The 72,089-nt window shown below is 40.1% G+C and overlaps 3 protein-coding genes and 1 pseudogene across 9 annotated transcripts in view; 3 read left to right on the top strand and 1 right to left on the bottom strand.

Annotated features, from left to right (window-relative positions):
* Positions 1-15,337, top strand: part of LOC113045177 (receptor-type tyrosine-protein phosphatase mu-like) — a 139,392-nt gene extending 124,055 nt beyond the window's left edge. For 5 of the 7 annotated variants that reach the window (XM_026205378.1, XM_026205382.1, XM_026205381.1 and 2 more), the window contains 10 exons: positions 3,719-3,835; positions 4,306-4,460; positions 5,321-5,456; positions 6,829-6,978; positions 8,311-8,484; positions 9,388-9,519; positions 11,225-11,350; positions 12,252-12,415; positions 13,274-13,409; positions 14,367-14,420. In XM_026205378.1, coding sequence (XP_026061163.1) covers positions 3,719-3,835; positions 4,306-4,460; positions 5,321-5,456; positions 6,829-6,978; positions 8,311-8,484; positions 9,388-9,519; positions 11,225-11,350; positions 12,252-12,415; positions 13,274-13,409; positions 14,367-14,420 — 1,344 coding nt within the window. Of the gene's footprint in view, positions 1-3,718; positions 3,836-4,305; positions 4,461-5,320; positions 5,457-6,828; positions 6,979-8,310; positions 8,485-9,387; positions 9,520-11,224; positions 11,351-12,251; positions 12,416-13,273; positions 13,410-14,366 lie in introns of all 7 variants that reach the window. The other 2 variants (XM_026205377.1, XM_026205379.1) reach the window with 1 other exon arrangement.
* Positions 15,338-19,060: 3,723 nt separating this feature from the next.
* Positions 19,061-29,032, top strand: LOC113045176 (serine/threonine-protein kinase STK11-like). The gene is made up of 11 exons (XM_026205376.1): positions 19,061-19,224; positions 20,363-20,936; positions 23,980-24,063; positions 24,209-24,298; positions 24,502-24,634; positions 24,793-24,929; positions 25,360-25,487; positions 27,318-27,375; positions 27,527-27,717; positions 28,013-28,252; positions 28,609-29,032. Exons 2-10 carry the CDS (start codon positions 20,650-20,652, stop codon positions 28,222-28,224), a joined length of 1,320 nt encoding a protein of 439 aa, XP_026061161.1. The 5' UTR covers positions 19,061-19,224; positions 20,363-20,649; the 3' UTR covers positions 28,225-28,252; positions 28,609-29,032.
* Positions 29,033-32,037: 3,005 nt separating this feature from the next.
* LOC113045175 (voltage-dependent calcium channel beta subunit-associated regulatory protein-like) lies at positions 32,038-48,227 on the bottom strand (annotated as a pseudogene).
* A 2,656-nt stretch (positions 48,228-50,883) lies between these two features.
* On the top strand, positions 50,884-63,075 carry LOC113045174 (midnolin). Its single transcript, XM_026205374.1, has 7 exons — positions 50,884-51,747; positions 52,595-52,682; positions 52,921-52,983; positions 56,219-56,512; positions 57,092-57,182; positions 57,267-57,665; positions 62,500-63,075. Exons 1-7 carry the CDS (start codon positions 51,530-51,532, stop codon positions 62,721-62,723), a joined length of 1,377 nt encoding a protein of 458 aa, XP_026061159.1. The 5' UTR covers positions 50,884-51,529; the 3' UTR covers positions 62,724-63,075.
* Positions 63,076-72,089: the final 9,014 nt, after the last annotated feature.

Here is a 72,089-nt window from a genome sequence, read left to right as displayed (position 1 = left end):
TGTGCCGGTCTGAGCCGCTCTGTTATATGAAGCTGATCTAATGTGGGTTTGAGCGCCGCTGCTTCCCCACAGAGACCCATAAACCCACCGCCGCGCTCCACTGACGCCCATCTGCTGCCACACTCCGCTCTGGACTTCTGGGAGATTCACAGCAGATCAGACCAATCCTACAGAGAGGGAGGGAGAGAGAGACAGAGGGAGAGAGAGAGAGAGGGAGGGAGAGAGAGAGAGAGAGATAGGGAGAGAGAGAGAGATGGTGTGTGTGTTTGAAAAAGAGAGGGAGAGAGAGAGAGAGATGGTGCGTGTGTGAAAGAGAGAGAGGGAGAGAGAGAGAGAGATGGTGCGTGTGTGAAAGAGAGAGAGGGAGAGAGAGAGAGAGATGGTGTGTGTGTGAAAGAGAGAGAGAGAGAGCAGGTGTGTATCCTGTTGGAGGACATTTTTGCTGGAGACAAAACACACAAAATTGCATCCATTTATCTATTTATAATTAATTGTTCCATTCATTGTTTATCATTCTATCTATCCATACATTAATAACCCTTCAATCCATCCATCCTTTCATCCATTCTTCCATCCATCCTTCCATTGTTTATCATCCCATCCATCCATCATCCAATGGATCTTTCAATCATTTATCATTCCATCCATCCTTCCATTGTTTATCATCCCATCCTTCGATTTTTACATCATTTGTCGTTCCAACTATCCATTGTTTATCATTCCATCCTTCCATCATCCATCCTTTTATCATTTATCATTCCATCCATCCTTCCATCATTTATCATTCCATCCTTCCATACATCTACCTTTCCATCATTTCATTACATCCATCTTACCATTGTTTATCGTTCCATCCATCTTTCCATCCATTCATTCCATCAACCCTTCCATTGTTTATTGTTCCTTCCATCTTTCAATCATTTATCGTTCCTTCCATCCTTCTATTATCATTCCATCCATCCATTTTTTCATCATTTATCGTTCCAACTATCCATCATTCCATCCATTCATTTATCCATCCATCCATCTATCCATTCTTCCATCAACCCTTCCATTGTTTATTATTCCTTCCATCTTTCCATCATTTATCATTCCATCCATCTTTCTATTGTTTATCATTCCTTCCATCCATTTTTACATCATTTATCATTCCATTTTTCATTCCATCCTTCGATCGTTTATCATTCCATCCATCCTTCTATTTATAATTCCATCAATCCAAACCTTTAGTATGTTTTTCGAGTGATGGTTTATGGAGACACAGGAAGTGTAAACCTCATAAACCATGTTTACATTGTAGTCCCCAAATCATTATACAGACGTGTGTCCTCATTAACCATGCACACACACACACACACACACACACACACACCCAGACTCTCTCACTCTGTTTCTCACACACATACACACACAGATTCTTAATTGTTGAAATGATCTGATGATTTTTCTGTCATCTGATCCCGGAGGAGGACTCCGAGATGGAGTTGTTTGGAGACTGGTCTCAGCGGGACACTCTCGTGTGTCTCCGTCTCCAGTCTCCAATCACATTCCGGCTTTAATGATGCTGGAGACAATTGAATTTCTGCACTCGTTGTAATGCTGGGAAAAGAAACAAGTGTCTCTGTGTTTCCTCTCCCTCTCTCTCTCTCTCTCTCTCTCCCTCCGTCCTACTGTAAAGTGGATTTTGTAATCATGTTGTCATATACGCTGTGCTTATGTTTATTCGTGCTGTATTGGATTGGAAAGAGTGTACGGCTGCAGGCTGAGAGTTATTAGAGCTGCTGTTCTAATACTTCTGATTCTCCTCTGACTGGATTATATTGCCACATAATGAGGTTTTATTTGCGTTGCGTGAGAAGTGTAATGGAGTTAGAGCTGAACTGATTCTCTGTGAGTGTCAGACGTGTGAGGTCGGGTATCGTGTCACATCAGGAAGTGCAGAACTCATTTAGCGGAGCGTAATGTGTGAATGACAACATTAATGTGTGAATAACATCGTCACAGACGCCTCAGGAACATCCTTCTGGAGCCGCCTTATAGCAGTGCATTGCTGAATTCTGGATTCTGATTGGCTGACAGATGTTTTAAAGATGAATAATTAAGTTTGTCCATGTTTATTAACTAGGGGTGGCCCTAGATCATTTTTCTATTAAGAAAGCACCAAATAAGTGATCATAACTTTTAAAGTTATGTAGACTGCCATAATTTTGGGGTATTTATTTATAAAATTATTTATGAATGACACAATTTGTTTGTAAAGAATCCTTTAAAATGTCTAAAAAGAAAACTCTTTTAAAAATAGCCCGTTTTATATTTTGAGCAATTTATTCTAGGTTTGTTTATATTAAAGAAGCACCGAGAAAAATAACCTAAATTATAAATATCTACAGCTATCATTATCATTTTTTTATTAAAAAAAAAAAAATGTTTAAGGTGTGTGAATTCACATTAAAGTTGTAAAATGTAGAATATTGTAGAATATTCATAGACAAAGGACCAAATAATTATTTATATATCCAAATATATAGAAATGTTGCATTTAATTTTAATTATATTAATGTAATTACCTACAACACGTCTTAGTAAAAAATACTTTTTAGAATTTTTTTAAACTCTTTAAAAAAAAAAGTGATTAAGATGTGTGACTCACATCAATTGAAGGTGTAAAAATATCTGCTTGGCTTTTATTTGATTCTTACATCTCTTGACATTTCAGAGTCATTAAATGAAAATGCTATGATTGTTTTTCAGAAACATGAAGGTATTGATAGAGGTTTATTTGTGGTGACAGATGCTGATCTGAAGCGCTTGAGAAACCGAATCAATGGGTGTTAATGCTGTTGAATATATGGAGAATTATCCTCATGACACATTGATCTGGAGTTTCTCCATCAATACCTGTGTTAATCAGGAGCACCTGACCTGCTCTCTGCAGCTGAAGGGTTAATTTAATGTGATCAGGTGACATTTGAAAGGTCAGACACGACGGGCTTCGACAGACGTGATTCTGATATTGAGACGATCGAGAGATGCTCTTCATCTCCACAGCAGCATTTACTCCTCAGAAAGATCACACATTTACTGTACACTGTAAGATACGCTTGATTTGTTGGATCAATAATTGTTAGTTAAGCTACTCAACTGAAATTAAACCAACAAATACTTTTTTTTTTTTGTCTGAAAAAAAAAATATACATATATAATTAGTTGACTTATTTTTACTTCACCAAATTAATTTAGCCAACTTCAAATTCATTTTTGTAAAAAAAAAAAAAAAAAAATTAAGTTATACAATATGCAACAGTCAGTTTAATATAATAAGCAGTATAATTATATATATATAATACAAATTGTGAGATATAAAATTTTGAATTGTGAGTTAGAAATTTGCAGTTATCTTTTTTTTTTATTATTCCATGGTGAAAATAAATAAATAATAATAATAATAATAATAATAATAATAATAATAATAATAATAAAACAGAATTGTTCAAAGCTAAATGTTCCCAGAAATCTGAGGAAAGGACAGTCCAAATTGCAATTTTTATTTTTTATTCTGTTGCAGAAACATAAATATATTTGTGTAATTTTTATTCAATGCATTTTGAATTATAATTTGTGTATGACATCAGTTGCAGAAATAGTAAAACAGCTGCTTCCTGAAGTTGTGAACTGTGCTCCTCTGATGAAGGTGTGTGTGTGTGTGTGTGTGTTTCAGGTGAAGTGCTGTAAATACTGGCCAGATGACACCGAGATCTACAGAGACATCAAGGTGACGCTGATCGAGACGCAGCTTCTGTCTGAGTACGTCATCAGAACATTTGCGGTGGAGAAGGTGAGGAGACAAATGTTTCACCTTTTTGTGTTCGGGTTATTTTGACGTATGGAGTACAATTAGTGTCAAAAACAATTCTGGAAAATGATCTATGGAGTTATAATAGTGTCAAAAACTTTTGTCAAATATATTTAGCCTTCACACACACTTTTGGACTGAATTTAATTGATAAGCATGAATATGCCTGTTGTTGTGAAAAACGTTTCACTTTTTTCAACTGAAAGTGAAACTTTATGTAATTTGTTTTTTTTAAATGTTTTGATGTGGTTTTGTTAGAAAGAAATATGTAGGTTTGATAAATGTGGACTACTTTGATCAATTCGGAGCTGAAAATGAAAATCTCTTCACTAGCTGTTGTAGTTTTGGTAGGTTTTGGTCAGCAGATACAGAGTGTGTAAATGTGTGATGATGAAGTTTGTGTTCATTAGTAAAGCTCAGATCTGATGAGGACGTCTCTGTCTGTTCCACAGCGAGGAGCTCACGAGATCCGTGAGATCAGTCAGTTTCATTTCACCGGTTGGCCGGATCACGGCGTTCCGTATCATGCCACAGGTCTGCTGGGATTCGTGCGGAGGGTCAAAACCAAATCACCCACCAATGCTGGACCCATTGTGGTCCACTGCAGGTACCCGACCACACCACATACTGAGACTTTACTGTCTGACTTCATTTGGTGTTATTTTAACTTTTTATCACTTTTTATTCATACATTTTGAGAAGCTACATCTATCAATATAATAATGACTTTTATTATCTTTATTATTATTATAAAATAGATCCATGTTACTTTTCCAATCCATGTTTATTAAAAATGTTAAAGTATAATTAAAGCACATTATGAAACACTCAATGTTATAAGACTGAACAGAGGTTGCTGTTATTAATATATCAGCACTATCATTCAAACTTTTTAAATAAATTAAATATGTGTTTAAATTGTATGTGTGTTTGTGTGTAATATTGTGTATAAAAAATACATAAAAACATTGTTATTCCAAAGAATAAAAAAGGTAATTGTGACATTTAAAAAAAAAATGTGTTCCCACTTAAAGTCAGAATTGTGAGAGCAAAATTCACAATTACCTTTTTTATTATTATTTTATTCTTTGAAACAATACAAATATTTAAAAAGAAACAATAAAAACACTTCTGAGATACAAACTTCTCCTGAAAGCATAAAAAATCTTAATCCTTCCAAACTTTATTTATATCTATTTATTTTGTGCTACCATTCGGTTTTTAATATTTTGACATTACAATCAAGTGAGATAAGTTGGAACTACTTTAAAAGTTAGAACTCAAATCAATACGTACATAAAAATTGTAATTATGATTTTAAGAGAGTTTTTTTCTTTTACTAAACAGAAACTCATTATTATAGTAATTCCGATTAACAAATAAATTTAAACCATTAGTGTGATTGTGGTTTAATTCCTGTGGTTTTATCTGTCGATCTGAATCTGTGTTGTGATTGGTCACTCACAGTGCGGGGGCGGGGCGAACGGGCTGCTTCATCGTGATTGACATCATGCTGGACATGGCGGAGCGGGAAGGAGTCGTCGACATCTATAACTGTGTGAGAGAGCTGCGATCTCGCAGAGTCAACATGGTCCAGACCGAGGTACTCCTTCCCTCACCTTTGACCTCTGAACAAGCCCTGACACACAAAAGAGTGAATAGAGTAATGTATTTTTGGTTATTACTACAAACATATCTGTGCTGCTTCTGACTGCTTCTGTGCTGCAGGGACACATACTAACCTGTGAGCGTCTCAGAAACACTCGATCAGCCCGATGCAGCTGTTTTAAGAGCTGTAATGCGTTTGAGTTTCTACGCTCCTGATGGGTTTCTGCAGCATCTGCTGTCGTTTCTCTCGACTGCATCGCTGCGTTTAATGAACAAATGCTTCAGAGATGATATCTGCACTGGTATTTGAGAAGCCTGATTCACCCTGCAGAAGTTCAGTGACCTTCAGACGGTGTGTGTGTGTGTGTGTGTGTGTGTGTGTGTGTGTGTGTGTGTGTGTGTGTGTGTGTGCGTTTAGCTCGCAGGTGTTTTGGCACAATTTGACGCCCGACGGGCACACGTTACCTTTTCACACGCGTGTTTGAACCGTCACTAATCATTCTGGGCGACACACACTCATTAGAGCTCCGCTGCTGATTGCATGCTTTTTAGGCTGCATTCTGATTGGACGCTCCACCGGAAAGGTCAGAGGTCACGCCAGATGCCTAATCAGAGAAGCACTGACCCCATCCTCACCATCTAGTCAAAGCGACAGGCCAAGATGCTGCGGAAATGTCACTTCAGCAGTGATTTCCATCAAACGCTCGTCGCATCACGCATGATGACTCGCTGTTAATACAGTTTGATGTTCTTTCTGTTTTACGCCGTCAAAGTCTCTCGTGAAACAAATGAGTGCAATCACAGCGGCATCTGCATTTGCAACGCTGACAAATTCCATGAATACAAAGCAGATGAAGAGAGAAAAGCGGCACAGCCACGGAGGAAATCAAGCATTTACTTCTGTGGAAAACTACAGCTGATTCATTATACGGCAATGACCACTGTACTGCTCAAAGAGTCTCCACTGCTCTCCACAGCTGCATTTATTTGGTCAAAAATACAGTAAAATGTGAAATATTATTACAATCCCATACATCTGTTTTCTGTGTGAATCTGTGTTAAAGTGTAATGTATTTCTGTGATGCTCCGCTGTATTTTCAGCATCATTCCTCCAGTCTTCAGTGTCACATGATCTTCAGAAATCATTCTGATGATTCAAGAAACATTTCTGATTATTGTTGAAAAAAGTCGTGCTGCACAATATTTTTGTGAAAACTGTGATGCATTTTATTTTTCAGGATTCACAGATGAATAGAAGAACAGCATTTATTTGAAATATAAATATTTCTGAACATTATCAATGTCTTTAATATGTCATGGTTTGATAGTCTTCAGTCGTGCTGGATCTTGTCTCTTGTGTTTGTCAGGAGCAGTATGTCTTCATTCATGACGCCATCTTGGAGGCGTGTCTCTGCGGCGACACCACCATCCCAGCCAATCAGCTTCGCTCTGTTTACTACGACATGAACCGATTGGATCCTCAGACCAACTCCAGTCCAATCAAAGAGGAGTTCAGGGTGAGACGCGATCGAGACGCTTGATTGTTAATAAAGGCTTTCAGAGCTGAAGATAGGAAACGCTTTCTGTGTTTGATTTGATTTACAAAGTGCTGCAGTGAAAAACGGTCAAATATGAGCGTTGTATTGAATATCAGAGCTGCAGAATATTTCAGTTATCGGGACGTTTCAAAGACATTATCAGCATTGATTTGATTAGGCCAGTATTGGAGACTTGTTCATCTGTTTCAAGCACTGAACCATTCTTCATCTCTTCTGCTGCTTTCACAGACATAGAAAAATCAAAACTACTCCTTTGTCTTGTTTGTACTTGTTTTCCAGTTCAAATATCAGTAACACTTTACTTTACAATCTTTATGTATAATGCGTAATAATGGTATTCATATCTTTTTCATAAATAACTGTAACCAAAGTTAAAATGCATTTTAATATTTAATGGTTTGATTGTCATGTTTTAATTTTATATTTTTTATATTATATTTTCTAAATATAGGTGTAAAGATGAATAGATACGTATAATGTTATACAATTTATTAATAATAATGAATGCATTATTAAAAGCACTATATATGTGAGTGAGTGTGTATAAAGTGTTAAATTACTTTGATATGAAGTCTTGTTTTTGGTAAATAAAATGCATCAAAATGAAGTGAGTTTATGCTTAAAATAAGAACAAATGTTAGCGAAAAATTTAAAAAATAATTTTTCTGACCTCATTGGCAGATTGATGAGCAAATACTCACATAATTTTGATTATTATCTTAAGTCGTTTTGCATATTACAACTAAATGTATCATCAGCATAACAGTAAAAGCTAACACCATGTTTCCTGATGATATGTAAAGTGTGAAGAGTAGCGGCCCTAGTACTGAGCCTTGAGGTACTCCATACTGCACTTGTGATCGATATGATACCTCTTCATTCACTGCTATGAATCATGCATGTATATATTTCAGAAAAAATGTTTATGCTTATTTATTAAATATAAATTATATGAATATAAATAGGCATGTAAATATTTTCTAAATAATGTATGTGTACAGTATGTATTTATACGTATATACATAATAAATAAACAACGCACACATATATTATGTAAAAAAAAACTTAAATTTTTTATGCAATTAATGGTTTGACAGGACTAGTAAGAATATATAGATATTCATACTGTAAAACAAGACAGAAATACTGAAGCAGAGCATCATTTCCTGCAGTGTTTCAGTGGCTGGTTTCACTTCTAAAATGTGAGGTTTAAGTATGAATGCTGTCTATGTTTATTATATCAGCTGTAATTATTTAAGATGTTAATAATGTCAGTGTGTGGTGTTGCAGACGCTGAACATGGTGACGCCGACGCTGCGTGTGGAGGACTGTAGCATCGCTCTGCTGCCGAGGAATCATGAGAAGAACCGCTGTATGGATGTTCTTCCTCCGGACCGCTGCCTGCCCTTCCTCATCACCATCGACGGAGAGAGCAGCAACTACATCAACGCCGCGCTCATGGACGTACGACACCGCACCTCGCTCCTTCTGTCTCCACTAAATTAATAGGATTGCATGAGGAAAATGTCATGATTTTTGTGACCGTAAACATTTAACCTCAGATTCTCATTGTTTGAATACAGATGCATGATTCTCTTCTGATATTGTAATATAGTGCTAACATGATGTATAAACATTTTGTAATTTATATCATGCATGCACATATATACACACCGGTCAAAGACGATAAGATGTCCACTGTAAAATAAATGTACAAAAGTGATTTTATGTCCATAGAAAGCACATTAAATGTAAGGAAAGTGTCTACAAAAGTGTTTAAGGTTTCAAATAAGTTTTTGGAGAATAAAATGTAAAACCTATTTTTTATGTACAAATTCTAACAACATGCTTATTCTGACCTGGGCATATTACATTTGATTGTTTTATGTAAGTAAAAATTCTTACTGACAAATGAGCAAAACCTAGGATAGTGGTGAATTAAAAATAAAACAATAAAAGTAACATACCAACTAATTAGTATTTGGGGTAAAAGTAATTTGTCTTTAAATGTCATAAATTGTTTTTGTTGTAAATATTCCTGAAAAGATTGTTGCACTGAATGACATTTTAGTGGGTCTCTTCTGTAAATCAGGGTAAAATGTATGATATTAATTTTTTGCTCAGAAAAACAAAAATAGAATTAAATGAAACAGAAAACTTTTTTATTTATTTATTTATTTTTGGAAGGACAACAAATGAAAATAGTAATGTGACAGAATTCCTTCAAGGGCCCTTAAACAAGAACTTTAGTGAAGAGACATACGATGCTCACTCACAAGAGACTGAGTCCTAAACTCTAAATGTGTTTATCATACATACTCTTTGTATAATTTGATGATGACTGTCTCGTGTTCTTCATCTCTCCAGAGCTACAAGCAGCCGTCTGCGTTCATCGTTACCCAGCATCCTTTGCCAAACACAGTGAAGGACTTCTGGCGTCTGGTTCTGGACTATCATTGCACATCTATAGTGATGCTGAACGACGTGGATCCGGCGCAGGTCAGACCAGTGTGTGTGTGTGTGTGTGTGTGTGTGACAATGATTAAGATTCGAGAGTGTGTGTATGTGTGTGTGTGTGTGACAATGATTAAGATTCGAGTGTGTGTGTGTGTGTGTGACGGTGATTGAGATTCGAGTGTGTATGTCTGTGGGGGTGACAGCCTTAGGCACTGTCAGAAAAACCCCATCAAAGGAGCTCAAACCTCTGCAAACACACACATACACACACATTTAACAAGTTAACTACAGTAACTACAGATCATCACTGAATGAACAGTCATATGCAATCATTTTAATTTATATGCACCAATATAACACAGTCATAAATGCCAACATTTACCTGCTGATAGTCCAGTCTAGAGGTCATGAATGCATGAACTACCAGTAGCTTTTCTGCATCAGAAACAGGTAAAATGTTTCGTAGCTTGGCAATGTTTCTAAGATGGAAGAATGCAGTTTTTGTAACATTGGAAATATGATTTTCAAAAGACAAGGTGCTGTCTAATATAACACCCAGATTTCTGACTGTAGAGGAAGTAACAGTACATCCGTCTAGTTGCAGATTGTAATCTACAAGATTCTGTGTTGTGTTTTTTGGTCCAATAATTAGTATCTCTGTCTTATCCGAATTTAATTGGAGAAAATGATTTGTCATCCAATCTTTTACATTTTTAACACACTCTGTTAGCTTAGATAATTGAGAAGTTTCATCTGGTCTCGTTGAGATATATAGCGGAGTATCATCAGCATAACAGTGGAAGCTAATTCCGTATTTTATAATAATATTACCAAGGGGCAACATGTATATTGAAAATAGAAGGGGACCTAGGACGGATCCTTGTGGCACTCCATATTTTACTGATGACAACAGAGAGACACTGATAGATGAACTCTGAAGGACACAGGTTTTGAATAATTTGAATCTGAGTTTTGAATCAGTTCAGTAAAACTGACATGGATCAATCTAGCCTAAGTTTAATTGAGTGACTCCACTGAATCATCTCTGTCTGAACACGACAAGGACGAAGCATATTTCTATTTATATGCACCTAGATAACAACACATAGTCATAAACAACAACATTTCCCTGCTGATATTCATACTAAGCATTTAAATACATGGGTGGGGGGGGACATTTAAATCTAAGCTTTGAATTCATTGAAACAGACGGTTGAAGTGATTCACTGAAAGGAATCAAACTTGTGAACACGACTCGTTTCTGTCAGTTGTTCATCTGTGAGAGTGTTTACTGGGTTTTGAGTGAGTTTATGAGCAGAAGTGGATTTTTTTACACACACACACACACACACACACACACAATGAAACACACACACTTCAGACGCTGAGTAAACTCTTTTTCATCACGTATTCTTTCACAAAAACACAACAGTGGCAGCCGGTGGAGAGCGAGGCTGTCAAATAGAGGATGATGGGAGATTTGAATGGATAATAAACACACACACACACAGAGAGAGAGAGAAAGAGAGAGAGAATGTATGTCAGTAAATATTTCATAGCGTTTACGCTGTTGGAGAGATTCTGGGTTTCCGCTTCAGTTTGCAAGTTTATTTCCTTTTGAGTTTTTGACTCTCTGTGTAACACAAACAAAGGGCTTACACTGGTGTGTGTGTGTGTGTGTGTGTGTGTGTGTGTGTGTGTGTGTGTGTGTGTGTGTGTGTGTGTGTGTGTGTGTGTGTGTGTGCAGCTGTGTCCGCAGTACTGGCCGGAGAACGGTGTTCATCGTCACGGGCCGCTGCAGGTGGAGTTTGTGTCGGCGGATCTGGAGGAGGACATCATCAGCAGGATCTTCCGCATCTACAACGCTGCACGGGTGTGTTTATTTTTATTAATATTTTATTTTGTATTTTTAAATGTTTATTATTTATCTTATTCATTTAAAAATATATATATTATTTATTTTAGATATTAATTTTATTATTTTATAATATAATTTGCTTTTAAATATATAATTTTGAATATTTATTTAATGTTATATTTTATGTAAGCATTTTCTAATTATGTAATTACATTTTATATTTTTATTATTTCATTTGATTTTAGTTGTGACTTGATTCTTTTCATTTTAAAATAATTTATTTTAATTTTATGATTTTATTTTTGTAAGCATTTTTTTATTAAATTATTTAATTAGTATTTTAGAAAACTCACTTAAAATGGTGTATTTGTTGTAATATTTACATTTTGGTTATTTAAATTATTTTATTTTGATTATTTGTATTTTAAAATGATTTGTTTTTCTTTTATATATTTTATGTTTTAATTCATTATTAACTTTCCCAAACACCAGCTGAGAAACCCTGATGCGGCAAATAAAAATCATTTATGAATGAATTATTTCAACGGATTATTTTCTCTGTTTATTTGGGTCGTTATGGACTGAAAACAGAAAACCAGGTGTTTCATATAAAATTAATGAATCGGACTAAATCAGTGTAAAACCAAATCCACCTGGAAATGGCACAGCACTGTCTCTAGCAGCCACACACACACACACACACACACTCACATAATCTCCTTAAACGATCAGAATGGTCACCTGTGACTTCATCTGAACCTGATGCAGAATTAACCAGTGACCTCTGTGACCTCGACCCGACCCTGACCTCAGAACAACCCGCCATGACAACACACACATACATGATGACTGTAGCCAGTTTGAGTTGTGAAGTTTTAATTCTGAGATGGTGTGTGTGTGTGTGTGTGTGTGTCAGCCGCAGGACGGGTACAGGATGGTGCAGCAGTTCCAGTTTCTGGGCTGGCCGATGTACCGCGACACACCCGTCTCCAAACGCTCCTTCCTCAAACTCATCCATCAGGTGGACAAATGGCAGGAGGAGTACGACGGAGGAGAGGGACGCACCGTAGTGCACTGCCTGTGAGTATCTCACACACACACACACAACACTCACACACACACACACACACGCACACACACACAATCAGCTTTTCTAGAATGAACATTATGGTTACCATGGTACATTTTCGGAATGATTAGTAATATCAGTGGAGCACACAGGTGTATCAGACTCCTCCCACAATCCCATAATCCTCTCCGATCACAGCAGGAAACAGATCGATGATCATCAGAAGGCCTGTGATTGGCTGCTGCGAGTGTGATGTGAAGAGAAGAGAAACACTCCCATCTAGTGGCCAAACACTCTCACTGCACCACAGCTGCTCACACTACATCAGATACACACATCTGCAGAGGAGAAACAATCCACCGAAATATCAAATGATTCCAGTACTAGTATTAGTTTAACAATACAATTTGATATATTTTTATTTCTCAGCAAAAAAATATACAGTGATTTTTAAAACTGACATTATTCATTATTTATTGTATTTATTTATGGATTTATTAAACAAAAAACTAATACTTTTCTTGAAGTCTTCATAAATAATGCATTATAAAAGTATTTAAATGCATAAATTATGTCTTTATAATGCATTCTATGATCTCACATTTAATTATAACCATAGTTTTAATACATTTAAAATGGTTATAATACATTCTACTTCTTGTTTATTCATTGTTTTGCCTTAAAAAAGTATAATTCAGTAAAACACATGGAAAGTATTTATATGTAAAAGAATATGTAAAATGTTATGCATTTACTTCAATTATATATAAAAAAAAAACATTCTAACATACATAATGAAATCCTTTGAACTGCATTAAAGAATGCATATTATGTCTTGATGTGAAGCGTGTTTTCTGTGGTTGTGTCAGGAACGGCGGCGGTCGCAGCGGGACGTTTTGTGCCATCAGCATCGTGAGTGAAATGCTGCGGCATCAGCGCTCGGTCGACGTGTTTCACGCGGTCAAAACCCTGAGGAACAACAAGCCCAACATGGTGGATCTGCTGGTACTGAGGCTCATCACTGACTAACACCACACAACGACTCAGAAATAAACCTAGCTTTGAAAAACTAGAACAGAATCTGCAAAGGATGCAAATGCAAAATAAAAAATAAAAATTATGGAAAAAACATTTTTAATATTAATCAAATTTTAACTAAATAACTTGATGTACAAAACTAAAACTAAAATAAAAATGTATAAAAACTATACAGACAAATTGTTAAAAATAAAGGTGCTTCATGGTGCCATGAAGAACCTTTTTGTCTTAATGTTTCCATACAGAAACTTTAACATCTGAAGAAACAAAATTATTTATTTTATTTTTTTGCGGTGAAAGAAGGTTCTTCAGATTGTAAAAAGGTAAGAAAGAGATGGTTCTTTGACTGAATGGTTCTTTGTGGAACTAAAACGGTTCTATGGTATCGCTTAAAATCTTGATGTACCAAAATAATTAAAGCAAAAACTGAAGTAAAAAAAAATTATAACATATTATAATGATAGATAATAAACTAAAAATAAATAAATAAGTAATACAATTTTAACTAAATTCAACTTGATGTACCAAAATCACTAAAAATTGGAATAAAAATGTATAACAGCTATACAGACATATTTTAAAATGAAAGAAACAAAGAAAAACAATAAAAAGACAACAAACAATAATAATATTTGTGAATATTATTGAATAATATTATGAATATTTGAATAATATTAACAAAATTATTATTCAAATTCTAAAAACTCATTTAAAATATTAACAAAAACTATAGAATTAAAAGAAACTAATCTATCTGTTTGTTTTCTGTTTAGTTATTATATATTAAACAAAAAGCAAAAAAGGCAGCTAACAGTAGTTTGTTCTATTCTATTTCTCTTCTATCGGTTTTCTTTTTGTTTATTATATAATTAACCCCTTGCTGTGTGTAGAGTGTGTAGCTGAGTCTTGTTCTGTCTTCTGCAGGATCAGTACAAGTTCTGCTATGAAGTGGCTCTGGAGTATCTGAACTCAGGCTGACGGACCGACCATACACCTGTGTGTGTGTGTGTGTGTGTGTGTGTGTGTCGCTCGTATATCTTTACAGTGAAGCTTCTTCTGTCTGGATGCATCAAGTTTGTGAAGAGCAGACTGGCGTCTCTTTTCCCTGATGATTCATCAGTGTTGTAACAGAGTCTTTTCAACTGAAGGAATTCACAACATTTGCACGACCAGATCCTCATGAATACATTAATGAGCCTCATTTGAATATTAATGAGGCGAGTCTGCTGTGATTGGCTGAAACGCTCCTGATGTTTAAACCCGACACAAGTGTGTTTTGGTGTAAATTGTGTAACGTGTGAAATCTCATAAGATTCGGAGGAATGAGGTCACAGCCGTGATCTTCATCATCTTCATCATCATCATCGATCCAAAGCTCGTCATCGCTCGCTCTTCACGCATCCGCTCCTTTGCTTTTATGGTGTTTTTAATATTGTTTGTTTATACTGTAAATATTGGAGGTGTGCTGTGATATTTATTCAGGACAATCATCTTGTACTGGTTCTTGACTTCATATTGTACATGATCAAATATACTGAATGGATCAACAAACGTCTGCCTGCTAATAACTCACTGTGTGTATATATGTATATGAACTTCTTTAACTGTCCGAGTTGGAAATCTGACCCAGGGTGAAATCAGTAACACTTTACTTGAAGTCTTTATGGATTGTGCATTATAAAGGTATTCATAATGTATGTTGTAATGCATTCATAAATAACTGTAACCAGAACTGCATCGTGATATTTGTTGTGTGTTTTAATGCATTATACTTTCTAAAGGTGTAACAATGAATAGATAAGTGTTATAATGCATTATAACTGTGCTTATAATTATAATCATGGGATCATTAAATGCATTCCATAATCAGTGCATTAAAAACACTTTTATAAAGCATTAAAGGTATATAAAGGCTTTACGTAAAGTGTTATTGTGGATTTATAAATAACGCATTAATATCAAAAATTGTTCCGTTAACATTAATGCACAATGTTAAATAATTTGTTACAGTAAAACATTAATGTAAACACAACTATTCAATGCACAGATGACTTAAGATAAAAGTCGTAATTTCTGAAAAATGTATTAAAATTAAGCGAAATTATTATATAAGAGTAAATATTTCCCCATGGGGTCTGGAAGAATTTTTTATTTTTTTTACTTTTTGAGTTATTTTCTGACCCCACTGGCAAAATAATTTAAGTTTACTTGCATTTATTTATTTATTTTTTATTATTTTAATATATCTTGATTTAAGAAAATGTTAGATATTAGTACGGGAAAACCAGACAAAAACACTAAGGAAGAAATAAACTGTAATTCTTCCAGTAACAATAATAGAACGTTGATTCAGAATGACCTGGTCTTTAATAATGTGCTCAATATTACCATAAAAATATTATTTATTCAGTTTCTCGTGAAATGTTTCATTTCTGTAACATTTCATTCGGGTGTTTGTCTAAAGTGCTTAAATGTTACTTGTTTCAGAGAACATTTAAGAGTTAAGTTCTCGTGATTTTTGCAACATGGTTTAATGGGATATATATGGAAGCTGTTTCCGACATAATAATAAAAAAGGTAATTGTGACTTTTAATCTAATAAATCTGACTTTTTTCAGAATTGTGAGAGATAAAACTTGCTATTCTGAGAAATAAACTCACAGTTTGAAAGTCAGAATTGTGAAAGAAAAGGCAGAATTGCAAGAAAAAGGCAGAATTATGTAAAAAAAAGTCAGAATTGCAAGAGAGAAGAAGAAATTGCAAGAAAAAGTCTGAATTACAAGATAAACTCTGAATTTTGTCAAAAAAAAAGTGAAAAATTTGTGAAAAAGTCTAGGGAAAAAAAGTCAGAATTGTGAGAAATAGAGTCAGAATTTTGTCTAAAAAAGTTAGAATTGCAGGGGGAAAAAAGTCATAATTGCGAGAAAAAAAAGTCATAATTGCGAGAGAAAAAAAGTCATAATTGCGAGAGAAAAAAAGTCATAATTGCGAGAGAAAAAAAGTCAGAATTGCGAGGGAAAAAAAGTCATAATTGCGAGAGAAAAAAAGTCATAATTGCGAGAGAAAAAAAGTCATAATTGCGAGAAAAAAAAGTCATAATTGCGAGAGAAAAAAAGTCATAATTGCGAGAGAAAAAAAGTCAGAATTGCGAGAGAAAAAAAGTCAGAATTGAGAGAGAAACAAAGTCAGAATTGCGAGAGAAACAAAGTCAGAATTGCGAGAGAAAAAAAGTCATAATTGCGAGGGAAAAAAAGTCATAATTGCGAGAGAAAAAAAGTCATAATTGCGAGAGAAAAAAAGTCATAATTGCGAGAGAAACAAAGTCATAATTGTGAGAAAAGAGTCAGAATTTTGTCTAAAAAAGTCAGAATTGCGAGAGAGAAAGGCCAGAATTACAAAAAAAGTCTGAATTGCGAGAGAGAAAGGCCAGAATTACAAAAAAAGTCTGAATTGCGAGAGAGAAAGGCCAGAATTACAAAAAAAGTCTGAATTGCGAGAAAAGTCAGAATTTTAAGAAAAAAGTCAGAATTGTGAGGAAAAAGTCATAATTGCGAGAGAAGAAAAGTCATAATTGCGAGAAAAAAAAGTCATAATTGCGAGAGAAAAAAAGTCATAATTGCGAGAGAAAAAAAGTCATAATTGCGAGAGAAAAAAAGTCAGAATTGCGAGAGAAACAAAGTCAGAATTGCGAGAGAAAAAAAGTCAGAATTGCGAGAGAAAAAAAGTCATAATTGCGAGAGAAAAAAAGTCATAATTGCGAGAGAAAAAAAGTCATAATTGCGAGAGAAACAAAGTCAGAATTGCGAGAGAAAAAAAGTCAGAATTGCGAGAGAAAAAAAGTCAGAATTGCGAGAGAAAAAAAGTCATAATTGCGAGAGAAAAAAAGTCATAATTGCGAGAGAAAAAAAGTCAGAATTGCGAGAGAAACAAAGTCAGAATTGCGAGAGAAAAAAAGTCAGAATTGCGAGAGAAAAAAGTCATAATTGCGAGAGAAAAAAGTCATAATTGCGAGAGAAACAAAGTCATAATTGTGAGAAAAAGAGTCAGAATTTTGTCTAAAAAAGTCAGAATTGCGAGAGAGAAAGGCCAGAATTACAAAAAAAGTCTGAATTGCGAGAAAAGTCAGAATTGTGAGAAAAAAAGTCAGAATTGCGAGAGAAAAAAAGGCAGAATTGCGAGAGAAAAAAAGTCATAATTGCGAGAGAAAAAAGTCAGAATTACAAAAAAAGAGTCAGAATTACGAGGAAAAAGTCAGAAAATTGCGAGAGAGGAAAAAGTCTAAATTGTGAGAAAAGTCAGAATTTTGTCAAAAAAAAACTTCAGTATTGCGAGACAAATAGTCATAAATTGCGAGAGAATATTGTGCTGTACCAGCTGATCATGTGTAATGTTAATTTCATCAGAGGAATTCCCATGGATTCACATTCAGAGATGCAGAAAGCGCTGTATGAGTTTTTATACAGCTTTATTTGTGTCTCATAAGCTGAAGCACCACCAGAGGGAGACACACAAGCTCAACATCATATCTACAGCTATTCATCGAGCACAAACTTCTATTCAAAGTGATTGCAGTTAACAAATCAGCTTTTCTCTTAATGTTCATTGCTCACTGTTATTTAATGAGTTTTTGTGATGTTGCTAGAGTCTTTGCATGACATTAATGGTTTCGCATTCACTCTGAATTCTCCAGCACTGCTAGTTAATGCACAGGTTAGTGAGTTACTAGTATTAGTTAAGGGATAAACACACATTACAGCTCCAATTGCTGCATCATTAATGAGCATTACAAAGAAACTCAAGAGAGATAGTGGAGAATCTGCGGTTTGATGTGTGTCTGTGCTCATTAAGACCGACTGTAACGAGGGAAGAGAGTGTGTTTGCTTGAGTTTGAGCTTGAGTTTGATATTCCACAGGGTTAACACTAGTTAAATATAACCCACATCACCAGCCGAGCCAACACACGCCTCCATCTCCACATCACACCCAGGAGATATCACTGACCCGCTTCTGGACATCAGACACTCAGGAGAGGATCACATCTCCCTGATTCAAACTGAGAGAGAGAGAGAGAGAGAGAGAGAGAGAGGGAGACACAGAGACACACACAGAGAGAGAGAGAGAGAGGGAGAGACACAGAGACACACACAGAGAGAGGGGGGGGGGGGGAGGGAGAGACTGAGAGAAAGAGATTCAATCTACTTTCTTTGTTTTTACCCCAAATATAACATAAGTACAAAGTCTGGAGCTCCACCCATCGAGCTAATATATATATATATATATATATATATATATTTTTTTTTTTTTTTTTTTTTTTTTTTTGGCAGTGTACCGATAGAGACATAATTACAGTTTACATTAAAACCAATAAAAGTACCATTATAACCAGTAAAAGTATTGCTATTTTTTTAGGTATGCGCACATATTTGAACACAATTATAGTAGCTTTAATCGTGTTCATGTTATAAAGTTTAATCTCAGTATTACCCAAATATCATTTGAATTGTGTGCAAACGTAGTCAATGTTTCCGTGGTAGTATAATGTCTAATATATTGATATAAACTGTATATTATTGTATAGTTTCGATGTATGATGTGTTTCCCGCTGGAGGCAGCTGTGGCGCATGCGCAGTGCAAGGGGAGGGAGGTAAACAAGATGGCGGCAGCCTTGAAGCAGCAGCAGCTGTGACGAACAGATGCGAGAAAATAAACGAATCAAGAGCAGAACACGAGAAGAAACGCGAGTCTCTGAGTCTTTGAGCCGTGCTGATGATTACAGCCTCAGGTCAGTGAGTTTGTCGAGTTTATTCCCCGTCACAGATGACTGTTAGCCGCCGCTAACGTCAATGTTAACCGCCGCAGATCAAACACGCTCGCTACCGTCGACACAAACAGTCTTTTAGCGCACAAACTCACTCACACACTCATCAAAACACTCTTATTAAGCTCCTGACGGTGTGTGAGGGTTTGTGTGGAGCTGTGGGCTTCGATCGATTATCCGCATTATATGATCAGATGATCAGATCGATCGACAAACATCTCGCCTTCCTTATTTTACCTCAGATTTTCACCGTATGAGTCCGGATTGTGTGTTTATCTGTCTCTGCTGTCATATTATCACACAATAAACACATTACTGAGGTAAACTCTGCTGTTTTAGGATTAGCTTGCTCATTTACCACACTGTTTACTCGCCACTTCAGCCGATACTGTGGTAAAAGAACACATTATAACATCTGATGAGTGACCTGAGCATTTACACATCATCTGAAGCTGAATAAATGATCTCTCCATTGATGTGTGGTTTGTGAGGATAGATCAATATTAATCTGAGATACAACTATTAGAAAATCTGGAATCTGAAGGAGCAAAAAAATCTAAATATTGAGAAAATCATCTTTAAAGTTGTTCAAATGAAGTTCTCAGAATGTATATTACTAATCAAAAATGAAGTTTTGATTTATTTACATTAGGACATTTACTAAATATCTTCATGGAACATGAAACTTAATATCCTAACGATTTTTGGCATAAAAGATCAATAATCAATCATTCTGACCCAGTGTATTGGTGTCTATTTCTCCAAATATACAATAGCAGAGTTACATTTGTGACAATATAAACAGATTTGCTCTATACTATAAATATGAGTATCGCGTGTATGAGAATAAAATTGTGTGTACTCTATATTTAACTTGAAATATGTCACTGGGACAAATATTTGTTACATTTTCTATTGATTTCTTCGCTGTAAGACACACAAAATCACCAAAACGTCTTCTGATTGAGACACAGCGGGACTATAGACGTGAGAAAGAGAAGTGAAAGATCCCACAGCGTTATATATATGAGGTGATAATAACAAAGCCTGTTGTGCTGCTTCATAATCAGCTCTTTGACTGATCGTGTCTTGTTTCTCTTAGGTGGATCTCGGTCGAGTGTTTCCGGTAAAGCTGAAGTCAGATCAGTAATCTTCACCAAGAGAGCGTTCAGGTGTTTCTGGGACGGATGCGAGGTGTGGAGATCTGCAGAGATGTGCAGTGATCCCAGCGTTTCACTGATCGTTCGGATCTGTTGCTTTCACTGAGCGATGCTGCTTCTGCCGTTTAACAGACGTTTATCCGTTGACTGATCTTCCCAATCTCTACTGCTTTGGAATACGAATCTTCCCGTCGGGCGTTTGGATCGTCGGAGGGCGAGCGAGAGGAAGATGAGTGTGGGTGGAGAGCTCCAGCATCTGGAGTACCTGACGGAGAACGAGCTGATGGGGATGGACACCTTCATCCACCGCATCGACTCCACCGAGGTCATCTACCAGCCCCGACGCAAGCGTGCCAAGCTGATCGGGAAGTACCTGATGGGAGATCTGCTCGGGGAAGGCTCCTACGGGAAGGTCAAGGAGATGCTGGACTCGGAGACTCTGTGTCGCAGAGCCGTTAAGATCCTGAAGAAGAAGAAACTCCGGAGGATTCCCAACGGAGAGGCCAATGTGAAGAAGTAAGAGCTGCTGGCTTCCTTTACCTTTGAGTTTGAACACCAACATGAGTCAAAATCAACTTGATTTCTATTTAGAATAATAGATCTTTTTTAAAAGATTTATAAAACATGGATATTTGTATTTATAAAATTATTTTGATAATTTTTTTAAAAATAATTAATCTTTATTTATAAAATATTTTATTCAATATATTTATGGTTCATATTTTTATACAATTATTTTATGTTTAAAATGTAAATTTTAAATTTAATATTAAAAAATAAAATATTTATAAAATTTTATTTAATATATTTAATTGGTTATTAATATGGTTAATGTTTATTTTTTTTATTTATAAAACTATTTTTTGTTTTTTTTATTATTTATAAAATAAATATTAAAAATGAAATCTTTGTTTATAAAAAATTTATTATAGTATGATAAAAAAAATTATGATTTTTTTTATGAAATGTTTAAATATTTATAAATAATTTTATGTATTAAAATCTATTTTTATTTAATATAATTATTTATAAAAAAATATTTATTAAAATTTTACTTTTAAAAAAGTTATTTAATTTGAGAAATTAATAGTTTCAGGAGACATATTTTAACAAGATCTTAAAAAATTACTTGTGTTTTTTTTTTTTTTTTTTTACAAATTATTATTTTAATATTTTATTTTGTATTTAATTATACAACAATTTTAATATTATATATTACACTTTATTTAAATAATATGCAATAAATGTTATTTATATTGAAGCTCATAATCTTGCGTTTCCTCTTCTGCTGGTTAATGCTATCCTCAGTCAGTGACTGTAACGCAGTGTTTCTCCACAGATAACCCGTTGTTTTGTTCTTCTCTTTCTGAACGATCTGTTTAAATCATAAACATTACGTCACGTGATGGAAATGGCTTGTGGATGTTCACTTCAGAAACGTTTCTTGACACTCATCTTGTTCTGCACTGTGTAATGTAATCTCCATCTCCTCTTTTTGCCGTTTAATCACACGAGCAGTTAAATTAATTAAAATAATGTGTAGTGAAGCCACAGGCCTCAGCTTTAAATAGAGGAGACACGAGAGCGTTTAGAGCGGCTTCTCAACCCTGCTGAGCCACGACACGTGTGTTTGGTCTGGGTTTAAACTCTGTGAGAAGAACCGGCTCTGAGCCAAGACCAGTGACACACTACATAGACAGCACCCTTATAAGACAGCACCCTCACTCCAGAGAAACACACACACACACACCACAAGGTGAATCAGGGATTACGTGTCTATTTTACACAGCTGCTGAAATTACACTTAATGAAGTTTTTATAATAATTAAGTTACAATAACAGTTTGCACTATGCACATTTAATTAGTGGCTGTGATAAAAACATTAAAGAACAGTGTAAGAAGAGTGTTATATATTGAGCAGAAAGAGTTGATTCTTGTGTCTGATTAATGAGTTTATGGTCACAGATGATGTTTTCTGAGATTAATGAGATGATTATAGTCGTTATAATCTGAAACACTGATTGAGACAGTATTGTGGTGTTTAGTTTGTGCTAAAACTAGTATTAAAGTTCACCTGTCGTCTCATATAACCTGCATTTATAGTTTAAATACTGCGAAACTACGAACACAATCTGAAATCTGATTTATTGAATGGAAATGATCTTCAGTGTTCTGTGCTTTAACTGAAAACAGGCTCGACTGATCCGTTCCTGGGATTTAAGAGTCCTTCCCTGAAAATAAGAGTCGATTAGAATCGAGAGATCATCTGAATCTAAATGAATATTGTCATTAATCACTATTTCCCCAGATTATTGTTTGATATCAGGCTCTGCACACGAGTATGAGACACGAGCAGGACTTACACATCATTCCTGCATAAGACTTGAGCATGTTTCATTAATGTGTTCACTAGATGAGCCACGATTATAACGATTAACCTCAAGCCGGATCGATTCAAATATGTGACGATTCACATGTATATATCACATATATTTGGCACAAAATAGATGACCGACAAGTTACTGAATGACACATTAATTTGTCTTGCATCTTCTTTTGTAATTCATACGGATAAGAAACAAAATAAAGGTAAGCGATAAGACGTTTTATTTTTGGATAAACTATTTTATTCACGAAATAATCTCCCTTAAAATAGTTTATAGGTTTATGATAATCAAAACCGTCCTGAACTAGATCAAGCTTGATCTTTGCAAACCATCACTTTAATGAAATAATGTTTCCATCCACATCGCTGTAATCAGGTGCGTTTCATCCGCTCTCAGTCGTTATTGAGAGGAAAGCGTTGAGTCAATTATTACATTTAATCAGTGAATTAGAATAAGACATTTGGGCTCTTACCAAACAAATGAGATCATTATTAATAAAATGAATCTTTGCAGTGCAGAGGAAACACAGAAGCTGCGTCTGAAGAGGCTTTTACACACAAGACATGAAAGCATTTAACCTGCACTTACACCTGCATTAATGATGTTTGGATATATTAAACCTAAAACACAGGCCATCGGTGTGTGTGTGTGTGTGTGTGTGTGAGCGTGCCAGGGCCTCAGCGGGAGCACAGGAAACAGGAAGTGAGAAGGCAGCAGTGTTTGGATGCCTAGTGAGGCTGTAGTGTGCTCGGTGTGAGATGAGACGCCGCTCGGTTGATCTCGTTGTCTTCTCCTGATTGTAAGACATCGCTGGGTTTGAATGTTTTTAAAGAAGGGAATCCCAGAACGATGAATAAACCCTGTCCCGCAGCACATGTGTGTGTGTGTGTGTGTGTGTGTGTATTCAGCCTGCTGCTATTTCAGTCGTGTGGAAACATGGTTACTCTCAGGATCACTACACACACACACACACACACACACACACACGTTTCTTTGAGTAAGTTGATGCTTTATCTGATTGTTCACTCTACAGATGTTTGTGTCTCTCTCTCCCCAAACCTGAACCTGTCTGAAACAGCAGCTGGTTTAGTGTTAACCAGTGATTCACTCACACGTGAGCAGATGGGAGGTGTGTGTGTGTGTGTGTTTAATGTCTTCTGTTGTTCTGCAGGGAGATTCAGCTGCTGAGACGACTACAGCACAAAAACATCATCCAGTTGGTGGATGTGCTGTACAACGATGAGAAGCAGAAGATATATCCTTTCCAACGGAGTGTGTGTGTGTGTGTGTGCTGCGTCAGCTCTGCTTCACACTCTCTGTCTTAAAGCAGTATCTCTCCCAGAAATGAGTGTGTGCTGTGAATGTGCTGGAGTGTGTTAACCCCTTAACCGCTGCTGCACGTATATGGTGATGGAGTATTGTGTCTGTGGGATGCAGGAGATGTTGGACAGCGTTCCAGAGAAGAGATTTCCAGTGTTTCAAGCTCACGGGTGAGACACACACACACAAGATTTAAAAACTAAGCTGAATTGAATCTAGCAAAACAGTCTTTATATTCAGAGTTTGAGCACGTTACAGTAAATGCATCTGTGAGTGTTTCTGCTGAGCATCTCTGCTCTGTTTCATATCTGACTCAATTCTAATCAATTCTCATTTTTCTGAAACATGTCTCTCTCTGTCGTTCTTCTCTCAGGTACTTCTGCCAGCTTCTGGACGGTCTTGAATACTTGCACAGCCAGGGAATCGTACACAAAGATATTAAACCAGGGAACTTGCTGCTGACCACAGACGGGGCGCTGAAGATCTCTGACCTGGGAGTAGCAGAGGTGAGACGGCGTGTTATAGTCTGATACACAGAGGAAAGACCACCTCTCAGACTGAGCACAGATATGCCACTGATGCAGATTGCAGGTATAAAGGGTTAAAGCAGGTCGGATCAGCTCCTGCACTGACTCTGTGTTGCTCTCTGACCTCTGACCCCCAGGCGCTCCACCCGTTTGCGGAGGACGACACGTGTCGGACGAGTCAGGGGTCACCAGCGTTCCAGCCTCCAGAGATCGCCAACGGCCTGGACACGTTTTCAGGGTTCAAGGTGGACATCTGGTCTGCTGGGGTCACACTGTGAGTTCCTCCAGACCCCGACATCATTTATGTCCAGATCCAAGTCCAGGTTAATTATATTGGAGTGTAAATTAGACCAAAACTTCCTAATCAATTCAGAATTAACTAAAAGAAAGAGATGTATTAATGTTTTAATCCTCAAGAGCTGGAAATTTATTGCACAGATTTAATCATATATTTATTCCTGGCTGTGACTTTGATTGGTGGGATTTTCTGCACAGCATCATGGGTAATGTAGTTTTCCCACCATGAATTCTGCTGCTAAACGCATTTTACAAAATAAGCTGAAATGGAGTGAACAGATGGGTTCAACACATCCGTCACATTAACACTTTATTAATAATGGATTTCCCAGTGGAGAAAATGACCAGGGTTTGTACTTCCACGAGTCCTTGCTCTCTGAGATCGTCTGATCCGTGTCTCCTCACAGATACAACATCACCACGAGTCTGTACCCGTTCGAGGGGGACAACATCTATAAGCTATTCGAGAACATTGGGAAGGGGGACTACATGGTTCCTGAGGAGTGCGGCCCGCAGCTGTCTGACCTGCTGAGAGGTGAGCCACCAAACCTCCTCCGATTCATCCGTGTAGAGCGTCTCTCAGAGAGATGATGATGAGCGCTGGGTCTAATGAAGACACTGCATCGTCTCGAAGATCTAAATATATACACATCTCCATCTATTTCACTGTCAGGAGTAAGAGAGCGCTGCTAAACCGACAGAGCACAGTAGAAGAGGAGCGTGATAACTCTGCTGGAAGGGAATATTGGTTTCTTAGGTCGTGACCCCTTGAATGAAAATAATTGAATATGGTATATTTTATACATAGTAGAATGTTTTAATGTCAGTATATTACGAAGATTAAATGTGTCCTGAGTTCAAGATCTAGATTTTTTTTTCTTTTTGTAATAAACCTCTCTGTTGTGCTCAAGCAGCAGTGTTTCAAGCTCAGATGTTTGACCTCTAGGTGGCGCTGTGACTGTAATGTTCAGCACTGATGCTGGAGCAGTCTGTGTTTGAGAGCTTCATCAGAGCGAACCCTCATGAATGAACACACTCACACACACACACATGTTTGTTTTTGTGTAAAGTGTGTTCATCCCATAGGTGTAATGGTTTTTATTCTGTACAAACTGTATATTCTATGGCCCTTCACCAACCCTACACCTAACCCTAACCCTCACAGGAAACTTTCTGCATTTTTACTTTCTCAAAAAAACTCATTCTGTATGATTTATAAGTGTTTTGAAAAATGGGGACATGGGTTATGTCCTCATAAGTCACCCTCTCCTTGTAATACCTGTGTCATACCCATGTCATTATACAGAGTTGTGTCCTGATATGATACAAAAACAAGAGCACACACACACACTCTCAAACACACACACACACACACACACACACACACACACACACACACTCTCTCTCTCTCTCTCTCTCTCTCAAACACACACACACACACTCTCTCTCTCTCTCTCTCACACTCTCAAACACACACACACACACACACACACTCTCTCTCTCTCTCTCTCTCTCTCTCAAACACACACACACACACTCTCTCTCTCTCTCTCTCACACTCTCAAACACACACACACACACACTCTCTCTCTCTCTCTCTCACACTCTCAAACACACACACACACACACACACACTCTCTCTCTCTCTCTCTCTCAAACACACACACACACACACACTCTCTCTCTCTCTCACACACACACACACACACACACACACACACACACACACACACACACACACACACACACACTCTCTCTCTCTCTCTCTCTCTCTCTCTCTCTCTCTCTCTCTCTCTCTCAAACACACACACACACACACTCTCTCTCTCTCTCTCTCTCTCTCACACACACACACACACACACACACACACACACTGGTCGCACGTGCTCATCTCCTAACACTGAATGTTCTGTTTCAGTGTTACATAGAGCTTTAACAGTTTATTGTGTTACAGTGTATCATAATAATAACTGAAACTATTTATTGTGCAGTTCAGACTGCTTCAAGACATATTTAAACATCAAGCTCAAATGTGAGACGGAAACCCAGAATCTCTTACATTTGAGCTTTCAGGTTTATAAATTATTACTAAATTAAAAATACTTAAAAAAAAAAAACATTAATTAAAATAATAATCATAATGCATGTAGTCTGGGGCATGCATGTGTGTATAATATTGTGTGTATTTGAGGTAATCTGAAAAGCATTTTTCGTGGCTTTGTTAAAGTCTGGTGAGGTCAGTCAGTCGTGATGTGAGTGTTTCCTCCTGTAGCATGACATCTGTCTGATTTAAAGCTCTCGCACTGATCCTGATGTCTGTGCATGTGTCTATGCTTCCTTCATCTGAGCTGTTTTTATCCGCAGGGATGCTGGAATATGATCCTGTCAAGAGGTTTTCAATACAGCGCATCAGACAACACAAGTGAGTGCATCAGTGCAGAAGTATCAAGGACCGATCGAACGCAGTGCTTGTGTATTTTATTTTAACCGTTTTAAATTTCCAATAATGGACCGTTTTTGTAAACTGTAATAACCCTGATTGGTCTCACGGGTAACATCCTCTTCCTGTTTAGCTGGGTGCGTAAGAAACACCCCCCCACGGAGCCTCCGGTGCCCATCCCCCCCAGCGCAGAGACGCGTGACCCCTGGAGGAGCCTGACGGTGATGCCGTACCTGGAGGATCTGCACGGTTACACTGAGGACGAGGACGAGCTCTTCGACGGAGAGGATGACATCATCTACACTCAGGACTTCACTGTGCCAGGTGAGGGGGCGGGGCTTACTGAGCACACTGACTCCGCCCACAGATGACTTTCTGCACTTCGTTAGTATTGAACTGTTGGACCTGCTCTGATTAGTGTCACTCTCTCTCTGTGTGTGTGTGTGTGTGTGTGTGTGTGTGTGTGTGTGTGTGTGTAAAGGTGGATTTTAGTTTATTATTTGTGGAGTGTCCTGTCAGTTTCTCTGGTTCCACACAGTTGTTCACTGCTGCTGTTGTGTTGTCTGTGTGTTGGACACTAATGTTCACTAACGCTCCCGGTGTGTGTGTGTGAGAACAGGGCAAGTCCCGGAGGATGAGGAGGATGAGGAAGAAGAACGTGCTCCGGAGCGCACCTGTGCCGTGGCCAAACCGGTGTGTGTGAACGGGACGGAGTCGGCTGCACTGAAGCCTAAATCCGAGCGGCGCTCCAGCTCTTCCTCCAATCCCTCCAGGAAGGGCCTCTCCGCCGCCAGCAAGATCCGCAAGCTTCCCACCTGCAAGCAGCAATGACCCGCTGCACACCTGCTCCTCTGTACAGGTGACTCATCACGGGGTCACTCATCGCGGGGTCACTCATCGCGGGGTCACTCATCGCGGGGTCACTCATCACGGGGTCACTCATCACGGGGTCACTCATCACGGGGTCACTCATCACGGGGTCACTCTACAGGAGGTCACTCAGATAGATTAGAACGATTCTGAAAGAGTCTCTTCTGCTCAAGGCTGTGTTTATTTGATCAAAAATACAGTAAAAAAGGCTGGGGTTCCTCATGCTGATGAGATGCCACAGTGAATGTGATGACTCTCTCTCTCTCTCTCTCTCTCTCTCTCTCTCTCTCTCTCTCTCTCTCTCTCTCTCTATCTCTCTATCTCTGTTCTCTCTGTTCTCTGCAGGTTTATGTCATTTCCCAGCAGTCAGTTTCTAGCGCTGTTTTCGACGCACACTTCTGCAGTGATGATGAACTCAAACACACAGTGCCAGGACTGACTTTACTTGAGAATGCTGTAAAAGAGTGGAGACGTTTCCCACAATCCTCCTCTGCTGCTGAGGATCATCCATTCGGTTGTCGGACCGGACCGACCTTACGTTTCATTTTAAACCCTAGTCTTTTAATTTTCCTGCTGTTAAAGATGCAGATGGTTTGGTGTAAAGGAAGTATGCTGCAGGTGATGATGATGATGATCAAACTGAACTGCATGCTGTGATGTTGACGGAGAGCTGCTCGCCGCAGGACTTTGGGTTCATTTCCCCTTTTGGTTTGTTTTTCCCGATAAATATTTTTTAAATATTATTTATATAAAACACATCCCAACTGAAGCTGAGCTTGTGGTCTTTATTTGCATGCCTTTTGTTGGAAATTGGTTTTAATTTCGAATTATTTCAAAGTTCTGACTGTTTTTCGATTGCAGATTCTGAATTGAAATCTTGGAATTCAGAGGTTTTTTTCCCCTCAAGATTTTAGAGTTATGACTCTGTGTAGGAGTTTCCACTTTCTTCTCCAAACTTAAAAAAATATATCAGAATTGTGAGAGTAGAAAGTCACAAATATCTGCAAACATTGTGTTTTAATAATTATGAAAAGATGCAATGCATTACAATGTACATTATCAATACCTTTATGTTGTTTTATACGTAAAGGCCTCGAGTCAAATGTTCCCGAGATTCTGTCATTTTCTCACCATCGTGTGGTTTCGGACTCAAAGGATTTACCTAAAAGTTATATTTGTAACAACTCCTCCTCCTCCTCCTCATCAACCAAGTCTCTGCATTTCTCACACACAACATCCCCTTGACAGCAACCAATCTGGCTTCAGAAGCGGACATTCAGCTGAGACGGCCTTGCTCTCAGTTGTTGAAGCTCTAAGACTGGCAAGAGCAGAATCTAAATCTTCAGTACTTATCCTGCTTGATCTGTCCGCTGCTTTTGACACGGTTAACCACCAGATCCTCCTATCAACCCTACTGGCAAAGGCCATCTCAGGAACTACACTTCAATGGTTTGAGTCTTACCTATCAGATAGGTCCTTCAAAGTATCTTGGAGAGGTGAGGTGTCCAAGTCTCATCATCTAACTACTGGGGTGCCTCAGGGCTCAGTTCTTGGACCACTTCTTTTCTCTGTCTACATGGCATCATTAGGTTCTGTCATTCAGAAACATGGCTTTTCATACCACTGCTATGCTGATGACACTCAACTCTACCTCTCATTCCATCCTGATGATCCGACGGTAGCTATTCACATCTCAGCTTGTCTAACAGACATTTCTTCCTGGATGATGGACCATCACCTTCAACTCAACCTTGCCAAGACAGAACTGCTTGTGATTCCAGCAAACCCATCGTTTCATCACAATTTCACCATCAAGTTAGACACATCAACCAAAACTCCTTCAAAAACAGCTAGAAGCCTTGGAGTTATGATTGATGATCAGCTGACTTTCTCAGACCACATTGATAAAACTGTCCGATCCTGCAGATTTGCTTAATTCAACATCAAGAAGATCAAGCCCTTTCTTTGGGAACATGCTGCACAACTCCTTGTTCAAGCTCTTGTTCTGTGGCTGGACTATTGCAATGCTCTCTTGGCAGGTCTTCCAGCCAATTCTATCAAACCTTTACAATTAATACAGAACACGGCAGCAAGATTCATTTTTAATGAGTCAATAAGAATACACGTCACACCTCTGTTTATCAATTTGCACTGGCTTCCAATAGCTGCTCGCATAAAATTCAAGGCATTGATGTTTGCCTACAAAACTACCACTGCCTCTGCACCCATTTACCTAAATTCGTTACTTCAGACTTATGTGCCTCTAGAAGCTTGTGTTCTGCAAGTGAACGTCGCTTGATTGTTCATCCCAAAGAAGCACAAAGTCACTTTTACAGACTTTTAATTTAAATGTTCCTTCTGGTGGAATGACCTTCCCAACTCAATCCATCTTCAAGAATCGGCTTAAAACACATCTCTTCCATCTTTATTTGACCCTCTAACTTTAACACTCACTATTCTATTCTTTTTTCTTTTCATTTATTATACAATTATAAAAAAAAAACTCTAACACTAGCTTGTTCTATTCTTTTGTATTCCATCGGTTTTCTTTTTATTGTATTATTTAAAAGCCTTGCTATGTGTACTGTGTTTAAACTAAGACTTGTTATAGCAGTTATATATAATTTTTCTTTTGTTGTTTTTGATTGCTTCTGTTGTCCTCATTAGTAAGTCGCTTTGGATAAAAGCAGCTGCTAAATGAATGTAGCACTTGTAAAGTCCCTTTCACAGAAAAAGAGAAGTGAATAATGGTCAGTCTGAAGAAAAACCTCCATCTCTGCTCTCACTCAATTCATGACCGTGTTTGAAAGTGAAGTGACATACAGCCAAGTGTGGTGACCCATACTCAGGATTCGTGCTCTGCATTTAACCCATCCAAAGTGCACACACACACACACACACACACACACCTGGAGCAGTGGGCATCATTTATGCGGCGTCTCCCGGGGAGCAGCTGGGGTTCAGTGTCTTGCTCAAGAGCACCTCTGAGACTCGAACCCACAACCCTAGGGTTAGGAGTCAAACACTAGGCCATGACTTCCCAAGCCTTGAAGCCTCGTGTAACTGCTGCTTCACTCGTATCTGTTCCATTACGTGGAATCATTTATTCCTGGTTTTATTCATATATTCAGCTGTTATACCTGCTTCTCTGGTGTCTCAATGCAGTAAACCGCAGGACGCTGTGGTCCTCTGACAAAATTATTATTTAGAATTGTTTTGTTGTAAGCAAATATTAGGGTCTGAAATCTGAGAATCAAACCACATTTTGGGGTTTCCTACATATTACAGTTCAGGTTGTATTTGTTTTTTAGTATTTTTTGAAAAAGACATTTTATATCACAATTACGATTATCTTCCTCAGAATTACAAGCTTAGGTCTCACAATTCTGACTTTATATCTCGGAATTATTATTCTTTCTTTTTTTTTGAGTTTGTCTTGCAATTTCTATTAACTGGAATCATTTACTTCAGTTATTAATATATAGAACCATCAAACTGTTTTATTTGTTCTGAAATCTGTTTTTGATCCACCGAATCTAATCCTCGTCTGTATCTGAGCCGAGCTCAGTCCCAGGTGATGAATCCGATGAAGATCTGCTCTGTGGATCCGTGATCTTCTGCTGATGTTCTTCAGCGCACGTCTAGCTCTGGGTGAGTGTGTGTGTGTGTGTGTGTGTGTGTGTGTGTGTGTTTCATCACAGAACGGCTCTCAGATCAAGAGTTCTGCTTCAAACTATAATCACTTTTTGCTTCACAGGATAAAAATGTCAATTATTTCATGACTATTAATCACATTTACCCCAAACTATCATTATTGTAATCCATACAGATGAATATAGACACCTAAGTTTAGTTATTTGCATTTTCTGTATATTTATGATCAAAATGTAAGTTTAACATTTTGTGTTTAATTGTCATGACGGTAATAGAAATGGTTTTTAAAATCGGCTTTCATTATTATTTTGTGTTATTGGTGAAATCAAACCCTTCCAGAGAGACTGACTCAACAGGAAGTGAGGTCATGGGTTTGTTGATGGACGATTGGAAGCTCTTCAGTATTTTTGGAGCTGCAGGAAACTCACTGTGTTCCTCTTCTGCTGCTGTTTCAAACCAATCATTCAGAGAAATCTAGAAATACATTGTCCAGAATCAGCAGCTTTGTCTCTGGCGTGTGACCTTTGACCCCTCACACGTCTGTTTCCACGGTAACAAGCCCAGTTCAGTACCTAGACTGTATATAACTCATTTATTTTTAAACTATGCAACAGGCTTCTATCAGTTTGTTTTTGGAGGTTAAAGTAATGCTTCACCCTGAGACTTCAACACATCAGTTTTGTTTCCAAACAATTCCAGATTTCAGTCATGATTGTGTAAAAGCAATCATTTATTTTAACATACATGTATATGTCTCATTCGCCTTGATAATAGCTGACAATTTAAATCAGTCAACTTGATTGTTTTCTTTTTTTTCAATGAACATGATTTTTTTTTGCATTAAACCAAAAAAATTACCTCTATTGCAAAGGAATTATACTTTAAAAATGATACTTCAGATTGATCTAGATGTACATCTACAATCACCAACACTACCCTGCGTTCCTGATGCTAAACATGATCTGAATAAAGGTATGAAACTGAGATATTGATCAATGATCATCTTAACATTGATGTTTTAATTACACTGATTCATGATGTTCAGGACTCATAAAATAGAGCTTTTAAAACCCTCATCAATGTTAAATCTCAAGCTTCACTGTCACTGAAGTGTTCTAGAGGGGTTTAATTAGAAATGTTCAGTGCTGATTGTAATTGAGTCTTGGCTGGAATGTGATTGAAGCACCAAACGTCTGCAGATTGTTTCAGTGGAAGTTAGTTTGAATGCAGATCCGTGTTTCTATGTTTAGTCCCTTGGTGAAATGAAGTTAAAAGGTTTTCTAGCGTAGGATGGATATGTTCACACTGTTTAAACTCTTACATTTACTCTGAAGTGTGTAATGTCTTTCACCAAACAGATTTAGTGAAATGATGACTGTTTCCTGATGGTCAGCACACCAGGGTTACAACACACCTCACTCTTTACTTGTGTGTATTTATTGCTAATGTTCACTTAGACGTCATGCTTGCTTGTATTCATCAGGTTTCTTATTCTACCGAAGTAGAGTTATTGTAATTCCTCTAAACGTGAGTTTTTGCTGTTCTTCTGCTGTTCTCACTCAGAACTGAATGACCCACAAACATTCAAAGTCTTTTAAATTCATAGTAATGCTTTCTTCATTCTGGATTCCACAAAGAAAGTGTCTAGTGCCGAAGGGGGGGGGGGGGGGGTGTTTGTTCATTATAATGGCCGAGATCTAGATCTGTGTCACTGTTGCTATCGAGTTCTTGTTCTTTACATGATAAAGACATTAGTTTCCCAGCACCAGCTCCCTGTTTGTGGAAAAGGAGTTACTGACATCCAAAAAACAGATCTGAATTTAAAAAAAGTCAGTTTTCCAACAGGTGGCGCTGTACCATTTCTGTTTTGGCGTTAAAATAGTTGTTACATGGGTATGTATGTGTTGATTTATTTAGTTATTTGCCTGCCCTCTAGGGTGATCACCTTTTTGCCTTTGTTTAATTGTGCAGATTCCTTACAGCTAGGGAGCGATATAGTGTGCTTAAAAGAAGCCGAGTTTTCACCTTCCAGAACCGGAACTGGAGCGGCGTCCTGACACGGAGCTGCGCTCTTTGTTGTGTTTACCTTTTGTTTTCCCTGACTATATTTCTCCCATACTTTGTTTATAATATGTAATCTTAATAAACTCACTGAGCCTATGTGTCATCCCTCTTTTATGTTATGGCAGCGCTGTAACAATAGAAATGTGCAGAGAATAATAACCGCTGAAATTACTTTTGCGCCTGACGTTATTGTATGCATTTCTAGTTTTCCTTTAAGACGCAAAATTTATAGTTTTACTAGCATTTGTGCCATTATTTAACACCCCCAAAAAACAGGTCTTAAACTATTTTGCGCTTGAAATGGCTGAAGTTTGTTGCTAGGAGGAGGCACCGCAGAAATGAGAGAGTGCATGGTAGAAGGCAGAGAATTGTTTTCTTCCCAGACGTAATTTGGAATGCAGAAGATCATTAATAACATTATTTTCCAAGTCATGTTGTTTTTAATTTGCTTCAGGAAATAAAAGACGAATTGGAACCCTCAGCTAGGAGTCACGCAATACCATCTCTATCAAAACCTCTTGCGACTTCTAACATTTTTTTGCCTCCGGTTCTTTTAAATGTAGCCTACTATGGCTTCTTTATTCTTTATTCGCAACTGCTCTAATTTGTGCTGCACTTGGTGTATTGTGTTGGTAGATATGTAACTGAGATGTTGCGTCGGTGTTATTTAATTTGCACCTTGTTAGTAAATCACCCGCAGAAGTTGCCACACCCATCAGGACTCTTTTGGAACTGCGCTCTCTCACTAATTTGCTCTGCTTGGTAAAACTGGCCATTATTCTTCTAGATCTGGTGAGGTGCGGTTTACAGTCACGACACACTCTTGACTCCCTCTTTGAGTCCTCAGGTCGGAGTAGAGCCGATCGTCCAGTGTGGACGCCAGTTTGTCTGACGGACTGATCTCAGTGTGTATGTAATGGATGTAGTCCGAGTCCTGATCCGGATCAGTGGGATTCGAGCTGAGTGTGTTTGTATGTAAATGCAAATGAGAACTAAATGTAGCCACTGGTCCACCACGGTCCATCTGTGAATGTTTATGTGAATCTGTGGGATCAGCATTTGTTCCCAATTCCTCCAGTATCCCACAGTCCCTGGCACTGTTGTCCTGCGTTTGCGATGAAAAGAGATGTGGGCTTGTGTTGTTGCTGCTGTTGTTTGCGTTTTCCTCCCGGTCTGGACCAGAACTTCTTGTTTCTGAGAGCGGATCAGCATCCTCCAGCTCTGGATCGGATTTTTCAGGCTCGGGCGATTCCATACTCGCTGCTCCCTCGCTGACCTCCTCGTCCGCGGCGCTAGCGATGCGAGGCAAGGTGCTGTGGTAGCGTGTGTCTAAGGGGTAGTTGGCGCTGTCGCCTCGGCGGAGTGGATAGCAGCGCTGACGCTCTAGAGATGGTGATAATCGAGTGGCACCGGGGTCACTGTACTGTTTGCTGCGCTGCCACTGCTTCCTGAGATGGATTCGGGAGCGGTGCCGGTGACGCAAGGAGGGCGAGCCCTGCTGGTCAAACTGGGGATCATGGCGTAGGAATTCATTAAACAGTGCCTCTGTCTTCTCATCAATGCTGTAGTCTCTGCGGCGGAAACAAGACCTGTGTTTGGTCGCGGGTTGAGGTTCTCCCGTAACGGGAGTCTCTGTCTCCAAACTTAGGCTGCTCTCCGATACCTCGTCTTCCAGCTCTTCCGGTCTTTCCGGAGCTTGATGCGGTCTTTCCGGAGCTACTCCCGTGCGATCTGAATTCCTCTGGAGCCTTGCAAGGAGCCTCGATTGAGGCGTATCCGCTGTCCATCTGCAGAAGCTTCCGGTTGTTTGTCTCTCCGTCGCTTCCTCTCTCCGGGTCCACACTGTCTCGTCCAGTTCTCCTCTGCTCGGCTTCCCTGACCACGTCATCATATGGAAGCTCTCCGTCCCCGTCTATATCATCATCGATGTCTTGCGACTGATAGCCAGGGACGCCCGCTCTCGATGCTCCCGCTGAGCAAACGCTGTCAGCATCGCTGCGAGTGGAGTCCCTGTCGTTGCTGCTCAGGTCGGAGGAGGCGTACTGCTCCAGTGATGCTCTCAGGCTCCAGATGTCTCGGTACAGGCTGTGCTGCTCTAGTCTCTCCTGATGCCTCACTGGTCCATACTCTTCACTACCGCCTCCTGACGCTTCTGCCATCATCTCCTGTCCATCCTCTTCACCATCCTCCTCTTCCGGAGGTCTATGGGTGGAGGGGAATGTTGGAGTCATGTCTTTCACTGCATCTGTGTTGACTCTGAGCTCCATTACTGCTTCGACCTCTAACCTGAACAGTAAACAAGACTGTTATGTTATGGTAAGATGCTTTATTTCATTCTAGTAGAGATCATGGGACAAACAGATTAAAGGGATAGTCATTAATTATTCACCCTCATGTCGTTCCAAATCCGTAATATCGTCGTTCATCTTTGAAACACAAATTAAGATATTTCCGAGATAAATCTGACCCTCCAGACAGAAAGGGCACTACCACGGTCAAGGCACAGAAATGTAGTAAGGACATTGGTAAAATAGTCCATGTGACATCAGCATTTCTGGGAACATTTCAGTTATGTTACTGTCTATGGAGGGTCAGAAAGCTCTCGGATTTCATAAAAAAATATCTAAGTTTGTGTTCCGAAGTTGAATGAAGGTCTACTGGGTTCAGAACGACATGAGGGTGAGTAATTAATAAATTAATAAACATTCTAGATTGTACCCGAACAATGTATCATGTTAACAGAATCTTTATAGAATTTAGCAATGATTTTCATTTGCCCAAGATTTGTGTCCATGCAGATACTAAAAAAATTTAGATGCATCGAGGCTTCTTTAGGAATTGAACTGTGGATCCTGAAATTGAATGGTAAGGTGCATGAAGTTCCCTTAATTCGGAGATGTTCAGTTCTGATCTTGGAGGGCCACTGACCTGCACAGATTATGCTTAACCTTAAGAATACACACCTGAAGCAATTAATCAATGTTTTCAGGAGAAAAAGAAATGTTCAGGAAAGTGTGTATGGCCATGTTGGAGCTAAACTATAACTGTGCTTCTCAAACCTTAGATATACCCCCCACCACTGCATGTTTGGGATATCTTCCTCATCTAACACACCTGCTTCAACCCTCCTGACATTGACCCTCCAGATAGTGAACATCCATAAACAGGACTGGACTGAATCAGAGATGTCCAATCCTGCTCTTGGAGGTCCACTGTCCTGGAGGGTTTGACTCAAATTCTAATTAAAAACGTCTGAACCAGCCAACCAGATTTTTTTAGGATCAGTAGAAACATTCAGGCAAGTGTATTTGGGCAGACTGGAGCTAAACTCTATAGGTGAGAGGGGCCCAATCCAATCCTGGAAATCTACCTGTCTGCAGACTTCATTCCCAACCCTGGTCCAACACACCTGTCAGTAGTTATCAAGTCTATCCTGCAGAGTTTGGCTCAAATCCTATTGAAACACACCTGAATCAGTGCAGGGGTCTCCAACCCCCCTCCTCGAGAGGTCCCGTCCTGCAAGGTTTGACTCCAATCCAAATCAAACACAACTGAAAAAGCCAATCAAGGTGTTCAGGGTAACTTGATAATTGCAGACAGGTGTAGTCTGCAGGAGTGGAAACTGGAAGCTCTCCAGGAGCAGAGATGGAGACTCCTGATCTAGTGTGTTCATGCAGATTGGAACAGAACTTCTTCTTAGCATGATTCCCAACACTGCACATGGGGGTCATGGAGTAACTATGAGAGAGCTTGTGACCTGACTCATGCATATAGAGACATGCAAAATGTGTAGTGTTTGGGGGGGGGGGGGTCCAGGAACATGCTTTCTAGTAGGGGTCTCCAAACTTGGTCCTGGAGGCCAGAGTTCTGCAGAATTTAGCTCCAACCCTGATTAAACACACCTGAATCAGCCAAATTAAGCCCTACACATGATTACCTGCTGTCCCAGACAAAATATTGGCATCATAAAACAACAGTGACGATTTCTGTGATTGTAGACCACGATGTATGTTTACTGACCAACCAATAAAAGTGCTAAAATCCTGGAGTTTGTTTTGGTGCAGGTGAATTAAGGAAAGTTGGAGCTACACTCTGCAGGACACAATAGTTCGGAGACCCCTGGTTTACATTATACTGTCCCTTCAGGTGTGAGATTGGACACCCCTGCTCTAATTTTAGGATATTCCGGAGGTGACGTAGCCGTACCTGCTGAGGGCAGGAGGAGCTCCGGAGGTGGTGTCCAGAGAACCGGCCGAGAGGCGTCTTGGCTGCTCCTTCTGAGGCTGGGTGGTGGGTTTTTGCAACAAGAAGTCGCTGACTCCACCCTGCAAGGTTTCTTCGACATGATCTAGAGTCTCGCTGGCCGCCCGCTGCCTCTGAAATCCACGTCTCCGAGGAGAACCTAAGAGAACACAAGAGAACCGGAGGATGCCCAGATGACCCTCACTGAGTAACACAATCACTGACTGAAACACAAGCTCTTTTCCAAAACCATCCAAGGCAGAATCACAACTACGGTGAAACTTTAGTGACGGATTTGAGACTCTCTACATGGGCAGTAGTGATGGGTCGTTCTTGAACGATTCATTAATTTTAACATGACTCGGGAAGAACGTGTCGTCTCGGGGAGTGATTTGTTCAATCGCGGATGCGCAACAATCCTTTAGGTTCTGCACTGGAATTAGTTCATCTTTCTCGACTCACTTTGCAGTTTTGCAAACAACTCAAAGCCAAAGATTCAAGAGATGAGCTAATCAATTGTCTTTCCGGCTCAGTTCTATTGCTCATTAGCAGGAAACGAGCGTGCAGTAGTGACAGACCTTTCACATCAGATGAGGAATAATGCGATTGTTTTATAATTCATTTATCAGGAAGCAGCTCTTGTCCTGCGCTCCTGCTCTGAGCCAATCAGATCTGACCGCAGTCACATGACCGTGGCTAGACTGAGCTACTCTACCCATATTGATCCGGTATTGATTCCTATTCTCCAGACTCATTCAGGGCTGGATAAGATCTCTTGGTGTGTTTAAGGAGACTGCAGGACTTCTGGCTTTGGATTGTTTTACAGAACAACAACGTGTTTGTGTCCTCAGGAGATTAAGGTCATTTGGAGCAAATAAGCAGATCTTGCTGTTGTTTTTCTAATCTGTAAAACCGAGTGTTGTGCAATAGTTAATATGTGCATGGTTTCGCTGTTCAGCTCAAAGCTCCAGTGTATAGATTGCTATCTATTTGTTCTGAAATTGTGGATTATGTGATTTAGCCAAGTTTTCAAGATCTGTATACAGGACAAAAATATAGCTGACCCCTTCTCACATTTGGCATGAGGAATATACATTTTTTGCCATCTAACAGAACACTTAGAGTTGCATATGCTAGTTTAATTCGATTACATAAATCATTTGTGTATCAGTCTGTAAAATGTAAAAAATCCTTAACTAATGAATGAATGTAAGTGTTTGAGGTGGTCCTCACCTCTGGTGTCCAGACTCGCCGCTCTCTGGATGGTGTCCCGTCTCCATTTCTTGACGCTGAAGAACGGACCCGCTCCCTCCAGGCTTGCATGGCGTCTGAGTTTGGACAGGAAGTGGAACATGGTGCCCTGTGCTGGACAGGAAGTGGAATCTCTGTCCATCAGCAGGCTTCTGTTCATCACATTGATCTGGAGAGGAAGAGATGGTGAAGGCGTCCAGCAGGTCACAGGTAACACCGGTCAATCTCAGGAAAACATCCGGGTCATTAAAACACAAAGTCAAACATATTTAAAGCCCAAACTCTGTTATACACTGATGAAGTCCTTCTGTCCAGATGCAGAGCATGAATTCAGTTCAGATAACAAACACTGATATACACACAATACTGTAGAGACTGTACAGTCATGCAAATAACGTCACACTGCAACACATCATACTGGCTTTTAAAACAGATTATTAGATCTTCATGCAAAATTGAAACAAAGCTTATAAAAATATATAATATATATAAAACATTAAATTAATAAGATTGCTAAAAACAAATCTCTTACATCTTACATCTCTGACTCTAGCACTCTATTCTGTTTCTCTTGTCCCTTTCAGACTTGCACTCTTCGTTTACTAACTGCTTGTTTTCTTTAAAAAAATTACACTAGCTACTCTATTCTATTATTGTGTTGCATCTGGTTTCTTTTTATTTATTATGTAGTTTAAAGTAAGGTTAACAGACTTGTAATAGAACTTGAATATCATTGATCTTTTGTTGATTTTGATTGCTTCCAAAACACTTTGGATAAAGCCTCTGCTAAATGACTAAATGTGAGATGAAGCACTAATATCACCAACTGGAAATAAAACACTACATAGTATTAAAAAATAGAAAATGAAAACTAAAAATATGCAAATAGAAATTATTATTAATATTATATAAATAACAATAAAATAAAACAAAATGATCAAAAATGCAGCGTTAGCATTATGCCGTGTTTATGAACATCTGTGTTTTACTGATGAAGACTCACCGTGTGTGATCGAGACGGTTTGATGCTGGAGCTGTGTGTGTTTCCAGGAAGAGCACAGCTGGGACTGAGAGCGCTCCACGATCCTGCAGCATCCAGCACGGGACCCTCGGCGGGCTACACACACACACACACACACACAGAGAGAGAGAGAGAGAGAGAGAGAGACACACACACACACACACAGAGAGAGAGAGACACACACACACACACACACAGAGAGAGAGAGACACACACACACACACACACACAGAGAGAGAGAGAGACACACACACACACACACACAGAGAGAGAGAGAGACACACACACACACACACACAGAGAGAGAGAGAGACACACACACACACACACAGAGAGAGAGAGAGACACACACACACACACAGAGAGAGAGAGAGACACACACACACACACACACACACACAGAGAGAGAGAGACACACACACACACACACAGAGAGAGAGAGAGAGACACACACACACACACACAGAGAGAGAGAGAGACACACACACACACACAGAGAGAGAGAGAGACACACACACACACACAGAGAGAGAGAGAGACACACACACACACACACACACAGAGAGAGAGAGAGACACACACACACACACACACAGAGAGAGAGAGAGACACACACACACACACACACAGAGAGAGAGAGACACACACACACACACACACAGAGAGAGAGAGAGAGAGAGAGAGAGACACACACACACACACATAGACACACACACACACTGGTGAGATGACTACACAAGGTCAGTATAATGCTGCTGTTTCTAGGTCTCCTTCATATGCTGTATCTCAAGCTTCCTTTATGGAGAACTGAATCCCAAAACTGCACTGTGACTAATCACTGAAACCTCTATGGAATATAAAAACCTTCAGTTTAACTGAAAATGCATTATTCTACTCAACAATCATGCTTCTTTTGAAGAGTGACAGCATTAATGTAGCAGCTTCTGAGGTTCCTCCTTCAATCCGGCACAGGGCGAACTAAAACAGAATGTTTGTTTCTAGAAATAAATAAATAAAAAAAATTTTTTTTAAATATATATGTGGACATTTTACATACAAAAATATTTGCATTTAAAATATAAAAAAAAATGTATGAAAAGAGCAGAAAACAAAAATACTAAAATCTTAACTTGCATTTGAAAACAGAAAAACATCAAAATATTATTTTGAGCATTGAGCAAATAAACAAATAAAATAAAAAATACCACTTTTTTGTCAAATTTTTTATAATGATTGGTTACCAGATGTTCTAAAGGGTTGATTTATTATTATTATTCATTACATAATCATATTTTATCATCTATGGGAAGCGGTTTGAGGAGTCAGACAGAGTTTGTGTTGTGTAATTGCGTTAGGATGAACTTCATCTGAGTTACATACAGTCAATCACATTTACACCCAGAAGTGCTTCTGTAATCTGCTGAAACGCTCTTTATTCGCTCACATCTCCTGAACAGAAAGTCTTTCTGCGTCTGCAGATCTTCAGACCCACTGTGAGTTTGTTCAGTAGTTAATGTGAGTTCACTTCAGTATTTAATGTTGCTTCACAAAAGCCTGAGCTGCAAATGTTAATGTTTTCTGCAGACGTAAAGACACTGCGCTGATGTTTCACCTGGAATATGGAGAGGGATGTGTGTTGGAGGAGCGGGGAATCACACTCCAGGATGGTGAGGATCTTCATGTGCAGGTGTGTGAGACGAGCTTTCTTCAGGTGATGGAAGTCTCCCTCCGTCAGCGTGTACCTGACCGTCAGGATTCAGAACCAGTGCCAAGTCTAAGTCTGATTCATCTGAACTAATTCAACCATTTCAATCTTGCAATTGAAAAAAACTACATCGTCATTTGTTAATCAGACAAAACCAACCGTCATTTAAATCTATTAATCAAACCAAACAGACTGACATTTTAATGTTAATAGAACAAAACCAAAGTAGAACTTGATTCTCGACAGGTTGTTGTTCTGACTGCTATTCTTGACCTCTTAACCTCCATGTGTGTGTGTGTGTGTGTCTGACCTTCGACCTGTCTCCTGGTCGTTGGCGTTCTGCTCGTAGATGGCGGCCTCATTAAAAGACACCCGTCTTCCGGTGAGCGCCGCAGACAGGAAGTGATGCGCGTCTGTGTCTCCATGACCGCTGGAGGACAGTGATTCTCCGCTCTCCGGTCTGATGCTGGCGTCTGAAGAAGAGACAGAAACGACTGAACTGCACCTTTTTTATAAACATATATATACATACACAGACATGCTCTTTATTTCTCAGCATCATCACTTTTTGAGAATCATTAACTCCCGCTTGGAACAAGACGGGCCAAAATGTAAATCTCAGGTAGAACCAAACTGACATTTAAATCTCTTAATCGAACAGAACCCAGCGAGGTTTATAAATCTCTGTATTTGAACAGAGCGGGCGAGTGTTGAGAGCCTCTGGTCCTGACTGTGCGTCAGTGTTTGTGGTGTTCAGGTGTACCTTGCGTCGGCTGACTCTCCTCTATGTATGTGGTGTTGGTTTTCTCCAGGTCATCACTGGCTCTGAACACCAAACACACACACACACACACACACACACACACACACACACACAACATCAGCACGATGAGATACAGTGATGGGTGTAGTTTATAAACACACACACACACACACACACACACACACACTGTGTGTCCCTGGAGCATGAAATCACTCATAAGTAGCACAAGTTTTTTTTGTTTTTTTTACTTTAAACACGAATCCAAGAATTGCACACAAAATGCTAAATCTCCATCAAAATGAAACACATCACAAAAGCAAGTATTTGCAAACATCTTTGCTATAATATTAATTCCTGTAAGATTTGTGTGTTACACAGAGAATCTTGTGTTGTGTTTTGCCAAAAGGGTTTTATGAAAAGTGTCTGGTTTTGCAGATTTAGCTGTTTGAGTGTCAGCAGATGAACATATGTAAAGATCATGTTCAGAAGATATTTAGTAAATCTCCTACTGTAAATATATCAAAACTTCATTAATGCATTTCCAAGAACTTCATCTGAACAACTTTAAAGATGATTTTCTCAATATTTAGATGTTTTTGCTCCCTCAGATTCCAGATTTTCTAATAGTTGTATCTCAGACAGAGATTGATCTATCCTCACAAACCACACATCAGTGGAGAGATGATTTATTCAGCTTCAGATGATGTATAGATCTCAAATTAAAAACATTGACTCTTATGTTTGGTTTTGTGGTCCATGTGTGGAGATGGAGAGGTTTGTCTCCTCCAGGGTTTCCAGTGAACACAAGTCTGAATGACTCTGTTCCAGCAGATCGAGAGCGAGTGGATGTTCCTCACCTGGAGAAGCGTCGCTCTCCTCGACAGCAGCGGTGGCAGAAGATCAGCAGGACGGACAGAAGAACCAGCGTCCCGCCGGCGAACACACACAGGAGCACCAGCAGAAGAACGTAGTTCTCCTGAGAGCCAGACGCCAGCGGCACGTCCTGCACACACACACACACACACACACACACACACACACACACACACACACAGAGACACACACACACACACACTAAGATTGCACTAACATTTGTTAATGTATTTATTTATATAGCATATTTCATATACAGTAGCAATGCTTAACAGAATTTTCTTTTTTGTACAAAGTTACATAGGAAGTAAATTTTAAAAAGAGACATTTAAACTAAGAGACAATGATTGTGTGTCAGTCGAGAGTCTCTCAGCAGCGCTGCATAATACAATTAACTCTGAGAGAGAGAGAGGGGTGATTAATTAGTGCTGACTGTTAAAATCTAAACTCGGAGGAGTCTTCACTTCAGTCGTGTCTCTGAATGAGAAACGAGGACATGAGCGCTAAAATTAGAGACGGAACAAAGCCATGACACCTTTACTGCAGCTCCTTGTGTGTGTGTGTGTGTGTGTGTGTGTGTGTGTGTGTGAGTGTGTGTGTGTGTGTGTGTGTGTCTGTGTGTGTGTGTGTGTCTGTGTCTGTGTCTGTGTGTGTGTGTGTGTGTGTGTGTGTCTGTGTGTGTGTCTGTGTCTGTGTCTGTGTGTGTGTGTGTGTGTGTGTGTGTCTGTGTGTCTGTGTCTGTGTGTGTGTGTGTGTGTGTGTGTGTGTGTGTCTGTGTCTGTGTCTGTGTCTGTGTGTGTCTGTGTCTGTGTCTGTCTGTCTGTGTGTGTGTGTCTGTGTCTGTGTCTGTGTGTGTGTGTGTGTGTCTGTGTGTGTGTGTCTGTGTCTGTGTGTCTGTGTGTCTGTGTCTGTGTGTGTCTGTGTCTGTGTCTGTGTGTGTGTGTCTGTGTCTGTGTCTGTGTGTGTGTGTGTGTGTGTGTGTGTGTGTGTGTGTGTCTGTGTGTCTGTGTCTGTGTGTCTGTGTCTGTGTCTGTGTGTGTGTGTGTGTGTGTGTGTGTGTGTGTCTGTGTGTGTGTCTGTGTGTGTCTGTGTGTGTGTCTGTGTCTGTGTGTGTGTGTGTCTGTGTCTGTGTCTGTGTCTGTGTCTGTGTGTGTGTGTGTGTGTGTGTCTGTGTCTGTGTCTGTGTCTGTGTGTGTGTGTGTGTCTGTGTGTCTGTGTCTGTGTCTGTGTGTGTGTGTCTGTGTCTGTGTGTGTGTCTGTGTCTGTGTCTGTGTGTGTGTGTGTGTGTGTGTGTGTTGTACTCACAGTGGTGAGGAGCGTCTGTAACGGAGACTCATCACTCATGGTCTGAAAGCGTGTGTGAGACGCCTGTGAGAAACACAAGAGAAAATGACAGTGAGGTCAGACGGACAGATGCTCGTCCATCATCAGGACCCCGGAGCACTGAGTCAGCAACATCAGCGTCTGGATCAGAACACACACACACACACACACACAACTCTCTCACTCAATCACACACAAGTCTCACTCAGACACAGACACGCACAGATCAATTCATACTGTGTGACACGAAAACGTTCTAGTCTTTCCACACAGTGTCACTGATATATATAGTAACCGTACGTGTCCACAGAGAGAGGGTACCACACAGAATTTCCAAAAGAAGGTCGATTTTAATTCTAACAATGAAGAACAAACACATGGATAACTAAGTTCTGACAAAGAAAGGCAAAACAGACAGGGCTTATAAACTGATGGAACGTAATCAGGAAGAATAGAAACAGGCGGGGGGGGGGGGGGTAATCAATTAACTAAACAAGAAAAGGAACATGACCAAATAAGGAAACTCAGAAGGAACAGGAAAACAGAAGTCCATAACTGTGACACAACTCCCTCTTGAGATTGGTGCAGGGCAGGAACAGGGTGGAGTCAAGCAGGATCTCAGGGCGAAGCAGGATCATGGCGGATCTGGAGACTCGGGTGGATTGGGTGGCCTCCGATGCCATGTGCTAGCCCCAGCCTCTGCCTCTACAGCTGGATCCCTACTGAACCCAAACAAAAATACTTGGGCGAACTTACAGGACTAAACTCTACGGGCTGGAGTCGACACTGCCGACACTGGAGCGTGGGCTTAACTCAGGTACGGAAGAGCTGAAGAAGGGCTTGATGAAAATGTTCTTTTATGACTTTAGTTTTATTTATCCCTGTTTAAGTGAATTCATTTAATATCCCTGTTTTCATGTTTTTGGTCATTTGACTAACTGTGTTTTTGATTGTTGTGTTTATGCATTTACACAATTACACATTTTAAACTTCAGTCGGTAGCATCTATATGAAGTTACATGAACCTAACCATGTGCACCTTCCATTATCCAGGACTTCCTCGGGTCAGCACACAGACTGTAGAATAATACACATCCCTTCAGTCTATATGAGATGTTATTACTGTTACGGTCGAGTTGATGCAGGTCATGCAAATGTTAATGAATGTTATGTGTGATTACTCTTTTATGACACAGGAGGTCATGTGATGCGTGTCCTGCAGTGAAACCGGCCGAGACGCACTGGACTGAGACACACACACACACACACACACACACACACACACACACACATGTCCAGTGAACTAGAAGCCATAAACAGTCCGGCTGTGCTTGATTCAGCATTCATTACAGCTGTTTAACTCTCTGACCACACACACACTGACCATTAACCAGCGACTCTGTGCTTCCTGTGCATGAGTGATGCTGGGAAACTGAGCGGCTCACAGCACTGAGTATTCATGAGGAACACACACACATACACACACACACACTCACACATACACACACTCACACACACACTCACACACACACACATTCACACACACACTCACACACACACGCACACTCACACACACACACACACTCACACACACTCACACACTCACACACACACACACACACACACTCACACACACACACACACACTCACACACACACACAGGAGGGCCAGAGATGTCCGCTGATGTCACTGGGGCATTATGGGACTGATGGAGGATGCTGTGGTGCTGATAACTGCAGAAAGTAGGACAGCAGAGTCTACTTCAAACACAACAGAAAAACTATTCTTTCTTACATTTTTACATTTACAACTACAGACAAACCTAAACCTATACAGACACCTTCATCATTTCTCACATTACCAGTTTAGCTCAAACAATCACCAAGCAGAGCTTCATTTAGTTCAGTCTGTGTGAAAATAATATCACTTTAGCCATTAATAAAAACACTTCAGCAAAACATGCACAGTATGCTATAATTTAATTAGTCCATTTATCTGCCATCTGAATAATTTTTGGTTTGTATTATATATATATTTAATAAAAAATTAATCAGAAAATGTGCTAATAGTGGCCAGTTAATCAATATTATGGATATATTTATTTTGCACATTAAATAAGTAAAAAGAAAACCTGCTCTATGTATTTTATATTTTATTAGCTAAATTTTACATATACATACATACATATATATCAGCCAGTTAGTTTTGATCAGCTACAGTAATGTGTGTGTGTGTGTGTGTGTGTGTGTGTGTCGTACACCTGTAATAACCTGAGAAAGTGCTGGTGTCAGTTAACTGGAATAATTCGAGTGTTTCAGGATGAATGATCTGGAGATGAAGTGTACACTAGAGAGTCAGCTTGATTCAGGAGATCTGTGCGTGATGTGATGTATCTCGAGCGTTACAGAACTCATCTCACGCAGTGATGCTGAATGAAGCTCACACAGCCCTCTGTTGACGCGACGCGACGCGCGCTTACAGTTAATCCCGCGCCGCTGCTGCCGACTGACGTCATTATTCACATTTTGATCCAGAGGCTTGACATTATAACGCGACGCGACACGCCACCACAGTCCGGACGCGACGCGATGATCACGAGTCGCAGGTTTCCATCATCGCGGAACGAATGCATTAGCGACGCGTCACATCGGAACCCAAAGACGCGTTTGTTTGTTTGTTTATTGATGAACGCCAGACGCATGCAGAACGCGCTTCACATTCACCGCATTTCCAACAAAACGCGTTAAACGCAGAGCGTCGCAAACATCAGGACGCGTCACTCACCTATGTGTGATGCATGCTGTCCGAGCGAGGGACGCGTTAGAAGCGCTCCAGCAGCGCGTCACATCTCATCCGAACGGCAGGAGTTTATGAATGAAGCGGAGCGACGCCACGCCCACTGGCGCGGATGACGCGCGCGCTGGGATTCTCCTCGTGTGCGTCAGAGAAGAGGAGCAAGAGGAGGAGGAAGGTGCTTCACTGCAGAAACCACTGATTCACAAAACCAGAGCAAAACCCGAACCAGGTCTGGTCCGGTGCACCCTGCCGCGTGACGCCACGGACAGACGCATAAAGATACACACACACACACACACACACACTCCCATTCACACACTCTCTCTCGAACACAAACAAACACACACACCCGTTCACACTTATACCCATTCACATACACTCTCTCACTCTCCCACTCACACACACACACACACACTCACACACACACACGTGTGTATTTTAAGTATTTTAAAATACAACCAAAATATACATTTACTTAAAAGCAATTAAATAAATAATTTGAAAATAAAAAGCAATCAAAACAATGAAATTATAAAATATAAGACTAAAATATTTTTTAAAACAAAAACAGTCCAAAATAAAACACTTATTAAAAATTATTAAATTAAAGAAAAGTTAATTGAAAATTAATAATTTGAAAATATAATAAAATGTACATATTTGATTTGTTTGGCTGCACTTCTTGTGACCATTACCTGATATCAGATCTGAAATATTAACTTTACATCTCAAGAAAATATATTTCAACTATAGGTCAGATGGGTTCGTCTAACAAAAACATTTGCTGATAGATGAATATTTATAACTAGCTGAAATCAAATCAGTTTACATTGTTTATTTCATAGTTTTAGTTTCATTTTTAGTTAGCCATAAAAACTGCACTCAAGCAGTTTTCTGTGAATATATTCAGTGTTTCTCCTGCAGATCCTGTGATGTGTGCCAGTTCCTCTGACATACTTCAATTTATTCCTGGACTTTAGGATTCCCAAAATTACCTGGAAAAAAATGGTTTGAAACAATTTTCACTCTTGTTTGAATATGTCATATTTACAAAGAAATGGCAAGCAACATGAAATCCAGGTATTGTTGTAGTTCCTGTGACGAACACACGGTGTCACTGTTTCTTCCATTCCAGAGACGACCAGCTCCAAAAACGTAGTCTGGATCAGAATGATCTGCATTGGGATCCGGTAACTGTTTTTTTTTTTTTTTTTTTTTTTTTTTGAGCAACACAAACTGAGGATTGGATTTTGTGTTCTAATCTGAATTCAGAATCCTTTTTTCTTTTGAACAACCCATGTTCAAGATTTAATCCAATCCGATGGCCAGAATCTGATCAGATTAGGTTTGAAGAACTGGTCCGAGAGCATCGGATGAAGTTTAGATGGTTCACTCTTCATCAGACGGAGAGTGCATGTGTGATTGGTGTGGCTTCATGAGCTCTTATCAGATCAGACTGGCACTGATTACTGGAAGCCCTCATCAGAAGCGTGGGCCGCAGCTTCCTGTGCAGATCTCATCATTCACACTGAGCTCCTCACACATCCGCTGCAGCTCTCCAAGCCTCGCTGTGTCCTGCAGCAGTCTCAGAAAACACAGAGCAAACAGAAAGTGAAAGTTCTCAGAAAGGTCAACAGGTTTTTATTCAAGGATGCATTACATTAATCAAGTGTCAATAAAGACATTTAGATTGTTACAAAGAATTTCTGTTTCAAATAAATGCTGTTCTTATGAACTTTCAATTCATCTGCGGATCCTGAAAAATAAACGTATCAGTTTCCACAAAAATATTGTGCAACGCAACTGTTTTATTACAACATTAAAATAACTGTGAAAACTCATTTACAGGAAGACGGTTTACTGTAAAGAGTTTATCTGTTCGAGTTCCTCAGATAACAGCGAACGGGTTTGAGATGAAGTGATGGTGAGTAAATTACTTTCATTCTCATTTTGATGAAAGGCTTCCAGATAATTGTTCTAGAAAGATTTCTCAAACTTTCTTCCAGTAGAATGTTCATTCGTCTTTAATAATGTTTCACACAACATGTTATTTTTGTTAATAGCAAATTTTAATTTTGAACGTTTTAGTTGGACATCTGTGTAACATTTTTAAATGTTACTTTTTTTAGAACATTCATTCAACATTTGAAAAGTAACACTCCCATAATGTTTGAAAATGTAATCTTAACATTCACATCACAAAGAGAAAAAGTTTTTAAAACCTTTAATAGCAGAACATTCTTACAATATATTTCTGTTCAAACTTGATGAAGAAGCAGTTTCCTGCTCTTTTTGACCCAAACGGTGATCCGTATTGTGTCTTACTCTAATGTGTTTAACAAACATCCTGACTAACCCGTATTACTGGAACCTTTACATAAGACACCCCTGTGTGGATATTGTAAAACGATCATAAAGTGACAAGCATCATGGTATTGGAACGTTCTGTTTGAGGAACATTCCTCCGGAGCACACACCTCCTCACAACATCACACACACTCCGATATGAAGTGATTGATAACTTCAGAAAACCATCACAGATTCCTGGAAAAAGCAGGACGTGTGTGTTTGAGGTGCAGTCACTCAGATGGGCCCCTGAGGATGATGATGAGGATGATGATGAGGATGATGGACACACACATGACAGGCTGACTCTGCCCAGAGATGAACACACTCACTGACAGACCATCAGGACTGAGTGTGTGTGTGTGTGTGTTTGTGTGTGTATGTATGATTAAATGTAAATTTAATTATAGATAGATAGGTAGATAGAGCACATTCTTTTATTTTATATATATATATATATATATATATATATATATATATATATATATATATATATATATATATATATATAGACAAATTGTTAAATAAATAAATAAATAAATGTTAGTAAAATGCCACGTGCACAGAAGGCGATGCAATCAATTAAAATAAAATAACAAATGCGTAATAATGTTGTTATGTGGAAATTACAGGAAAGCCAGTTTTACTGAAATGTTTTACTCAGCTTTTATGAATGGGCACAGCGGGAAGGGGCGTGGCCGTTCTCTCCGCGCTTTTCTGATTAGTCACGACATCTTTTATCGCAGAGGACTGGGTGGGCGGAGCCTGCGTGCTTCTGGCTCTTACGAGCGGAAACATGATTGGCTGACACGACGAGGGCAAGCGTATCCTCTAACACCATTGGTTGTTTGTGGCGGTGGGCGGGATCTGTCAGCTGAGCTCCGTAACAAATGTAGACGCAGCAGCTGCGCTGCACAGAAGAGCGAGCAAGCGGCTTATAGATTAGAGCTGCGTTACGAGCTGAATAACGGGCATTTAAATAACCTAACATTATTTATAAATATAAATGTACATTTGGATCCTAATGGCCTGCTAATATTGATATTGTGGTGCGGATCGGTGGCAGTTATTGTAGCAGCGCGCGCGAGACGGTGGATTTACCTCAGAAGAACCTAACCGAACACCGCGGATATTTCACCGGAATATTACGTTTCTACGGTGAGCAGGATAACCGTTCGCCACACTCCGTCACCCGCTCGGTTCAGAGATCAGATCACGGGGTTCACGGATGGAGCGGAACACCGAGGCGCGGAGTCACGGATCATGGTCCCGGTGTGAGGAGCTCCTCCGAGGCGACGCATCGATGACCGTCTCGATCAGCTCCACCACCGGGAGCCGCTTCGAGCTGTCCGTTCCTCTGGAGGAGACCGTGGAGGGCCTGCACCGGAGACTGTCCGAGAGACTCCGGGTCCCGAGGGAGCGACTCCTGCTGCTGCACCGAGACACGTGAGTCCTGACTCGGAGTCGGTTCGGAATCGGTTCTTTTCGTTGCTTCATTTGGTTTTTTTAGAAGTGTAAATCAGAAAATCAGGACTGATGACGTCTAGAAGATGTACAGTCCTGCGAACTTCTTAAACTGGTTTTGGAGGTGAATGTTCCAGGTTTCTGCAGATCTTAAAAAGGATTTAATTAAAATGTTTTAAATCCGATCAGAAAGTCTTACATTCAGAAATGTTGCATGCGCTGCAAAAAGATGTTTTCCAGAGCAAATATCTAATCAAGAAGATATAGTAACTTGAGATGCAAAATAGAGATATGAAAAACACTGAACTGCTTGATCTTAAAGTACAAACTTATTCTGCAAAAGCTGTTATTTCTTCTTCCTCTTCCTTTTTTTTTTTTGTAAAAGTTTTTTGGAAGTTTCTCAAACACTTAAGTGTAGGTATTACAGATCATTGGCCATGAGTGTCCATACTGAAGTATTGTGTTACTAGATCTTAAGAAAGGTTAGAAATACTGATTTATCATTTGTCTCTGACCTGATGTGTTCTGATGGATGTGAATCAATATTCCAGTGTGAATTTACCGTAATAGACAAGAACATAACGCTCCAACATGAATCCATTATGAAACCAATTCAGCTCTTCAGGCTCATTATTACTCTCGGCTCTGTTCGTCTGATAGTGCCATGCAATTAAATAAATGGATAATAATATAAATGAATAGTAATTGCTGAAACAATCAAGCCTAAGATGCTCGTTAGATTTCTCCAGAAACAGATCACAGCGATGTTTGTCCTGATCTGAAGAAGTGCATGATGGGAAACATCAGTGATTGTGTTGTCCGTCTGCAGGAGGTTAGACTCGGGGAAGCTGCTGGACGTCGGTGTGGTCGACGGAAGCAGACTGACGCTGGTGCCCACGCTCGAAGCCGGACTGATGGTAGAAAACACTCATTTCTCAGAAATCACACCTTTCTGTATTTAAAGACCTGAACTAAATGTTTTTCGTTGATGTAAGCTCCTCACCTTAACTCACTGTTCTGAGATCAGAATAAGTTTCCTGTGAGATCTGCTCTGATCCTGTGTGAATCTCTGGTGTTTAGGCTCTCGTGCGTGCATCGGAGCGCATCAGTTGAGTGTGTGATGATGAAGATGATGATGATGATGTGTGTTTGCAGGCGCAGTCGAGCCGCTCGGAGCAGTCGGTCGTGCAGGCGCTGGAGACGCTCTCAGACGCTCAGGTGAAGATCTCGCTGCGGTCACACACTTCCTCTTACACTAGCACACACTCATTCACAAGAACTCACACAGTCACTGTTCTAATGAGTGTGCGTTTCCCCCCAACCAGTGAAAGACGCCCACACGCGTACACACACACACACACACTCATTCAGAATGTGATGAAGGGTTTGCATGGAAGCAAATTAAACAGCGGCAGTTTTCTGACACTCGCTCTGAAAGTGACGTTTGATGTTTAACAGATCATTAATCTACGTAAACTACATTAGATAAGCAGAAATACGTATATTTTTAAGTTTTAGCCCCTACATCTGTGAAACCACATGTGCATATATTTCTGTGTGTGTGTGTGTGTGTGCTCCGCCCCATCAGCAGGTCTGTGCGTCATTTTAGCAGCGCTGAGCTGTGTGTGTGTGTGTGTGTGTGTGTGTGGTTAGACTGAAGAATAACAGATGATTTCCAAGAACAGACGCATGGCCGGCTCTTATTCTAAGCGGCTCTGAATCTCATGAAACTGTTGTCTGCTGTCTGATGTGGTTGGTGATGCTGCAGGTATTTTTAGGCTGGAAATCCTCCAGAGAAGTGTGTTTGAGCAGCCTCGTGTGTGTGTGTGTGTGGGGGGGGGGGGGTGCTTCAGGAAGGCAGGTCTCTGCTATGTTCTGAATGAAGCAGGTCTCACATGAAGAGTGTTTGACTGTAAGATCAGCACACACTCATCATTGATGCAGGTCACAGGTCTTTACTGTCACTGAGTCTCATTTTTCACCACTTCTGAAATCCATCACCGTACAGCAGTGAATGAATCTTCATCTTCCGTGCCAACAGTAATATCTGCTTGGTTTGCTCCATCCTCATGTGTTCACCCGGGTCCTGTGTCAGGGTCATTGTGAGGATCCTCCAGTGGTCAGCGTGATGGGAGATCAGATGTTCTCCCGGTCACTTCAGCACTGATCTCTCATTAACCTCCGACGCAGAGGGGGCAGCTCTCAGGGAGGAGGAGGAATATGTTTGTATGTTTGTGATGTGTGTTTTTGGTTGTTTGAGGGAAGAAGACCCCATCTGAAAGCATCTGCTTTATGTTAGCACTGAGAGATTGATTGGATTGTGAAAGTGTCAGTCTTGGTAAATGAAGGCGAGTGAATGTGCATAAGAAGAGTGTTTGTGGGTCGTGAGTTCACCGCTCTGAGTGGTTTAAACACATAACAGACGTCTCCAGCCCTTCATCAGCGCCGGTGTTTGTGATTGAAGTGTTCAGAGTCGAGACGAGAGAGGTTTGATTCATTACAGACACGTTCTTCACATCACATCCACTCACGACTGGAGCCTGGCGTCTTCTGTTTCTGAACTCAACTCTTCTGCTGGGATCAGAATAATCCAAAAGTATAAACTGAGGATTTAATCCAGATCAAAACCAAGATTGATGTTGTGATCTAATCTCATCAGATTACTTTTGAACAATCAGGTGCATGCAATCTTTCAAATGCACTAAAGGTTTATTATGGAAAAGATTATTAAAATGCTGTTTACTGAAAGATTCTTTGGGAAATCATAAAAGGTTCTTGAATGGCATCGCTGTGAAACACTTTTGTTTTAAAGACTGAACTCCTGCTAGGTTCTTACTGCAAACCAGCAACATTTCTGAGGAAAAAAAGCATTTAATTACTTATTTGGCTTCATGACTTTACAAAGAAAGTGAGAACTGCACTGCACTGTTTTGTTTTCTAAAAAAAAAACAGTATCATAGTTAAATGGGTTTTTATTTCAAACAAGATTTTTATTCTCCATATCATAAAATTTCATGTCGAAAGCTTTTTGATGTTGTGTGTGAAAGGACATTGAAGGGTTTCAGTAATTTAGTTGCCCAGTTATAGAGAACTGTAAGCGTTTGAGTGTGATCAGAAGCAGGAGGATGTGTCTGAATGAGTGTGTGATGTTCAGAGAAGCTTGCTGTTTCTCGCTCTCACACACACACACACACACACACACACACACTCTCACACACACACACACACATACACTCTCTCACACACACACACTCTCTCTCACACACACACACACACACACACGGTGTCTGCTGGGGACAGACTCACTCGAGGTGCTTCAGTGAGTCAGGAGTGTGTTCGTCTGCTGTTCCTCGCTCTCACACACACACACACACACATTCACACACACTCTCACACACACACACACACACACACACACTCTCTCTCACACACACACACACACACACACACACACACACAGCCGCTCTGATGTACAGTAAACCGCTCTGCAGCAGACTCCTCAGCTGGTGACGTCACACACTTCTTGTAATCAAGGGTTGGGTGTTTCCTCCTCGTTTGCTAATTTCCAAACCAAACTGTGATCAGTCATAAACACACATTTACTAACCTCTCGTAATGTTATTTAAAAATGCTTGTGTTCATGTTAGTTTATTATTAGTTTTAGTTTTTTTTTTAAATTAGCTTTTAAAAGTTTTTGTGATCTTGTTACGTTTTATTTTGGTTTTTATTTTTTAATTTCAGTTTTTCTTATTTTAGAATATCAGATTAAAGTAAATAAAAAGGAGAGATGTTTGTTTCCCATTAAAATAACTGAGATATATTAAAAAAATAGTAACATGAGTGTGATCACACATACACACAGAAGCGTGTATATTGTAGTATTATATTATATTACAATGTTTGTTTGTTAACAATAATAACCCTGGTTCATGTTATCTAACGGTAACAGATATAACTCACACTGCAAAACTGATGATCTTATTCATTATTTTTTTGTTTGTTTTTCAATACCAATATCTAAGCATTTGTTTATTTATTTGTACATTAATGGTATAAAATGTCAAAAAATGTAATTTAAATTCATATAAAAATATCAGAAAAATAAACATAACCCAATATTATTTTTCTGACCCCACTGGGATGATTTAATATTTAATAATTTTACACAGCGTTGTTCTTCCTCAGTTTTTTTTCATGTTGTTCAATATAAATATCTAAACATCTGTAAATGCAAAAATGGCTTAATATTTGTGTTTTCTGAGAAACTAGACGTCTGATTTCATTTAGCTTCTCTAATTATCGCATCTTGATTTGAGAATCTTTAGATATTTGAAGACAAAAGTAATAATAATAATGTCGAAACACATTAGATTGGACTCGAAAGATGTCGTGTGCTACTAAATGAAACGTGTAAGTCTCACTAACGTCTGTCAATCATCTTGTTTGTGTGCAGGTCAGTGACTTCCTGTCGGGACGGTGCCCGCTGACCCTTGCCCTGCGTGTGGGTGATCACATGATGTTTGTGCAGCTGCAGTTGGTGGCTCAGGCATCTGGAGGACAGCCGTCCCTGTCCAGGGGTCCTACGGTCCCCAGCCAGATGCATACAGGGGCCGTCAGCAGTGCAAACCCCTCAGACTCACAGCAGCGGGAGCAGGACGTCTTTAAGAGCCGCACTGCCCCGCCCTCATCACATGATAGCCACACCCACAGTGCTCAAAGCCCCACCACTGCCCCGCCCTGTGTTCAGGTAAGACACTAAAGAGAGAAAACTTTAAGCTTAAAATTTGTTTTATAATGCAAAAATACTGGCCTTTAATATGCAGCAGTAGTAATGTGTTAAAGTAGATGAAAAATAAATGGTTAAATACACATTCTCACAAGTATACGTTTTTCAAATATTAAAAAGCATAAACTTGTTTCATTTCATTTCAGTGTTTCTAATTCTATTATTTATACATCATAGGTAGCTAAAATTAAAAACATAAAAAAAGTTTGCTTCTTGAAATGAAATAAACCTTAACTGAAATAAAAATATATTAAAAACTTTTATTTCTGCTAGTTGCCAAGGCAACATTTAAACGTAAAACTTGAAAGTTTAAATACTTGGCACTAAAATAACACTTAAATGCTAAGATAACTAAAACTATATAAACAAACAAAAAAATTATACATTTTTAAAAATCAAATTAAAATGACTAAAACTTTAACTAAAATTGACATAAAAAAAAAAAAAAAATAACAAAAAAAAAAATCTGATTTAAAATATGTACAGAAACTATACTTGTATATTAACACTTATTCATGATGTAATGATGATGAATTTCAGGCTGAAGGCAGCACACAGCGATGCAAACCCGGTGCCGTCATCGAGAGCCTGGTCAATCACGCACCGGGAGTTTTCTCAGGAACCTTCTCAGGTAAAGTGTGGCTTCATCATGAGAATTACAGCACAACAAGCATCTGGTCTCAACCTTACGCTGACCTCTGAACTTTGACCTCAGGTACTCTACACTCCACCTGTCAGGACAGGAGCGGGCGTCCTCGCCGTGACATCAGCACCATCCTGCAGATCCTCAATGACCTCCTGAGCGCCACACGGCTTTACCAGAGATCTCCTCCGACGCTGACGCACCTCCGCTGCCCCTCACACACACCCTCACCTACCTCACACACACACACACCCTCACCCTCACCTACCTCACACACACACACACCTCCACCCTCACCTACGTCACACACACCTCTTCCCTCACCTACCTCACACACACACACACCCCCACCCTCACATACCTCACACACATACACACCCCCACCCTCACCTACCTCACACACACCCCCACCCCCACCATCACCTACCTCAGACAGGCCACAGCCGCATGCACATCTGCTTAAGCCCTCCGGTGAGTGTGTGTGTGTGAGATTCCATGTGTGATTCCAAGTGTGTGTGTGTGTGTGAGTGACAGTCAATGTGAGATTCCATGTGAGTGATTCCATTTAAGAAATTCTGTGTGAGAGTGTGAAAGAGATTCCTTTTAAGAGACTCCGAGTGTGTGTGTGTGAGAGACTCCGAGTGTGTGTGTGTGTGTGTGTGTGTGTGTGAGTGTGGGAGACTCCATGAGTGTGAGAGATTCTGAGTGTGAGTGTGAGCGGACCCCGAGTGTGAGAGAGCCCGAGTGTGTGAGAGACTCTATGAGTGTGAGTGTGAGAGACCCCGAGTGTGAGAGACCTCGAGTGTGTGAGTGTGAGAGACCCCGAGTGTGAGAGAGCAAAATGTGTGAGTGTGAGTGACTCCATGAGTGTGAGAGATTCTGAGTGTGAGTGTGAGCGGACCACGAGTGTGAGAAAGCCCGAGTGTGTGAGAGACTCCGTGAGTGTGAGAGACCCCGAGTGTGAGAAACTCCGAGTGTGTGAGTGTGAGAGACTCCATGAGTGTGAGAGATTCTGAGTGTGAGTGTGAGCGGACCCCGAGTGTGAGAGAGCCCGAGTGTGTGAGAGACTCCGAGTGTGTGAGTGTGAGAGACTCCGAATGTGAGTGTGAGAGACCCCAAGTGTGAGAGAGCCTGAGTGTCAGAGACTCTGAGTGTGAGAGACTCTGTGAGTGTGAGAGACTCTATGAGTGTGAGAGAGCCCGAGTGTGTGAGTGTGAGAGACTCTATGAGTGTGAGAGAGCCTGAGTGTGAGTGTGAGCGGACCCCGAGTGTGTGAGAGCCTGAGTGTCAGAGACTCTGAGTGTGAGAGACTCTATGAGTGTGAGAGAGCCTGAGTGTGTGAGTGTGAGAGACTCTATGAGTGTGAGAGACTCTGTGAGTGTGAGAGCCCGAGTGTGTGAGTGTGAGAGACTCTGTGAGTGTGAGAGACTCTATGAGTGTGAGAGAGCCTGAGTGTGTGAGTGTGAGAGACTCTATGAGTGTGAGAGACTCTGTGAGTGTGAGAGAGCCCGAGTGTGTGAGTGTGAGAGACTGAGTGTGTGAGTGTGAGAGACTATGAGTGTGTGAGTGTCAGAGACTCTGAGTGTGTGAGTGTGAGAGACTCTATGAGTGTGAGAGAGCCCGAGTGTGTGAGTGTGAGAGACTCTGAGTGTGAGAGACTCTGTGAGTGTGAGAGAGCCCGAGTGTGTGAGTGTGAGAGACTATGAGTGTGTGAGTGTGAGAGGCTCCATGAGTGGCTCCATGAGTGTGACAGACTCCGAGTGTGAGAGAGCCCGAGTGTGTGTGTGAGAGGCTCCATGAGTGTGAGAGACTCCGAGTGTGAGAGAGCCCGAGTGTGTGAGTGTGAGAGACTCCAAGTGTGTGAGAGTGAGAGACTCCATGAGTGTGAGAGAGCCCGAGTGTGTGAGTGTGAGAGACTCCATGAGTGTGAGAGATTCCGAATGTGAGTGTGAGAGACCCCGAGTGTGAGAGAGCCTGAGTGTCAGAGACTGAGTGTGTGAGTGTGAGAGACTCTGTGAGTGTGAGAGACTCTATGAGTGTGAGAGAGCCCGAGTGTGTGAGTGTGAGAGACTCTGTGAGTGTGAGAGAGCCCGAGTGTGTGAGTGTGAGAGACTCTGTGAGTGTGAGAGAGCCCGAGTGTGTGAGTGTGAGAGACCCCGAGTGTGAGAGAGCAAAATGTGTGAGTGTGAGTGACTCCATGAGTGTGAGAGATTCTGAGTGTGAGTGTGAGCGGACCACGAGTGTGAGAGAGCCCGAGTGTGTGAGAGACTCCGAGTGTGTGAGTGTGAGAGACTCCGAATGTGAGTGTGAGAGACCCCAAGTGTGAGAGAGCCTGAGTGTCAGAGACTCTGAGTGTGAGAGACTCTGTGAGTGTGAGAGACTCTATGAGTGTGAGAGAGCCCGAGTGTGTGAGTGTGAGAGACTCTATGAGTGTGAGAGAGCCTGAGTGTCAGAGACTCTGAGTGTGAGAGACTCTATGAGTGTGAGAGAGCCCGAGTGTGTGAGTGTGAGAGACTCTATGAGTGTGAGAGAGCCCGAGTGTGTGAGTGTGAGAGACTCTGAGTGTGAGAGACTCTGTGAGTGTGAGAGAGCCCGAGTGTGTGAGTGTGAGAGACTATGAGTGTGTGAGTGTGAGAGGCTCCATGAGTGGCTCCATGAGTGTGACAGACTCCGAGTGTGAGAGAGCCCGAGTGTGTGTGTGAGAGGCTCCATGAGTGTGAGAGACTCCGAGTGTGAGAGAGCCCGAGTGTGTGAGAGTGAGAGACTCCATGAGTGTGAGAGAGCCCGAGTGTGTGAGTGTGAGAGACTCCATGAGTGTGAGAGATTCCGAATGTGAGTGTGAGAGACCCCGAGTGTGAGAGAGCCTGAGTGTCAGAGACTGAGTGTGTGAGTGTGAGAGACTCTGTGAGTGTGAGAGAGCCCGAGTGTGTGAGTGTGAGAGACCCCGAGTGTGAGAGAGCAAAATGTGTGAGTGTGAGTGACTCCATGAGTGTGAGAGATTCTGAGTGTGAGTGTGAGCGGACCACGAGTGTGAGAGAGCCCGAGTGTGTGAGAGACTCCGTGAGTGTGAGAGACCCCGAGTGTGAGAAACTCCGAGTGTGTGAGTGTGAGAGACTCCATGAGTGTGAGAGATTCTGAGTGTGAGTGTGAGCGGACCCCGAGTGTGAGAGAGCCAGAGTGTGTGAGAGACTCCGAGTGTGTGAGTGTGAGAGACTCCGAATGTGAGTGTGAGAGATCCCAAGTGTGAGAGAGCCTGAGTGTCAGAGACTCTGAGTGTGAGAGACTCTGTGAGTGTGAGAGACTCTATGAATGTGAGAGAGCCCGAGTGTGTGAGTGTGAGAGACTCTATGAGTGTGAGAGACTCTGTGAGTGTGAGAGCCCGAGTGTGTGAGTGTGAGAGACTATGAGTGTGTGAGTGTCAGAGACTCTGAGTGTGTGAGAGAGCCCGAGTGTGTGAGTGTGAGAGACTCTGAGTGTGAGAGACTCTGTGAGTGTGAGAGACTATGAGTGTGTGAGTGTGAGAGACTATGAGTGTGTGAGTGTGAGAGACTCTGTGAGTGTGAGAGAGCCCGAGTGTGTGAGTGTGAGAGACTGAGTGTGTGAGTGTGAGAGACTCTATGAGTGTGAGAGACTGTGAGTGTGAGAGAGCCCGAGTGTGAGTGTGAGAGACTATGAGTGTGTGAGAGACTATGAGTGTGTGAGTGTGAGAGACTATGAGTGTGTGAGTGTGAGAGACTCTGAGTGTGTGAGTGTGAGACTCTGTGAGTGTGAGAGACTCTATGAGTGTGAGAGAGCCCGAGTGTGTGAGTGTGAGAGACTCTATGAGTGTAAGAGACTCTGTGAGTGTGAGAGAGCCCGAGTGTGTGAGTGTGAGAGACTATGAGTGTGTGAGTGTGAGAGACTATGAGTGTGTGAGTGTGATAGACTCTGTGAGTGTGAGAGAGCCCGAGTGTGTGAGTGTGAGAGACTATGAGTGTGTGAGTGTCAGAGACTATGAGTGTGTGAGTGTGAGAGACTCTGTGAGTGTGAGAGACTCTATGAGTGTGAGAGAGCCCGAGTGTGTGAGTGTGAGAGACCCCAAGAGTGTGTGTGTGTGTGTGTGTGAGTGAGAGTCAGTGTGAGAGATTTTGTGTGGGTGAGTGTGAGATTCCGAGTGTGTGAGTGTGAGATTCATAGTGTGTGTATTTGTGTGAGTGATTGAGTGTAAGAGGAAGTGTGATTGTGTGAGTAATGTGAAATAAAACAATTTGAATGTAAAAATGCTGAGGTTTTGTGTGAGGGTTGTGTTTTAGGGTTAGTATAAAAATCATTGTCAATATTTATCAAACACACAAAAACCTCCTTATCTGTGGTGAGAATTCATGAGTTGCTGCAGACAGATCTATATGCACACACACACACACACACAGACACACACAGGAAGGGGAAGTCGTATTCTGACTCAAGACAAGTTTTTTCTAACTTTACACACTTCTCATTTTCTCTGATTCATTGCTCTTCGTGTGTTTGGTTATTTGTGTCTTGATCTGTAACATTCAGCATCAGATCAGATTTAATTTAATTTGGACAAGCTGCGGTGTAGAACTTATACACTCATGCATCTGCAAACAGTTATGCTGATGAACTAGAAGAATGTTTATTAACTGTGATTTGAATTCTTAATATTAGTAAAAATGTTAATGGTGTCACATGTGATACAAAGACAGAGAATCATGTCTCGTCATGCTCTGTTTCTCCTCTGAATGAGACGAGAGCTCAGAGGTCAGCCGCGGGGTCACGCCGGGCTCTGAGCTTTCAGAGGGTCACGACCCTGTTAGTGAACATTAACCAGCCGCTGCTGACCTTATACACACACACACACACACTCTTATCTCGACTCACGTCTTTCCAGCACACAGGCTTCATGAATTATTCAGCTTTGCTCAGCTCCCGGCATCACATACCTGTGTCTGTGTGTGTGTGTGTGCGTGTCTGCGTGTGTGTGTGTGCAAGTGTGCGTGTGTGTGTGTGTGCGCAGTGGAAACATGCTGAAGAAGCATCAGTGATTCAGGGGTCAGCAGATCTGGAAGAACAGTGCAGGTTTACTCAGGAATCTCGTGAATGTGCTGCTATATTAGTATCACTGAGACATTATTTGAGAGTAATTCTCATCACAGTTATGAGTCTGGATGATGTGTTTCCTCTGAGGTGAACGATGATATCTGAACGTGATTCATGAGACGGATCTGATGAATGTTTGTTGTGTGTCGTCTGAACTCCTCTCTCTCTCTCTGTGTGTGTGTGTGTGTGTGTGTGTGTGTGTCAGGCGAGCGTCTGCGGCAGACGGAGAATAAAGCCATGCGCTGTAAGGTGGATCAGCTGAGGCTGTTACTGCAGCAGAGGCGTCTGAGACGAAAGATCCGGAGAGAGACTCGTGCTCCGTATGTCTGGAGAACCCAGCACCAGAACCCATCGCTCCCGCTGGACCAGGAGCCGGTCTGGAGACACGACGGCCCGGCGGACATCAGCCCCGAGGTCATCGTGGTGTGACGGACACAAGGATGAGAGCGTAACTCCACACAGTCCCTCAGGAGCCGGCGCTCAAGCATTAACACATCAGGTGTTCAGCTCTGGGACGTGTTTACACCCTTCATTTCTCCGGAGCTTTATGGGATTCTGATCTTGTTTCAGAGGACAGATGTCCGTCTGAGATCACAGTCAGACCGCTGATTATTTTCACCCTGGATTTGGGCGAATCTCATGAAAACCGCTCCTATTTCACCCCTAAATCAAATGAATATGTATTTATTTTATTTATGAAGAAAATGAAGTCATAGATAATAATCTAATTTATATATATATTTATAATTATATAACTCTATTAAAATGAAAAGAGAAAATCGGGGGGAAATTATATATATATATATTATTAAATACTATATTATAATTTATTACATTTATTACTGAAAATAAATTATTTTTCATAAACTATAATTTATTTAAAAATAAATTTTAAGGGTTTTTGTTTCTTTGTTGTTTTTTATGCATTTTTGTTTCTATTTTAGTTATTTGTGTACATCAATGAAAACACAAACATATATAATTTGTATTCCTCTATATATTTTGTAATTATGCTTAAAATAGGCTTCTTTCTTTATAAAAGAAAATACAATTCCCTTTATTTTGGGGCTGAAGTTTGGCGTGGACATTGTTTCAGGATAAGGAGTGGTAATGCAGTGTTTTCTTGTGGATTATTCTCCTGTCTGACGGTGTTTCTCACGGACAGACTCTGCTCTGGACTCATTATGAAAGCTGAAGCACACTGCTGTGAGTGTTTAACGGCTGAGGAACAGTGATGTGTGAAGAAGAGCAGGATCTGATCTCTGACGCGCTGAAGGGAAGCAGCTGTAGTGTGATCCAGCTCCTAACGTCTGGGTCGTTCTGTGTTGTTGCAGCTCACACTTCTTCTCGTTCATCTCTCAGAAACGCTCCGAGTGAAGCAGGATTCACTCATGTTCGGAGTCGATCCTGAGCGTTTCAGAGACGCTGTAGCAGATGTTCATTTATAAACTCTTCTGGTTACTGTGAAGCATTCTGCGCTTCAGTTTCTCACTCTTCTTTCTTTCTCATGTTTGTGTGTTTTCTCTTCGTTTTAAATAAATTTAAGATTAAAACATTTTTGCTCTTTGTTAGTGTTTTCTCCTCTGATTTAACATATCAATACTGAAAAAATTAAATGCTGCACTGCATCAGTGTTTCAGCAATGGATGCTCTGGAGTGAATGGGTGCCGTCAGAACTGTCACTGGAGGAAGTGTTATTCTGGATTATAGACTCTATGTGTTTGAGTTAAAATCATCTTAATGCTGGATGTGTTTCAGGTTTTGTCTTCTCCAGATGTTCACTGATGGACTGGAGTGCTGTGGATTATTGGGATGTTTTATCAGACTCTCATTCTGACGGCACCCATTCACTGCAGAGCATCCATTGATGAGCCTGAAAACATGCAACAGCAATATTTGATAAAAGCAGTTGTGTGTGTGTGTATTTATCTCACAGGTGAAAGTGTGTGTGCATGTGTGTGTGTGTGAGAGAGAGTCTGGTCTAGACGTTGTGTGTGTGTGTGTGTGTGTGTGTGTGTGTGTGTGAGAGAGAGAGAGAGAGAGAGTCTGGTCTAGATGCCGTGTGTGTTTATCTCTCAGGTGTGTGTGTGTGTGTGAGAGAGAGAGAGAGAGAGAGTCTGGTCTAGATGCTGTGTGGTGTTTATCTCTCAGGTGTGTGTGTGTGTGTGTGTGTGTGTGTCAGCCGTTGGTCTGATCTTCTCAGCGGTTTCACACTGAAGCAGGATCTGAAACAGAAAGCCGTGAGTCTGACATTTGGAAACACCACACACAAAAACAACAGTTACTGCTGCTTTAGCATCATTCATGTACTGTTACAGGTTTAGGATTCTTTTGAATAAGTTCTAGTTCTTAAAAATGTAAACATTTCTCTCTTTTTCATATTTCCTATTTACACTTTAAATTTAAAGTTCTGGTAGTTTGTTGTGTTTTGTCAGCTTTTATCATTTTTATTTACTATTTATACATTTTTAGTTATTATTATTATTATTATTATTTAGCTGTAATTATTTAATGGCGATTTATTTAGTACTTCAACTCAAACGAAAATGAAAATGTTGCATTGGAAACTAGCTGAAAAAAGTTAACATTTAATTAAAGTAACAGAATTTTTAGTTTTTTTAAATGGTTTTAGTTATCAATAATAATCCTGCTTCAGAAACACAAGGAAGATTAACAGACACACGTGTGAACAATCACATCATCAGATCTGAGGATGAACATGGATCAAGCGTCACTCGAGGAACTACATGTCTGATTGTGAGTACTGAACAACTTCACTAAAATATCTACTAAAATATGTTAAATGAGTTTTCTTGCTGTAACTTTTGGAATCGTTTTGGAATAGCTTTTTTTTAAACATTTTTTCCTGACTGATTATTAATTTTAAATTTGGGGTTTTCTAAAATATATTGATTAGCATAAGATAATGATGGTTTTGTATGAATATGCTTCATCAGAAGGCATGAAAACAAGTGCAGATAGTGTAGACGGGTGTAACACACTGGTTAGTGCACACCTGCACACATTAAACCACCAACATCAGCCAACATCATAATGTGTGCATCATACACACAGCATAACAATCCCTGATCTCTGCACTCTCTTTGTTAAAGTTCCCATTTGTGTCACCATCCCTTCGAAACTGTGAACAAAAAAAAAAAAGACCTTTCTATATATTTTTTTTTTTCATTGGAAATATCTAAACATCCTTAAATCATCTCATTTGCTTGAGATGCAAGATAATTAAAGATATGAAGTCTTGTTATCTCAGAAAAAACATTACATGTGCTTAAAACATTATAATAAACATAACATTTCTACCAGTGTATAACTATATCTTGATTTATGAATCTTTAGATGCCTGTGCTGGAACACAAGAGCAACACATTACAAGTAACGCAAGTTAGGTCACTAGTAAAGTAAAACATTACTGTTTAACTTGAGTTACTTTGACAAATAATTAACTCCGTTACTTTGTTTCTCCTGCATTGATTGACAGCTCTGATGTTGCCATGGTGACAGAAATCAGGAGTAAAGGTCATGGAGTGTGAAATTCTGGTCAAGCTTGCACTGTGTCAATTATGTTTACAAACTGCCTCCAAAACTTTCATCCATCATTAAAAATTAAATCAGGTTGGATTTCTGTGTTTTTGCATCCGCAGCAAGCGTTTTGATCGGAAAGAATGAACAATAGGAAAAAACTGATATGAATCTTTCAGACTCTGTGTGCAAGGATCTTAAGATCAGAGTGTTGTGTGTGAACATGATCTCACTAATATGAACATGTTTACTCATCTCACTGCACAAAAACAAAATATCATATCACTTCTTTGATCAAATAAAATCAAATTATGTATTTTTTTCCGATTTTCTAAATATATACTTCTATACTTCTAAAAGTACTATATTTTTTATGTAAAACATGCTTATTTTTATGCTCTATTTAACATTTCTTTAAAAAAAAAATAATTCCAGTAGGTTCAGACAGCCAAAACCTAAAAATCTGGTGGATTTGATGACATCTGGTGGCATGTGATGGTATAAAATATTACTACTATCATAGCCACTTATGGCATTAGTTTTAAATGTTTTCTTTCTCTCTCCTCCTCTCTCTCTCTCTCTCTGTGTGTGTGTGTGTGGTGTGTGTGTGTGTGTGTGTGTGTGAGAAAGAGAGAGTGGTTGTTCGACACATTGAGCATGTTGTATAGACTCACCCCTTCATTTGTGTGTGTTTGATCAGCATTTCCTGATGAAGGAATTTAAGAGTATTATTTTTTTATATTCTTCTTTTTTTTCACACTTAACTTTGTTTGAATTTAGTCCTCTATTTTTTATTTGTGTGTGTGTGTGTGTGTGTGTGTGTGTGTGTGTGTGTGGGTGTGTGTGTGTGTGTGTGAGTGTGTGAACTGAATATGATTGATAACAGACACACACTCATTTATTACACTGATGAAGGCTGAGGATGAGGTTTGTAATAAACGCTGATGTTCATCACTCTGATCTCCTCTGACCCTTCACTAATGAGCAGGTATTTCATCTTCAGAGATCAATAATGATCACATCCCGTCTGATATTAATATCCATGAGCCTTTGACCTCTGTCATCATCAGTCTGCAGGCCTGTGATTGGCTGATCATCACAGTCTGTTTGTGTTTAATGGTTTATTTGTAATTCTGCTGTTAATGTGTATGCTCTTCAGAGGAAGTGAACGCTGCTGGCGTCACCAAACAGGAAATGACTGTGTGAGACAGGAAGCAGAACAGGCCTCGCTCTTACCCAACGTCCTGTGAGCTGACAGAGAAGAGGAAGTGGGGAGGAAAGAGGAAGCAGCGTCCATGTCACATCCTGTCTATCTGCCTGCGTCATGTGACGGGTTCTCTCTCTCTCTCCACACACACACACACACAAACTCACATTTCATGGCCATATATCCTTCAGTAATTAAGATATTTGTTCAGTACTGAGAATTGTAACTATGAAAGATATTTTTAGGCTATATATTAAATCTCAGCTAACAGAGAACGTTCTCACAACATTCGGTCAAGGTTTTGGTTTTCATCCAATGTTTGCAGGACATCTCTCCTGCCTCCTCTGTTGGTCATTTCGTGCAGCTGCTTAGAGGAACTCCTAAGACACTAAAAGCCCTCTTCCCTGCTCTTAGCAGATCTCGCCTTAGGAGCCCTTTTAAGCGCCAGGAATCTTGAGGAATAGCTTTTAATATTAACTGGGATTTCGTGTCACTTTTAGGGGAAATTCTAAGAAAACGTCATGACTCTGAGAATTTTCTTCAAATTTGGCCGCTAGGAGCCACTTTTTGCACAAAAATTCTTTAGGGATACGGGCCCTGGCATCTAATGGCAAAAATTTTCTTGGCCCGATGCCAAACTTACTTGATGAAGCCCTGCCCTAAAGTATGTCCTTACAAGTAATTTTTGACCCTGTAGGCAATGTTCTCCCTAATTTTTCTTGCTAACTAAACTTTTCTCTACTGAGCAGACATTTCTTTCACCTGAGTAAAAACATTCTGTATGCCAGACCTGGGGCCGGTGGCATAAACTGCTAAGACTAGTCTTAAACCATCTAATCTGTTTTCCTCTAGACTGGTTGTAAGAGCCATTGTCTATTGTAATTCTGTTTTCGACCACTGGGTGGAGTGTGGGCCTGAATGAGTATATAGGGAGGTAAAGAGTAAGAGAAGGCAGGTGTGTAATTAGAGGGAGGCACAACATGTTTTGACTGAGTCTGGAGGTGAATATGTGGAGGCATTCAATGATATTTTATGTGCATTGTGCAGCAGAACTGTGAGTTAAATTGACCAGTACAAGCTGTGATGAATAAATCTGATAAAGCAGTATTTGGAGGACAATGTTTTGTTTGGATCTCACACATCAGAATCTACCCTACAACACCTCAAGGGACAAAATGATTAGTATTTGTCACTATACTGGTCATAACTGTTTAAAGTCAGTGACAAAAACATAGATTGGCCCAACTTTAATAAGAAAATTGAGACTAATTATCTCTTGGCTAACTGCTAGTCAACTAGATCTAAAGTACAGTCTTAACATAATGGCTATGTCTATGCAACCGGCCCCTGTACAGCAATTTTAACTTTAATGTGCCATTTATATTGATTTGATGTAACTAAATGATTCACATTTTAGTTTACCTAACATATATAATGTAATGATGCGATATAAATATAAATTGAAGCATTTAAAACAGATCTGTAGGCTAAATGTGTTTTTTTTAAAGTGAATGTGAATTCTTATATAGTTCTCTGAACCTCCCTATGAAGTACAGTTTGCACAATACACCTGTGAGTGACCAATCTGTGTCCATTATCCGCCATTTCAAAAATATTTCTTCAAAACATGATGAAGTTTCATTTCCCGTTTTTTCATTTGCGTAGGTTCTTGTGTTACGCTCTTTCGTCCACAACCATTAACTGTACGATTTCTACAGCAACTCATTTGGCGCACATCATTCTCTTTCTATGAAACCTGTAGATCACATTCAACAGTTTTAACTAAATAGCGACACCAACTCTAAAGTGGTTTGCCCAAGCATTGTAATTACTTTGCATTACTGAGTTCAATCAAACAGCTTTCTCAACTTGTTTTGAATAAGCAAAACACATTACTTCTGTGCAGTCTAGCACACATGTAGCTTAGAGGGAATATTTCTTGTGGGGACATTTTTGGTCCCTATGAGGAAATCATACTGAATTATCTTTTTTCTAAATTTGTGTGAGAGGTAGCTTTATGTTGTGAATGCTGCAGAGCCACCTTCTGCCTACAGTGAGCTGACATGGAGAAAACACATATGGACTAATGGATAAGGAACCATTGCAGTAAGTCCTACCTGAGTTGAGATCGAACTACTGCCAACGCAGGGTAAGAGGGAATTCTGTCAAAGGAAAGACAGGTTTATCATTAGGAAAACTGTACCATGGAACAATATCCATACATGATTACCTGAATGGAATCTCATGTATGGGCACCTAGCCAACCAAGTACATGGGCTGATCTAACAGGAATATAACTCAAGTACTGCACCTAGACAGGTTTCACCACCTGAGGAACTCTGGAAGTACAGAAAAGGTGATTGCTTCACCCTCTTTGTAGGTAAAGTTGGCACAAATGATACACAAACCAGTTCTGCTGCCTTTTACCTTTTCGTACTGATGTAAGTTCTTACACGGCTATTGCTCCTATAACAGCTCATTTTAATCACTTATTTTGCCTTTGGGTCGTTTTATTTCTCACAGATTTTAGCTCGTTCTAAATCAGATACAGATAAAGTAGCACAGTACAGATTACATTCATATGAATGCATTAGTGAGAGAGATTGTGTGTGTGAATTAATTCTACATGGCAGCATCTCTCTAGTAGTAGTGACAATAAGCTGTTTAGAATGTGCGTTCTCCCGTTCAATTTCGAGCATCCAGTTATATAATCACACATGTCTTGTAACTCCTTTATTTAACATTACAAAAAATGTAACATTAGTGGAACTTGTCCTTGAAATAATACACACACACACCTATAGCATACTCTGAATGCAAGCATCAGTTTAGTCGTGCGACTCTTTTTCGGGCCGGGCAGATTTTAAGCATTTTCGTGCATCGTTTGTCGTGCAGTGTTCGTGTGTGGACTGAAGTGATGAAGGGAAAACTTGTGGAGTTATGGCAAAGAAAAAAAAAAGAGCTAAGAAAACGCCTGCTTACCTCCAGTTCACGTTGCAAAATGGATTCACCATACTGGCCACAGCCTACGAGCCACCTGCGCGTCTAGATATGCCCAAGCCTTTTTTTTTCCTTTTTCTATTGGATGTTTCAGCACACAGAATTGTGTATATCAGCAAAGCAGTGCATTTATCCTGGGAAAGCAACTCGACGATTGGACCGTACAGTGAGCGCATAAAAATCGTGAGCTTTGGCTTTACATCGCATGTGATCTACTCGTACAGTGTGAGTTGGTACCTTGCCGAAATCGCACAGAAATCACGCAGTGTATGCCCGCCTTAAAGAGGCTTAAGGACTGTTACTCTTCAGTTGTAAGAGCTAAAGTTATGTTTCAGTTTTAAAACTTACTGTTTGAAGCTCTCCTTCAGGATTATTAGGAACAATTTCTCATTCATGCAACTATCTAATCAACCAATCACATGGCAGTTGCTTCAATGCATTTGGGGGTGTGGTCCTTGTCAAGACAATCTCCTGAACTCCAAACTGAATGTCAGAATGGGAAAGAAAGGTGATTTAAGCAATTTTGAGCGTGGCATCGTTGTTGGTGCCAGACGGGCCGGTCTGAGTATTTCACAATCTTCTCAGTTACTGGGATTTTCACACACAACCATTTCTAGGGTTTACAAAGAATGGTGTGAAAAGGGAAAAACATCCACTATGCGGCAGTCCTGTGGGCAAAAATGCCTTGTTTATGCTAGAGGTCAGAGGAGAAGGGGCCGACTGATTCAAGCTGATAGAATAGCAACTTTGACTGAAATAACCACTCGATACAACCGAGGTATGCAGCAAAGCATTTGTGAAGCCACAACACACACAACCTTGAGACGGATGGGCTACAACAGCAGAAGACCGGGTACCACTCATCTCCACTACAAATAGGAAAAAGAGGTTACAGTTTCCACAAGCTCACCAAAACTAGACAGCTGAAGACTGGAAAAATGTTGCCTGGTCTGATGAGTCTGGATTTCTGTTGAGACATTCAGATGGTAGAGTCAGAATTTGGCGTAAACAGAATGAGAACATGGATCCATCATGTCTTGTTACCACTGTGCAGACTGCTGGTGGTGTAATGATGTGGGGGGTGTTTTATTGGCACACTTTAGACCCTTAGTGCCAATTGGGCATCGTTTAAATGCCATGGCCTACCTGAGCATTGTTTCTGATCATGTCCATCCCTTTATGACCACCGTGAACCCATCCTCTGATGGCTACTTCCAGCAGGATAATACACCATGTCATTAAAGCTCAAATCATTTCAGATTGGTTTCTTGAACATGACAATGAGTTCACTGAACTAAAATGGCCCCCACAGTCACCAGATCTCAACCCAATAGAGCATCTTTGGGATGTGGTGGAACAGGAGCTTCGTGTCCTGGATGTGCATCCCACAAATCTCCATCAACTGCAAGATGCTATACTATCAATATGGGCCAACATCTCTCCGGTGGCATAAACTGCTAAGACTAGTCTTAAACCATCTAATCTGTTTTCCTCTAGACTGGTTGTAAGAGCCATTGTCTATTGTAATTCTGTTTTCGACCACTGGGTGGAGTGTGGGCCTGAATGAGTATATAGGGAGGTAAAGAGTAAGAGAAGGCAGGTGTGTAATTAGAGGGAGGCACAACATGTTTTGACTGAGTCTGGAGGTGAATATGTGGAGGCATTCAATGATATTTTATGTGCATTGTGCAGCAGAACTGTGAGTTAAATTGACCAGTACAAGCTGTGATGAATAAATCTGATAAAGCAGTATTTGGAGGACAATGTTTTGTTTGGATCTCACACATCAGAATCTACCCTACAACACCTCAAGGGACAAAATGATTAGTATTTGTCACTATACTGGTCACAACTGTTTAAAGTCAGTGACAAAAACATAGATTGGCCCAACTTTAATAAGAAAATTGAGACTAATTATCTCTTGGCTAACTGCTAGTCAACTAGATCTAAAGTACAGTCTTAACATAATGGCTATGTCTATGCAACCGGCCCCTGTACAGCAATTTTAACTTTAATGTGCCATTTATATTGATTTGATGTAACTAAAT

The sequence above is a fragment of the Carassius auratus genome, chromosome 27, assembly GCF_003368295.1.
Source record: "Carassius auratus strain Wakin chromosome 27, ASM336829v1, whole genome shotgun sequence".
Taxonomy (NCBI): Eukaryota; Metazoa; Chordata; class Actinopteri; order Cypriniformes; family Cyprinidae; genus Carassius; species Carassius auratus.
This window is presented reverse-complemented; position numbering and strand designations above follow the sequence as displayed.

Excerpts from the sequence above, each read along its gene's own strand:
- LOC113045176 (XM_026205376.1), top strand. The coding sequence starts at position 20,650 with ATGAGTGTGGGTGGAGAGCTCCAGCATCTGGAGTACCTGACGGAGAAC. Across the intron at positions 20,937-23,979 it reads GGAGAGGCCAATGTGAAGAA|GGAGATTCAGCTGCTGAGAC; the intron begins GTAAGAGCTGCT and ends GTTGTTCTGCAG. Across the intron at positions 24,930-25,359 it reads TGGTCTGCTGGGGTCACACT|ATACAACATCACCACGAGTC; the intron begins GTGAGTTCCTCC and ends GTCTCCTCACAG.
- LOC113045174 (XM_026205374.1), top strand. The coding sequence starts at position 51,530 with ATGGAGCGGAACACCGAGGCGCGGAGTCACGGATCATGGTCCCGGTGT. Across the intron at positions 52,683-52,920 it reads CGCTCGAAGCCGGACTGATG|GCGCAGTCGAGCCGCTCGGA; the intron begins GTAGAAAACACT and ends GTGTGTTTGCAG. Across the intron at positions 56,513-57,091 it reads CTGCCCCGCCCTGTGTTCAG|GCTGAAGGCAGCACACAGCG; the intron begins GTAAGACACTAA and ends GATGAATTTCAG.